The sequence below is a fragment of the Lipotes vexillifer genome, unplaced genomic scaffold, assembly GCF_000442215.2.
Source record: "Lipotes vexillifer unplaced genomic scaffold, Lipotes_vexillifer_v1.1 scaffold278, whole genome shotgun sequence".
Classification (NCBI taxonomy): Eukaryota; Metazoa; Chordata; class Mammalia; order Artiodactyla; family Lipotidae; genus Lipotes; species Lipotes vexillifer.
The window spans coordinates 4,517,225-4,589,313 of NW_006769677.1; the positions used below are offsets into that span (position 1 = coordinate 4,517,225).

Genomic DNA, 72,089 nt, shown 5'->3' on the forward strand with positions numbered 1-72,089 from the left:
AAACACTATCAATTTATATGAGTCAAAGAGAAAGGTGAAAATAAATATTATTTCTAAGACTAAAGGTAAGTGGTTATAACTGATAACAAGAATATGAATTTTACCTGTCATTGTCTGGTCATATACCAGATATCCTTCTAGGGTCAATATATTTATTTTTGCAGATCTGTCACAAATTATTATTTTATTGAAGAGGCCAAACACAGTGGCAGCTCCAGCCCCAAAGCAGATGTGCCTGATAACAGCATCTGAAAGAGAATATCATTGTGGTTACACTTGACTACACAGTGAGCTAATAGTGCTTGAGGCACTTCCTGCAGGGTGCATCCTCCTGGAACGCTGGTGTCTTATCACCATAACTAACCAAATGTGGACTGAATTAAAGGGGCTAGTTTGGGTAAAAGCACCATAGTGCTCGTACTTGGTGATCTCTAACAAGGAAAGTGGTATCATCACAAATAGTATACTCTGGATTTGACAAACTTTCATAGGAACTAATTGATTCGTCTCTGAATGGACTTTGTTCTAAGCTGGATCTCATGTTAAACATGTCTTAATTAAAATACATCTCTAGGGTTCCAATCCTTTGGAAATATTGCTCACAAGTAAGGTGAAGGTTTTATTTGATTTTTGCAGAAGGTGAGGCAGGAAACAAAAGTTTTGTATATTAAGTGAAATAGCAATATTGGAAATTGAGTTTGGGTATGAATATCTTATAATTTGCATCTCTAGTTGTTCAGACGATGCATCCATCAGAAAATGGTGAGAATTTCCTTTTGATTTCTGAGCCTTGTCTATAGAAATTACATTTTAAAATGAACACTAAAACAGTGTATTATATTTAAAATTTCCTATGGAAGCTAATTGAATTTCATTATACCAATGAAAAAACTGATAATTATAACCTATTTATGCCTTCCCAGAGTTACAGCTGTATAAGCCCTAGTAGAAATTAATGAATGAATAAGTATCATGATAAATGATTCTAAATTTGATCTGTATGTCCATGGCAGTAAACAATGCAATACTTAAATCATCATTCTTCTCGACAAAGAGTACTGGCTCTGGAATCGGATGCTTGGGTTCCAGTCCTGGCTCTCTAGTTTACTAACTGTGGCTCTAGGGCAGGTCTCTTAACTTCTCCTAGACTTTCTTTAATTGTAAAACGGCCATAGTAATAATAATGCCTCTGTTAGGGGGCTTTTGTCAGAATTTATCGACATGACCCTTGCAGTGGTTAGCACAGTGCCTGGCACATTGTAAGTGGCTGCTGTTATTACATGTATGTTAGATGTGCCTTGTAACCTCTCTTGGGTATGTGCCCTGTTTCCTCAACCTGATGGCAAGCTTTGAGAAGACAGATACCAGGGACTTCCCTGGTGGTGCAGTGGTTAAGAATCCGTGCGTCAATGCAGGGGACACGGGTTCGAGCCGTGGTCGGGGAAGATCCCACATGCCGCGGAGCAACTAAGAAGTAGCGCTTCTTGCCGAAACTAGAGAAAGCCCACGCGCAGCAACCAAGACCCAACGCAGCCAAGAATAAAAATAAATTAATTAATTTAAAAAAAGAAAAAAAGAAGACAGAAACCAGCTTATATCGTTTTCTAGTCTCTTCATCGCCCAGCACAATGTCTTATAAATTACTTTACATAGGTCAGCAATGAGGTTTAAAACTGAAGGGCAATTTAGGGCTAGATTATAAAGGACCTTGACTATCAGTTTCCCTAGACCTTCCCTGGAGCTCTCTCTCACTCTAGTATAACCCCTAAGTCCCCTTCGAGCTGCTGCGTCAATGGGAATTCATGGCTGATTGCCTACCCCAATCAACAGCAGCCAATCCAATCAAGCATTCAATTTACCAAAGGCCTGAGGCTGTATGTACAGTAGTGCAAAAAAGAGATTCCAGGTTGAGCTAAGTAACTGATTATTTGCACGCATTTAGGAGCTGTTTCTGAGTTTTAAAGGCATTTCTGGCTAACTGGGAAGTGTGTAATTTCTTGATCTCACCTAAGTTAAATCGTGCAGAATATAATTTATGCCCTCCTTATTTTATTTAGCTCTTCTCATGTTTTAGTGATGAGCTAGTTAGCCTTTTCCATATCTAAGAACTTACTGTCACTGAACAATTCATCTGCAATAAGCTCAAAGGTCACTCACGGTCAATGTACTAACGGATGAGTTTTAAACAAGCTTCCTGAGTTTTACTTCTTAGTCTTTTAAATTAACAATTTGACTTGAGCTGTTCGAAAAAATTAAGTTTAATACTAGTACGTATTGACTCTAACCTACTTTTAGTGAAGTAAACGCTGAGTACAGTAGCAAGGTTCAGCAAGGCTGGGCTTCCTTACCAATTGATTGGTGTGAGAGCTGCATTTTAACCTGGTATAATCCATAGGTTGGATGCAGGCTCTGAGAATTTTAAATATTTTCACTATCACACAAAATATTTGGGAAGTTTGTACAAGGCCGTTGAGCTCTGCTCATTGCTCCCAGTGCTCTGCCAACATTTCCTCATCTGCACCCAGCTCTCCAGCTCCCTCTTTGATACTTCTACTTCCATTTTATCATAATTTAGAAAAATAAAATTCGAATTGTTTTTTAGTTCTATTTTGTCAGTGTACACCTGCAGGTGCACACGAATTTGATTATAGCTGTACGGTGTTGCGAAGAAGCTTGCAAATGGATTCCGAAACGACAGGCAGTGTAAATTATAAAAGTAACAAAACAAACGTAGGTTAAAGCACTGTCAGCAATAAATACAAATGGCTTTTTGGGGGGGAGGAAATAGCTTTGGAAAGAAGCGAGAATAGGCTGGGGGAGGGAAAAATCCACACCATTAGGAAAGGAAGAGCCACACTTAGGGACGCATCTGAGGGCCAAGGACATTAGAAACACTTAAGTGACTATTGATCCTCGGCAATCCTCCAAGGGTTAGAGTCACAGAGGGCAGTTAGGTTGCATGAGATCTGCCAGTTCCTCTTCTGACACTGGACCTTTATTTCCCAAGGCCCACTCGTTCAGCCTTGTTGAGCAGGGAACTTGTGCCCGGGACTGTACAGGAACTGGGTTTGCAAAGATGAAAAGAGCACAGTTCCTGTCTCCAAGCGCTTCTAGTCTTGAAAACAGAACATCCTAATAGGTGGGTATAAAGGGCCCTGTTGCAAAAAGAGAGGGCTGTAACTATAAGCTCGCGGAGGCCTCAGGGCTCCACAGAGGAAATGAGCTGTGTGTGGTCCAAAGGACAAACACTTTTGATAGGCTTTCATATCTTTCAAAAATAAATGATGTGAAATATATATATCGCCTAGAAAGGAAGGGGTTGGCATGCAGGATGAAACTTTATGTGGAAGGTTTAAAACACATTTAATGGGAGCTGGGACTTGATACAAGTCTCCCGTAATTGTCAGGAAAGAAAGGTCCAGAACAGTGCTAACCGATCAAATGAGCATCTTCTTCACACTTGCACCTCAGTAAATGTTGAGTGTTCTGTAATATCTACTTAGGGGCGGGGAGAGAGTATCAGATTTTGCACACAACATAGGGAGAAGGCTACTTTCACGATTCTAATCCCTTTTCTCCCCTCACAGCCTGTAGTTTCGCGGCTGCGAGATGTCTCTGCAGGGATTTTCTCTTTTGAAGAGAAGTAATAAAAGCATTTAAATTAACGGGAGGGCAGTTAACACCGCAGTCCTGGACCCACCGCACGCCTCCTAGTCCGCCGGGGTTCACTCCGCGCCTCACCTCCAGTTGGCCCAACAGCGCTAATGGCCGTCGGGTAGCAACGGCTCCAGATCCGCACGCTGCGGGCATTGAGCGGTCAGGACTAGCAAACCAGCTGAGAGTTCGGAAGGTGCAGGGAGAGGGGCGAGGCCGGGCCGTGGGCGGCTTTTGACGAACAGCCCTTGCAGCCAATTGGAAGCCTGGTCAACTTTTCTCTCTGCCAATAGGGAGAGAGGCCCGGGCTTGGTGGGGGGGCGCTTCCCGCGGGCTGCGGCTGGATTCGATCCTGCACGGCGGCCGCGAAGGTGGGGGAGGAGGCTCGGCCTGGGCGGCGAGGAGTGGGGTAGGGGAGGAGGGAAGACCGGAAGCCACGGTCGCGTCCCTATCCTTAGATTTGCTCCCGGGGACTGGAAGCGGAGACGGAGGAGGAGGGAGAGGCTGAATGTTGGCTCCGTGATAAAGGGGAGCGGCCGCTCCGGAGCCTCCTCTCGGGGCGCCCTCCTCATCCCGCGCACTCTCCGCACCCACCCGGCTTCTGGGCGCGCGGCCCACGCGGACAGCCGGGCCGCGCAGACCTTCGCTGAAGAGGCGCTGCCCGCGACGGGGACTGGCCGGCGGCGTCCGAGGCCCGCGCCCCGCCGCCACCCCCACCCGCTAGCCGGCCGGTCCCTCCGGCCGCCGCCATGTCCTCTTCCTCATCCTCCCCCAGGGAGACGTACGAGGAGGATCGGGAGTACGAGAGCCAGGCCAAGCGCCTTAAGACCGAGGAGGGGGAGATCGACTACTCGGCCGAGGAAGGCGAGAACCGCCGGGAAGCGACGCCCCGGGGCGGGGGCGATAGCGGCGGCGGGGGCGGCGGCCGGAGCTTCTCACAGCCGGTAACAAAGCGCGGCGCCCCGACTGCCTTGCCTGGCGGCTCCCCGCGAAGCAGGGCCCAGCGGCAGGGACTCGGCCTCGGGGCCTCCCGCCCTCCTCGTTTTCCCTTTTCGCTGCGCTGACCGGGTCGGGAAGCGCCGGCTCTTCTCTTTGGGGCTTTTATTCTTCGCCCTACCTGTTTCCAGCAGCCCGACCGCAGATCCGGCCCCGGCCTGGCCGCAGGCCCCGCAGCGACTCCTCTGCCGGCCCGAACTTGGGGAGGGTCGCGGGGCGGGGGCGGCGGGGAGGCGTTGCTTCCGCTCCGGGGGGCTCTGGTGCGCGATTAGCCCTTTGTTAGTTTTCACTCCTCGGGCGGCTGGCTGGCGTCTGACTACCCGCTCCCTTCAGCCCCCTGCCCGCAGCATCCGCGCGCTGGACACAATCACAGGATGGTGGCATTGGTTCCGCCCAGGGCTCTCTTCGCCTGGGTCCTGAGGAGAGCCGCCGCTAAATGACAAATTAAGCTCTGGGGCTCACCGCCCAGTTCCCCTGAAGGTTTAATTAAAAATTTTTTACTCTTGGCAGGCCTGGCGCGCATGCTTTGCTCCCCAGTTTCCTGATGATTGCTTAGTATAGTGTTTAGCTCTTCGGTTAAAAATAAAATGCGTTGGCAGGTGTTCGCACACGCCTACTTACAAGTAAAACGAAATCTTAAAATCACCTCAGTTCTTCATGGGCAGTGTGTTCCCAATTCGTTCCACAAAAAGAACTGAACTCAGGACTGCATCAAACACACGTTCCTAGATTCTTGTTTCTCTCATCAGAAAGCTTAGATGGAGGCAGAAGGAATGTGAAAATCGTTTTATCCACAGCAAGTGGCAACTCAGCTTCAGCTGGATGGAAACTAAGGAAACAAAGCAAAGGAAACGTTTTTGCCCTTTTTGGTGCGCTTAAGCTGTCTTAATGACTGGGATGTTCTTGAAACATTTAACACATTCTAATTGTGATTTTTTTTTAAGCAAACAACCCGAAATTTACGAAATAGTGCACATATATTCTAATATTAGATTAAAATGTTTTTCACCTTTAATAAGAGGGAAATTAGAAGTTTTTAGCTCTTGTTTGCATTTTAATGTAAAAAATTCTGGTCAGTAATCCCCGGTGTTAGAGTTTACAAATATGATAATGTTGCAACACATTTTAAAAAGGAGCTTCTTCTTCCTCTAAATAAAATAGTTTATTTTTAAGTGAAATTTTATTTTTATTTATAATATTTATTTTTTTGGCTGCACTGCTTGGCATGTGGGATCTTAGTTCCCTGACGAGGGATCGAACCCGTGTCCCCCTGCAGTGGAAGCACAGAGTCCTAACCACTGGACCCAGGGAATTCCCAAAATCGTTTTATTATGGCTAGATATTGCTTTCTACTTCTGTTCCTGAATATTTGGAGTATTCAAAATGTAACTTGAAAGTGTGAATAAAGAAAGTGCATTTTTTCTTAGGAAGTTTCAGTTCAAAGCTAACTCCATTGTGGAAATTGAAAACACAATTGGAATATTGGACTCTTATAGCTGATATTTAGATGCGTTGGATCAGTGTATTTCTTTTGCCAAAAATTTGCTCAAGTTTTTATGCAGTAGCATGAAATGTCTTACATTAAGTGTCTTGGAAAGATACTTTAACCAGTTTACAAAAGTTGTTTTTGAAAACATTAAATATTAAGCCAATAGTATTATTTTGGATGTTGGGAAGAAAATAATGTATAATTAATACATCCAAAGTGAATTGTATCTAGCAGTGGAAATAGCACAGGACAGGTCTTGGGGAGAGTCAGGAGTCTTAGCTAGAATACAGTCTGTGTGACCTTGGGAAAGTCAGTTAACTACTGTTCTGAGTTCTCTTACAATGTAAAATGTGAAAGTTGAACTTCACGTTTTCCATACCTGAAGTTGTAGTTCAGTGATTAATGTCATGCAGCTTTTAAATTACCCAGGCAGGAACTAATGTATGCAGATTGAGTTATAAATTCAAATTTTGTTTATCTTATTGCTGTTGTTTCTTAGGAGAGGGTGAATTGCTTTTATTTAACAGTAGAACCAATATTGTACTGTGAAATCTAATGAAGGATTATTTTTCCTGTTTTTAAACATTTTTCTTCATGTAATTTTGGGTACTAGTTTGAAATCATTGCAACTATGGAAACCTGTGCATAATAAATTTTACTAGGACAAGAATGCCCTGAATAGAAGTTTAGTGTCTAGTGCGTCATCATCGAGAAATATGGTAATTCATCTAACGGAAAAGGGTTTGACTCAACTTCAGCCCAGCCCCTTTGTACAAAGTGTTTAAGTAAATGCAGATCAGGTACAATGATAGGTAATTCTTTCAATGCTAGTTGGAAGTTTATAAAAGTGTACAGTAAGACTTCAATGATTTACATTGTTTGGCTTTTCATTTTCCTTGAGTTTTTAATAATAACTAGATTTAAAGAGGAATGTGAGTATTTAAGAAAAACTTTCTACAAATGCTTCTGATTTAAAGATGAATTGTGAATGATGTTTTAAGGTGTAAAGAGAAATGAGTTTGTAGTTTGGATATGAGAAGTAAGACACTCTTCAAATTTGTGTCTTCTGGTATTAATTATGAAGAGCAAAAACTCTCAGAGTGTTTCAAATTCTTTGGGCTGCATTTTGAACAAAGCTTAACTATGGAGGTTCATGCTATGTATTATACAATTACTTTACTCTTGTGGAGTAAATTGTGTTCTTAAATTTAACAGGCATGATCTTCAAGATCATAATAGTAAATTTCTGTATCTGCTAACTTTTATGAAAGCAGCTTGACTTCTGAATATTAGCACTTCACTTGGCAAAACCGATTGAGGAACTGAATTGGGAGTTTCCTTACAAAAGTCTGCTTTTATAGAGATTGGTATCAATAAAAATTTATGGAGTACTAATGCATTTTAGAGACTTAAGTTTTTCTTTTACTCTATTCTGCTAGTGACTAAACAGGCAAATCAAAGATTGTTAAAGTGATTGCTGATGAGGTGAAAATTTAAGTTTCTCAACTTTTAATAAATAGACTTGTAAGATGGCAAAATGCCAAGATAAAAAATATGGATCCTAGGATTTCCAAACAAAGGAATATGCATTATATAGAGAATCTAGTTTGAATTTAAGATACACTGTTAAACTTTAATGATCTGAATTACAGAGATGATAGGACTATTATGATGGCTTATTGGGATGAATATAGAATGGGAGATGGGATGAAGGCACTTTGTTAGCTTAGCTCCCACAGGAAAAGTTTAGAGACTGTGACAGTGAGCATAGTAACTCTACTGTGGTGTGTACCTCAGAGGTAAGTGCCAGAGCCTTGAGGCTTCTGTAATGGTAATGTCCTGTGTCTTATTTAGCTAAGCTGCTGCAGTAGAGTGAGAATTTTAGGCTTAGTTTTGGGAAGTAAATGAAAAGTAGTAGGTTTTACTATCTTTTGGTTTTAACAAGTGACAGTTTTTTCATGTTAGTACATATAGTGAAAAGTGCTGTTAATAGAGCCCTAAGCCCAACCAGAGCAGGTGTCTTGGCTCTGCTACCAACATGCTTTGTGACTTAACCTCTTTGGAACTCAACTTGCTACCTATCACATGAGATGGCTGGATTAGATGATCACTGTGATCTCTTAGCTCATTAAAAAAATAATACTTGAGCCCTGTCATGTGCTAGGTGCTGTTCTTGGTGATGGGATATAATTAAAAAAAAAATTCCATATCTAAAAATCTGTGATTCTACATCATTTGGTGCTTTATTTTATAAAGGAGCGAAAATATATATTTTCCCTCTATGAAATTGAATACAACTTTCAAAGCTTGCAGTTGCAGCCACAGCACCAACTCAAGATGAGCTTAAACAAAACAAAAAGGGGGCAGGGGTAGGGAATTTATTGGCCCGAATAACTATGAATGCCAAGTTGTAGCATTAGTTTTAGGCATGGCAGGATCGAAGGTTTTAGATGATGTCATAGGGACTAGATTCTGTCTCTTTCCATGTTTCAGCTCTGTTTCCTCTATGTAGTGATAAAGCTAGGCTTACATTTTTATAGCTAGTAAATAAAGAAGAACAGTCTCTCCCTCAGAGTCCATAGCTATCCCCTCTGATCAGCCATTTTTTATATCTCCCTACCCCCAGCTAGTCACTGGACTACCTCTGAAGTTGGGGAGTTACGACTGTGTGACTGAGAATACCAGTGGAATAATATGGGGTTGAGGAGTTTTTGTTTGTTCGTTTGCTTGTTTTTGTGTTCAGCCACAAGAAGGGGGAAGGAGTTTGGGGTAGGCAAAACCAAAGGATTTCTACCACATGAGCAAAACAAATAAAGATTACTTTTTAAGAAGTTATTTGAATCAAAGTTATTTTTAATCTTTGTTATGTGATCAAATGTTCCTTAAAACTTTGGATAGGAAAATTAAAGGGTTTCCTGTGTTTTGGATCTGCTCTATTAAGAAAAAGATCAAGTAAAGAGATGTGATTGTTTAATTTTAAGAAAAACTGGTACTTCCCTGGTGGTCCAGTGGGTAAGACTCTGCGTTCCCAGTGCAGTGGGCCTGGGTTTGATCCCTGGTCCGGGAACTAGATCCCACATGCATGCTGCAACTAAGACCCGATACAGCCTGAATAAATAAATAAATATTAAAACAAAAAAAAGAAAAACCATGTACTAGTTAACTCTAAGTATAGTGTGAGTTAAAAGCTATTTGCAGCTGTCCCTTAAAACTAGTTTGTCCTTGATCTATGTGAAGTATCCAAAGTAAAAGGGGGGATAATCTTAAGTATCTGGAAATCTGTACTCATTTCTTGGTAGTACTTTGATAAATTCTAATGTATCCAGAAAATGATTACCAGAATAGAGAAGGCACTCAAGATCATATCATAAGAGGAATGACAGAAGACTCTGGGGGACATTTAGCCTGAAGGGTAAACTTAGGTGTGATTTAAGAAATCATTTCAAATTATAGGAAGGTTATGTAGCAGAGGGAAATGAAGATAAGGATAGGAGGTGGCAATTAATGTTTACCGAACCCTGTTAATAACAACATCTAGCACTGCTAGACATTTCATATTTGTCCTATTTGTTGTAATTTTAAGTGATGAAGATTTTGTTTTATTTTTTAATTTTTATTTTAAAAATTTATTTATTTTTTATTTTATTTTTTTATTTTTGGCTGCTTTGAGGCTTCATTGCTATGTGCGGGCTTTCTCTGGTTGCAGCGAGCGGGGGCTACTCTTCATTGCAGTGGCTTCTCGTTGTGGAGCACGGGCTCTAGGCACGCGGGCTTCAGTAGTCGTAGCACGGGGGATCAGTAGTTGTGGCTCGTGGGCTCTAGAGTGCAGGCTCAGTAGTTGTGGCGCATGGGCTTAGTTGCTCTGTGGCATGTGGGATCTTCCCAGATCAGGGCTTGAACCCGTGTTCCCTGCATTGGCCGGCGATTCTTAACCACTGCGCCACCAGGGCAGCCGTTTTATTTTTTTTTAAGTGAAACTGAGGTTCAGAAATGTTAAGTAAGTAGCGTAGCGTAAGATCGCAGAGCCAGTAAATGTCCAAATATTCAAACGCTGGTCTGACTTCAAAGGCCATTTTGTATAGGAAGTTACAGGGAGACAGATTTGGATGCATATTATGAAGAACTTTCTAAAAATATAGTAGATTGTCTCACAAGGTAGTGTGTTTTCTTGTCATTGGAGGTGATTAAGGAGAGGTTGATTATCACTCTCAGTGGATCTGTGCACGTTTGGTTTTGGGGGATGAATTATTGAACATGAGGTTGGTCTTTTTTATATATTATATTTATAAGAGGGCAGAAAAGGCTGTTCAGTGGCTGTTGAGCACGTGTTATGCGTGGAGATGTTGGGAAAACAAAAAGCCTGAGGACATTGTGCATTGCCTTTGTGAGTTTACAGTTTTACTATATCGAGAGCTTTAATGGGCCCTTCTCATTCCTCTCATTTGGAAGCTTCATTTATATTCTATTCTATTCTGAGCTTCCCCTCTCTTTAGTTAAGCCTGGTTTTCAGTCTGCAGTCGTCAAAATTAGCATTCAAGATGGATGTTATTGGAGTTTGTCTTTGAGGTAGCCTTTGAAGAGGGGCTGGGGGTTTGTAACTGATCTGTAGCTTGCAGTGAGGACCAAATAATGTCTTCATTATAGTTGACCCAGTTTACTTAAAGAAGGGATTGAGTAATTAAAAAAGAAAAAAGTATACGGAAATTGCAAGTATGCCTCCATTTGCTGGGTACTTATTTGGAATATTGTTTCTAGTCTGATAAATAATAGATATAAATAGACCAAGAGAGAGCCTAGATAACTAAACATTTGAAATGGAAAGAATTTGAGCTTCTGTATGAGAAAGGATTAAAAAATACTCCTTAAGCTTTAGAAGACGTGGTCAAAGTATTAATATATGGATGGAGTAAACAATACTATTCACCAATTTAAGATTCAGATGCATAGTATGATGCTTACAGGAGTTAATTTTAGGGTAGTAAAAGAAGCTCTGAAGATGATTTCAGATTTCTTATCACCACCATATAGTATAGGTAGAGATAAAATGTTGATTTAAGAAACATGTTAGGGGCTTCCCTGGTGGCACAGTGGTTAAGTATCCGCCTGCCAATGCAGGGGACACGGGTTCGAGCCCTGGTCTGGAAAGATCCCACATGCCATGGAGCAACTAAGCCCATGCGCCACAACTACGGAGCCTGTGCTCCAGAGCCTGCGAGCCACAACTACTGAAGCCCGTGCGCCTAAAGCCCGTGCTCGGCAACAAGAGAAGCCACCTCAATGAGAAGCCCGCACACCTCAGCAAAGAGTGGCCCCTGCTCGCCCGCAGGCAGCAACGAAGACCCCAACACAGCCAAAAATAAATGTAAATAAAGTAAATAAATTTATTGTTGTGATGAATTGGGAGATTGGGATTGACATATATACAGTAATATGTATAAAATGGGTAACTAATAAGAACCTGCTGTATAAAAAAATAAATAAAATTCAAAATAAATAAATTTATAAAAAAAGAAACACGTTAGTATTTGTGGGGAAAAAGGGGTGGTGAAAATATAGTTTGAAAAGATACCTTTAATATATCAGTTTTATATTTGGAAACAACACTAGGGTTTTTAAATTTTTTAAATAAACTCCAGAAAGGATGAGAACATTTTAAGTTCAAGAAAAGGGGACATAATTTAAAGATAGAGGAATATCAAGGTAGATAAACTCACGAAAGGCAGAGTCATTGAGTGGGAATAAGGGAAATACAGAGGGTATGGGATATATTCTCAGCCTTGAGGTTGAGATAATCATATCTTCCCCTGAGTACCATATTGATTGCATTTAACATCTTTCAGCTTTTAAAAAATAACTTAAATCTTGATCTGTTTCATTTAAGAAATATAATTAAGTAGTAATATATTAAAATCGGATCTTTTGGGAGATTTTTAAAATTGATCCTATAATCCATTTCTTTGTAAGAAGACCAGTTTGAAAAGTACTCATTTTTTAGCACTGTATTCAAGATAGTGGTTCTCTGTGTTGGGAAGGGAGGTAGGAAGAGGAGATGTGTTCAGCTCCCTCTTCCTACTGTTTTATTTATTAAACTGGGTGGTGAGTTAATGAATATTTTTATATTGTTCTTCATACCTTTTCGTAGGTCTTAAATATATTATACAATAATTTCCCAATTTTTTATTATGTAAAATATTTAATTACATATGCCCTTCACCTAGATTCAGCAGTTTTTAACATTTTGCCATTTGGGATTTTATTTCTATATGTGTATATATTTATATACATACTTCTTTTCTCTATACTGTTTGAAAGTAAGTTGAGACATCATGACAGTTCATTCCTAAATATCAGTTTTCCTAAGAATAAGGATATTCTTTTCATATAGCCATTGCCATCATAATGGTACCTAAGACAATCAAAAACATCTTACAGAAAAACCCAAACGAACTTTTTGGCTAACTCAGTAATATTCTGTTTATAATTCAATTTCTCCAATTTTCCCTAAGATGTCTTTTGTAGCAGTTTTTATCAATTGTAAAATGAAGGCTCACATACTGCATTTGGTTGTTGTCTTTACTCTCAGTCTGAAATATTCCTTCCACTATTTTTTACTCTTGGAGGAGCCCAGGCCCATATACTTTTCTTTTGCATTTTTACCTTTGCTAGCTCATTTCTAAGGACCAAAGGAGATGACTGTCTTATTTCTTGTAGTTTATTATTGTCTAATTATTTTTAGAGTAAAACTTTTTATACTTTAAATGTTTTCTCTAAGTTAGGTTTTTAGGTATTAATTAGAGCTTTCTTCCTGCGTTATTGTCACCCAGTAATTAAGAGCTTAATGAGGATAATGTACATTTGGTTGAGTTTCACCGAGGCAGTCGCATTTGTTAAAGTTGCTAATAAAGTGTTGGTATACATAGGGTACAATCACAATGGTTCATTTCAGACTTAGTGGCATGTAATGAATATCTGTTGAACCATAGAAAAGACTCAGCATAAGCAATTCAAATAAAATTCCAAGGACTGAATTAGTATTTGCAAAGGATTTAATTTATTTGTTGGATTTGACAAGTGTAAGAATAATCTCATGGTTACTTTATATACTTAAATTAGTTCTTTTTTTTAAATTCTGACATTTTTTTATTGGCATGGCACAAGACTGTTATAGTATTTTCTAACAGTCTTTATGATAATAAAGCAAAGTTGGTGAGTCTTTAAAAATAGCCAAAAAGGGATTTAATGTTCTTAAAATGATTCTTAAGTTTTAATGGTAAAACATTTGTGTTTTTAGATTAGGAGGAAAAACCCTTTTTTCCTGTTTATAGCAGAAAAAAACCTTTCCTTTAATAAATTTTTTTGGTATATGTGTGAATTGTACTTGGAATTCATTTCTCTCCTTTTAGAAATTACTTTTTAATTGGAATATAGTTGATATATAATATTATGTTAGCTTCAGGTGTACTGCATAGTGATTTGACTTTGCATACATTATGAAATGATCACCATGATAAGTCTAGTAACCATCAGACCCATACAAAGTTATTATAATATTGACCATATTCCTTATGCTGTATATTACATCCCATGGCTTATTTATTTTGTAACTGCAGGTTTGTACCTCTTAATCCCCTTCACCTGTTTCACATCCCTCCCCCCCAACCACACATTTGTTCTCTGTATCTATGAGTCTGTTTTGGTTTTGTTTTGCTTGTTGCTTTATTTTGTTTTTTAGATTCTGCGTAATACCCTTTAGATCCAACCATGTTGTCACAAATGGCAAGATTTCATTTTTTATGGAGGTCATTTCTGAAGTGATGCAAGAGAGGTACCCACTGGCTAGTTGTAAATACAGATCTTTGTCTTAATAGAACTTGAATAAGTAAATGAGAGCTATTTTCATTTTCAAGCTAATTCTCCTACATAGTCCCTTTTAAAATAAAGTTTAAGACCATATGTTTTAAAACTTCTTGCTGGGCATATACTCAAAGATACACAGTACTTCATGGAAGCCCAGGAAGGCTTGTTTTTTTTTTTTTTTGGCTGTGCCACACGGCTTGTGGAATCTTAGTTCCCCAATCAGGGATTGAACCCAGGCCCTGGCAGTGAAAGCACCAAGTCCTAACCACTGGACCGCCAGGAAATTTCCCAAGGCTTGTATTTTTGAGTACTCCTTGTTCATCAGCAAAGATGGTATCTTGTATAAATTTAAGTTGTCAGGTGTACTGAGTAACTTCAAATTATTGTGGGACTAGGTAACCAATTAAACAAGGACAAATGATGATATTAATCTATATTGCAGGAAAAATAAAGTATATAATCTTTATATTAAAGAAGAAATTTTAATTGGGACTTTTTGTTCATTTGGTCTACTTGAGATTTTGATTTTTATGGAAGTGAAATTATGAATATAAAGTATGTTTCCAATTGTAGCATGCTCTGTATCTGCTGACTTTTTTTCTGAGATTTTCTTGAAGTTGAAAGTTATTTTTTTATTGAAGTATAGTTGATGTACAATATTATGTAAGTTGAAGTTGAAATGAGTTATTAAATAACTTATCTGTAGTTCTTATTGAGAGAGAATGCTCCCTTTTAAGAAATCAGAATTTTCATGCCAAACATTTAATTAGTGATTTTACTCTCGGGTCCTTTCGCTAACTTATGAATTGCAGTTTGGTTTGGGATTTTTTTTTTTTAATGTTTGCTTTTTAATGCAGAGATGGGTTTACTAAAAGAGCAATTTATTTAGACTTTTAAAGTTTTTAACTAGAAATTATTTTATCTTACTAGGAGGCAGGTGGAAGTCATCACAAAGTTTCTGTTTCACCCGTTGTCCATGTTCGAGGACTCTGTGAATCTGTGGTGGAAGCAGACCTTGTGGAGGCTCTGGAAAAATTTGGGACAATATGGTAAGGCCAATAGGGACTTCATACAGATTGTGAAAACAGTATGGTAGAACAAACTTTGCTTGCTTGCTATAAGCCTTGATGTTTAACCATAGTATATATTGTTTGCCTATGATTGTATATCTTTGAAGCCTTCTGAGGCTTTCTGGGATTATGCATGGATGAATTTTTGTGTATCCATGATCCCCTCCCACTCCTCAACCAGGTTGTGTGTAAAATTGATTATTGCATCTTTCATCTGATTTTCAAATGAATCCATGATTCCTTCTTAAACGCTGCTTTTAAACCATTGAGTTAATTACGCCCTTCATCTTCAGAATTTCAAATAGTGGTACTTAAATACTGATTTTGTTTTGTTTTGTTTTTTTTGAACTATTTAAGAATTAGTTGGCAATGAAAAGTGTGTAGATTAAGGGTAGGCATTATTTGCTTAGGTGCGTGTTGCTGTGAGTTCTTATGCAGATCATGAGCGTCAGTGTTTTATCCTAGCTTGTCTTCCTTTTGTGTTTTATATTCACTCAGGCTCCTCCTTTTTCCACGGCTGGTGTGTACTTAAGAATATTGACTTAAATGAAATATATAATTAGAAAAGTGAATCGGCTGCAAAAATAGACACTCTAAAACATTTTGTAGATTATTTTTGGAATATGCCTGGCTGTTCTCTTCTTAGTATGGATAATCTAGAGTTTATTTTATTATTTTTTTTCCATTGATTAGTACGTTTGGGGTTTTTGTTATAGGCATCGGACACAGACTAAGTCATAATATGTAAGTAGAGAAATTTCAATATACTTGCTGAGATCGCTTGATTGCTTCAGTTTTATAAAAATTTATGTGGAGTTTTGAGTATTGAAAGGATGGTGAATAAATAGATGGGGAGGGGGTGATCAGAGGTTTCAACAGAGGAATCATTGCTTCAAAGGAGTAGGGGTTGTGTTACCTTCCATCATGGGATCTTTTTAATTAATTTCTTTGGTGACCTCATTGAGAGATGGATGACTTAGCAAACTTGTTACCCATAACTTATGTACCTCAGAAACCACTGTTAACATATTGTTGATCCTTGGAGGTACAAATTGGAAATCCACACAGGCATTAAAAAAGCCCATTTCTTGAAATATCACTAAGATAACTATATCACTTCTTAGTCATTTGGAGTGGATATTGGAAGTTAAGTTTGTCTGGACAGTTACATAGTATTGAAGCAGACTCCTTAGGCTATATTTATTTAGACTTGCATGTTGGTACTAGTCTAACCCAGTCACTATAAGGACCTTCTAGGTGGTGCACTGTCTCAAGAGTTATAAAAAGATGGTTATCTCTGAATTATTACTTTCTTCTGTTCTTATATATTTAGGGTTTTTGTTTGTTTGTTTGTTTGTTTTTTTCTGCTGTACGCGGGCCTCTCACTGTTGTGGCCTCTCCCGTTGCGGAGCACAGGCTCCAGACGCGCAGGCTCAGTGGCCATGGCTCACAGGCCCAGCCGCTCCGTGGCATGTGGGATCCTCCCGGACCGGGGCACAAACCCATGTCCCCTGCATTGGCAGGCGGATTCTCAACCACTGCACCACCAGGGAAGCCCCATATTTAGGGTTTTTTAAGTTATTTTCTTAGAGCCAAGAAATACCAAAGCAATGTCAGAAAACAAGTTGATGAGCAAATACAGTTGGAAACTTCAGGGAAATAATAACTATATTGATATTTTGATGTTAATTATGACCATGACCTGAATGTTGGGGATTAAAGAAATAGAACTATTTGTTTAAGTTTGTAAGTAATTTGAATTACTTCTGAGTGTCCTGTCCATTTTTATTATTTTATTTATATACTTAAAAAAATGTATTTATTTATTTGGTTGTGCTGGGTCTTAGTTGTGGCAGGCAGGCTCCTTAGTTGCAGCTCATGGACTCTTAGTTGCAGCACACATGTGGCATCTAGTTCCCTGACCAGGGATGGAACCTGGGCCCCCTGCATTGGGAGCTTGGAGTCTTATCCACCGTGCCACCAGGGAAGTCCCAGTTTTAGACTCTATACTGTTCGATGCTTAGTCCAGGGTAATGTGTTCCATATATGAATTTTATTTAGTTAATTTGCGTAGTACATCATTCTGTCCTCAAGATTGGTAGTTATGTGGATAGAAAAGTCATGAAATAATCGGAACAAATTAGTGTATAATTACGAGCTTAATTGGCATAAATATGTATAATAGGAGTTTCAGTTGTGTGGAATGATCTTGAATAAGAGGTGGCTGCTACTAAAGGTAAAAGAACCTTGAAGAGCCTCCTATGAGGAGTAGGTGTTTTGCTTCAAAATGTTGCATTTATAGAACCTTTCCCTATTTTTTTATTTGTTGATTTATTTAGTGGTGTGTGGGGGGGAGGGAATTATAAAGATTGTAAAGAAACTGCTCGTCTTAAATAGGTGAGTCACCAAGTTCAATATATAGTAAGTTGATACTTAAAAACTAGATGTATAGGAAAGAAGTTCAGGAGAAACTATAACAAGATTTGAGAATGGTTGTGTCAGGATAATAAAATTGCTATTCTTTTTGTCTTTATTTAATCAAAAGAATATTTAGAAATATATACTGAGTTGCTTTTCCTCCCTTATCCCCTCTCATTAAAGGAGAGGATGCTAGGTAGTGATTAGCTATACCAGTTTAAATTTTAAAACAAAACTTTTGGGACCTAATTTGTGTAGTAAATCTCTTGCTTCCTCCTGTTTTTATTTAAAAATTAGTAAACATGTTTTAAGCTATTAAGTTGAAAGCACCCACCCTACCTACCATGTTCCTTAGACTTTTTATTTATTCTCTCTTTGGTCTTCCAGTCTTTCTCATACTAACGCTTTACAATTTTTCTTTTTTAAAAATTATGTGCCCTGGGAGGGAGCAAAGCTAAAGAAATGGCCGCTTCCTCTCAAAAAAAAAAAAAAATTATGTGCCAGGGCTTCCCTGGTGGCGCAGTGGTTGAGAGTCCACCTGCCGATGCAGGGGACGCGGGTTCATGCCCCGGTCTGGGAGGATCCCATATGCCGCAGAGCGGCTGGGCCCGTGAGCCATGGCCGCTGAGGCTGTGCGTCTGGAGCCTGTGCTCCGCAATGGGAGAAGCCACAACACTGAGAGGCCCAAGTACCGCAAAAAAAAAAAAAAAAAAAAAAAAAAAAAGGGCCAAAAAAAAAAGTGCCAAACAATTTAAGTGAATTCTAAAATGTCTTTGTGACATTCTAATTTTCCCTTCCCTATCTTCATATGATGCCACTTTTCCTGGGTAACCTGTTTACCTTTCAGCTCTGTGCTTCTAGCTTACTTCTTATAGTAGTTAATGACTGTACTTTTTACTACAAACAGGTGAGTCTATTTTAATAGGCCAATAAAGAATTTAAATATTTTTGGGCCTTTATAATTTTTCTGTGTTTCCAAAGAGCCAAAGGGCATTATTAACATATTTACTTGGTGATATCATTTAGCTATAAAACAACGTATATTTGTGAGAGGAGAATATTTATTATTCCTTAATTTCTTTAGCATAGACCTGATTCCCAGGGTTTTCTATTTTTTTGTATGCAAGACTTTAGAACTTCAGCTAGGAGTTTGCATTTCTAAAACGAATGTTTCTCTCTGGGACTTTATATCTTGCATTTATAAACTAATCCCAGGCATTATTTTTTCTGTTTTATTCTTTAATTGTGAATGATGTGGGTTGAGAGAACTAATAAGCCTCATAGACCAACAAATATTGATTGAATACCTGTCATGTGCCAGGCTCCGTTTCTAGATTCTGAGGATGTAAAGATGATTGAGGCAAGGCAAGCAATATGTATGCAGGAGCTGTAATCTTGATGATAATCCTCCCAGTTGTATAAATGAGGAAGCTGAACTTCATAAGGAATTACATAATTTGCCAGGCTACAAAGTGGTCTGTTTCTTACTAAGAAACACTTGCTAGGTTTTGAAGTTTAGTGGTTGGTCCTGGATACCTGATTGAGAAGCAGTGTTGTCACTGAGTACCTGACCTGATGTTATTTCTCTGGCCTTCTGCTATTATAAAAAGCACATTGATTGTATTTTAAAATATTTTTAAGGTCCTTATTCCTGTGAATAAAGGACATGTTTCCCTGTTCTGATCCATGTGTTCTCATTTCTCGCTAACCTCCCTTCCGTCATTTCTTTATTTTTCATTTCATGTATTAAAGTATATTCCCCTTCCCAAAGAGTATAAAATGAAGAGTAAATACTTCATTGTCTTGGCCATAGCACGATTACCATATTCTAGTGAATATCTTTTTATGGATTCTTTAATATTTAAAAATATTTAGGAATTTTAGAGGAGATTATTTTATGAAATTTGGTCTGTTTGTAGTTGCTTCTTTTTGTCTTTTGGTTCTCTGTTTTTAGTAAGACAAATGGAAGTGTAGTCATTTCTTAGTGTGGCGCTTACTTGTTTGCAAAATTCAAGAGATGGTAGTTTCTCTTGTCGAGGAGATCCATCTGCTAACCTTCTCTTGAGTTTTATCTCTGTTGATTTCTTTGTTTTAAATTTTTTTTATTGAGGTATAGTTACTTTACAGTGTTGTGTTAATTTCTGCTGTTCAGCAAAGTGGCTCAGTTATACATATATATTCTTTTCCATTATGGTTTTTCACAGTATGTTGAATATAGTTCCCTGTGCTACACAGTAGGATCTTCTTGTTTCTCTGCTGCTTTTTGTATCTAGGTATTTTCTAATGCTGCTTGGAAGTGGCAGCCTGAGGAATAAACTGGATGGCATTATTAACAACTGGTAACAGAATTGTGCTTGAGGAGGGCATGAGGTAGTTAAAAGCTTTCAGTCACAGGAGGAGGAGGTTTCAAATATGTACCATCTACCTGGTATACCACAATTTATTTGGATAATTTAAGAGTTGACTAATATTGGATACAGGTAGTGAAGACTACTAATCTGTATGATTTGAGACATTTTTATTAAAGTCTGCTTTTACTTGATTGAGAAAAATAATGTTAATTGAACTTGCTATATTATTCTTTCCCAATCTCCCTTTCAGCTATGTGATGATGATGCCATTTAAACGGCAGGCTCTAGTGGAATTTGAGAACATAGATAGTGCCAAAGAATGTGTGACGTTTGCTGCAGATGAACCCGTGTACATAGCTGGTCAGCAGGCTTTTTTCAACTATTCTACAAGCAAAAGGATCACTCGGCCAGGAAATACTGATGATCCATCAGGAGGCAACAAAGTTCTTCTGCTATCAATTCAGAATCCTCTTTATCCAATTACGGTGGTATGTATTTTAGTAAGACAAACTAAATTAAAAGTGATTTTGGAATTTGTCTTGAGTGACTAATCTGTAGTTTTCTTCACTGCCATATAGATATTTGAAAATAGTGGATTTTTAAAAAAGAATTATTAAAATTAATTTTAATTTTGATTATCAAGTTTAATGAACAAAGATGGTGAGCACTAAAGCTATAAAAACTCAGAAGCACGGTTGTCATAATTAAATAAGCACATTAAATTTTTTTATTAACATCAGTGTTAACTCTCTTTCTGTTAATAAAGCGTTAGACGGACTTGGTGGAAATGATCCAAGAAATCTCTCTCTAATATGCCAGCACATGTATTAAGAGCATCTACTAGGTAGTGACAGAATTCCATAGTACAGTAAGATACATTTATCATTATAAGCTGTTTAGAGATAGCTTGTTAAAAACTTCTCTTATTTACCTAAAAATTCCCTTCTTCACTTTTTAGAAAAGTGATATTAAAATTTAAAAGGATTCATGTTCTTGAACCAGTTCAGTTTTCTACTTCATGGTAATCACATGCTGTTTAATAATAAACTAGTGATAAGGACACTGGATTTTTGTAATGAATAAAATATCACAGTAAGAAGAGCTTCATTTAGTATGATTTCTAGGGTATATGATATTTGGACATAAACTTAAAGCATAAGACACTATTTAAATTTAGTTAGACATTATGTATCTATTTACTTTTGTAATATGTATAGACTTGTTAATAAACAATATTAATACATTTACAATACTTGGTGTTTTAGGAGAAAGAATATAACTAGCACAAGTACTCTGATTTGTTTACTGTATCCTTAGTACCTAATGGTGTGGCTGTGTAATTGTAGGTACTCAGAATTTTGAAAGTTGAAGAATTGTTCCTAAGTGGGTATTTAGGGTTCTCTCTTAGATGATTCAGGCATCTTGTTTGGTGAAATTTAACTCAATATAAATGATCTTCTCTGGGTCTTTTATCTATAGCCATTGTCCTTCAAAATAAATACTGAGTTGTTCTACTCTTTAATAAATATTTATTATTATAATTTAAGTGATTATAGTATTAAACATTTCAGAGTCACATTTAGAAAAAAACAAAGTGATTACAGCTTTGGTTTATTAATTGTGTATTGTCAGAGATTCTTTTAGGTACCTGTTAAGAAAATAAAAATTGAGGATTCATTTAGGAGATTAAAAATAAGTAATAATGCTTTTCAGATGTTTCATTGGAAGTTCTCTAATGTGGGTATATTGTGTAGGTGAAGCAATAACTTTAGATTTATTAAAGTGTAGCAGTTTTTAAAAGTTTAGTACTTAACAGAAATGACATCTTGACAGTTTTTTTTAGTAAAACAAAAGAGTATAGCTTTATTATTTTTCTAAGTATAAAATGTGATAAAGTCTTGTTTTCTTTACTTCATAGGATGTTTTATATACTGTATGCAATCCTGTTGGAAAAGTGCAACGTATTGTTATATTCAAGAGAAATGGGATACAAGCAATGGTTGAATATCCTTTATTTGTAAATTTTTTATTGATGTGTATGAATACTGTGTAATATAGATCTTAATTTTTCCTGTTTAATCATTTCTAGACAAGTGATGTTTATTCTCCCCACCATCCCCTATATCTGTCTTCAATTTAAAGAACGAAACTGAAGTACACACAGAGAATTTTACTATTTTTGATAAAATAACTTGCTACCGTAAAATAGTCCATTGTTTCATCTTACAGCATGCTTTGCCTTTTTAATGAGGAAAAAATAACACTGTTTGATAATATGTTCACTTGTACCTTTTTGAAATTTTTCCCAAATGGACTTTTCTGAATCTCTCTTTAAAATAGGCAGCTTGGAAGTATCAAAGTGTTGGAGTTAATAGACCATTTCTTGCCTTTCTTCATTGAATCTTTTAAATGGTCATGGTTTATGTAAGACCTGCTTCCCTATGTTAAATTTGTTATACATTGAGTAAAAAGAGCAAGTTGCAAAATAGTACATATAGTACAATCCCATTAAAAAATAATAATTAAACGTAACTTAGGTGTATGCATAGAAAAAGGTTGGGATATACAGCAAACGCTTTTTTAAAAAATTTTTAAAAATTTTTATTTATTTATTTTTGGCTGCATTGGGTTTTCGTTACTGCACACGGGCTTTCTGTAGTTGTGGCGAGTCGGGGGCTACTCTTCGTTGTGGTGCACAGGCTTCTCACTGTGGTGGCTTCTCTTGTTGTGGGGCACAGGCTCTAGAGTTCAGGCTCAGTAGTTGTGGTGCACGGGCTTAGTTGCTCCGCAGCATGTGGGATCTTCCCGGACCAGGGCTGGAACCCGTGTCCCCTGCACGGACAGGCGGGTTCTTAACCACTGCGCCACCAGGGAAGTCCTATAGCAAACGCTTAATGGTGCTTACTCTGGCAAGTTGTTTTTGCTTTTTTTTTTTTTCCTACTACTTTTGTGGTTTGATTTTTTAATTTTTTTTAACAATTAGAAACTTAAGTAATTTTTAAAAACTAGTAAAATGAAAGATAAAGATTATAAACTCAGCCATCTCAGAAATATATAAAAATCAAGTATTTCTTTTGTATTATATTGATTCTTTGTAATGTTCTTCCTACTTTATTTATTTATTTATTTTTGGCTATTCCATGCAGCTTGCGCAGCTTGCAGGATCTTAGTTTCCTGACCAGGGATTGAACCCGCGCCCTTGGCAGTGAACGTGTGGAGTCCTAACCACTGGAACGCCCTGTTCTTCCTACTTAAAGAGTAAAATATTTCCTGTTTCAAGATAGAAAGCTGGCCTTTGCTAGGGAATGGGACCATGCTCCATGCTCCCTCCCACACACCCCTAAACCACAGGTTACAAAGTACTTCTGATGACCTAGAAGGATTAATGTATTATAAGTAGTTTTGGTTGTATTACGTTTTCTTTGGTACCCTTGATCTTAAAAATAAATTCTCCTACTAAAATTCATAGAAATTTTATTTGGTAAAGCATTTTCAGAAGTGAGAAAGTTATTTCTCATTTTTTTCAGTCCATTTCTTATGGAGTGAATAATGGTAAATTTTGGATACCTTAAACCAAATTTCCTTAATAGAGCTTATGTTTGAATCAGTCCTTTGTGCCCAGAAAGCTAAAGCAGCACTCAATGGAGCAGATATATATGCTGGATGTTGCACACTAAAAATTGAATATGCAAGGGTAAATATTTTTTTTCAACACTTCACCAAAGAAATATATATGCTTTGGATATACAATTTGAACTTACTTTCTTTTTAATCTTAACAGCCAACTCGTCTAAATGTTATTAGGAATGACAATGACAGTTGGGACTACACTAAACCATATTTGGGAAGACGAGGTAAGTATTTTATGCATTTTAGATGTACTTAGATCTGCTGTCAAATTTTTACATGCAGTTAGAGTCCTTTTTCCTGAGATGAGCTAGTTCATTCAAATGATGAAAACCTTGTTGGTGAAGCTTTTGTTGCAAAAGACCTTGTAATGCTGGAAAAGAACCTTGAACATTAGTGCCCCTTACTGGTATGTACTGAGTTATTTATATTTAGTTCAACAAGGAGCCCACACATACAGGCACGCCCGCAGTTCAAGGACTTGCATTTCTCCAAGCAGCTCTCTCTCTTTGGAGGAGAGGAAACTGATTCAGAATATTACTTACAAACTGCAAACTTGCACACTGCTTCTCTATGGAAAGGACTTTTCCCCCAAGCTGGACGAGGCATTAAGAAGGATAGAGGACTCCAGCAGGCTGACTCTACACTTCATCACGCACAACATCGGCATCAGCAAAAAGCCCTCTGAAAAACTCAGACTTGCAATTCACCTTGACTGCATACTGCATGCACCATCACCCCAAGTTTTTAAAGGAGGACACTTAACAGTACTTCAGACTTGCATGGGATGAATACCATGATAGACTGTGCCCACTTATTCAAGTTGTATGTATATATTGGTTTGACTTCCCTTAAGGTTTCAGTTGTAGAATTTAAAACTTTTCACTGACGGATACTAGATTTTATATACAATGTTGTAAATATTAATGCCCGTTGCTGTAACTGTTAGCAGCTTAGATTCAAATTGTTAATTGACAAATAACCAGGGCCAATTTATTTACAGGTCTTGGGAATTATAATGCTCAACCAATCCACACAGATATTAAAGATAAAAGGATTAGAAAGGTGCATACTTGCTGCACTTCAAGTTTACTTTTTTTCCCTCAATTGTGGACATTGAATAGAATAACATAATAATGAAAAGATGCATTATATGTAAAAGACGATTTTCTGTGTGGTTTGATTTTTGTAAAGTGGCTGTTTACAAGTTGTCACTTTTTGTAACAATTTAAGCTTATCACTCATGTTAATTTGTGTAACTAGAAATTTTGACATTTCAAATGTAGGTGAAAGTACCATGTGTGTTCAAGGTAGAATATATTTAAACTTGATAAATCTGAAAATAGGAGCATTTCATTTGAGATGCATTTTCACCTATAACTTATAAATGCTAGATTTCATGAGCATAGATTTGACTGATAAAATTGTTCAACTAACTGTATGGCAATTCTGGAATATACAAATCAAAATGTGGATCTTGTAAAAACAAGGGGGCTGCAGTATTGGCTACATCTCAACTACAATATCAGTGTCTGAACCATGTGTTGGAAAAACTCACCAAGATGAGTATGTCTGTAGAAGTCAGTAAACTAGGAAAAATTTTTATGGCATCCAAAATATCTTGGGCAGTAGGGACTCCATAGTGCATGTACTCTTGCCAAAAGAAAAAAATGAGACAATGAGGTGATCCTTTGCATGTTTGAATATTTAGGACTTTTGGATGATTGGCCCCTTTAATTCTTAGTTCTCAGGAAATCATCTTGCCTTATGCATGGGGTTGCAGACAGGTTTGTTTGGTAATGCAGCTTTGGCTGGACCCCACATTTTTCACTATCACAGAAATCTGCTTGGCAGAGGCTTGGTACAGTTGAATACAGTATTGAAAAACAAAGCCTTAGTACTCAAACAACAGAACAAGTGGTTGATGAGAAATCCCTCACTTCTGTTAAGTTACAGTTACTGAATATTCAGTTTTGTTTTTTTTTTAAACTCATTTGAAATAGTGAGTTTTGATTACATTTCTCTTAATGTCTCTTAAAGCATTTATAGATATGCTTCTTATTTTAATAGTGTTTATTCTTTTTTTTTTTTGTGGTACGCGGGCCTCTCGCTGTTGTGGCCTCTCCCGTTGCGGAGCACAGGCTCCGGACGTGCAGTCTCAGCGGCCATGGCTCACGGGCCCAGCCGCTCCGCGGCATGTGGGATCCTCCCGGACCGGGGCACGAACCCGCGCCCCCTGCCTCGGCAGGCGGACTCTCAACCACTGTGCCACCAGGGAAGCCCAATAGTGTTTATTCTTTTAAAAAGTCTGAATTTTACAAAAGCGAGCTTAGATTTTTATACAAGGAATTACAGTCAGAAAGTTTAGAAATGTGTAAGGTAGATATTTAAATAGGGAAATATAATTAAAGGAGGTAAAACAGAGTTTTACTTATTTATGCTTTCAAGGGAAAAGAATTCTTGTTTTCTAATACCTTACAGATAGATACTTGTCTGTATAGCAAATATCATATGGCAGTTTGTTTTTGTTTTTGTAGTGACTTTAGCTTCCACTCACGTTGATACTGAATTGTAACTTTTTCTACCAAAAAAAGAGTGATTTTATAAATATAACCTCATTTCAGAAAGTTCTTTTCAGCTCAAATTACGTTTTAGTGCAAAGAATTCGTAGCCTAGACTCCAGAGAATCCCTCCAGAAATGTTAAGCAACACTTGTGTATGTGTGCATCTTTTGGGGGAGAAAAGGTCCACAGCTTCCAACAGGTTTCAGACTGAATCCATGAAAGGTTACAAACCACTATTTATAGACCAATATATTCAGTGTTTGACTCTTCCTCACCCTTCTTTATGTGACCTTATATTAGGTAGTAAATGCTTCCAGTAAAGAGAATTATTGAAGAGAAATTGCTATGAGAAATATATTATGAAGAGAAATCATTCAAGAGAAGTAATGACAATGTTTGGCTGAAAGATACCTTGGAGATCATCTACTCTAACTTCCTCACTTTATGAATGAAGATTGTTTCTATGATTATATAGCAAATTACTGGTTAAGTTGAAATTTTATGATTCCTGATTCAGTGCTCTTTCCTTTATAGCACACAGTTAACTATATCAGTAAAACTAAGCTATGAAGACTTTATGGTGGTTTTGGTTTAAGATTCTTAGATCAGATAAGGACTTATATTTACCATTTGGTGGCATGCTTAAGCAGAGGAATGTTAGCAGAATGGAACAGCAGACTGGATGGATTGAAGAGGAGTGAGACTTAAATGATGATGCTGGAAGCCGTGTAATGCAAAGAAGGAACTGTGAATGTTTAGACTGGAGAAGAAATGACTTTGGGGAAATGGAGGATCATAATAACTTCTAAGCATCTGAAAGGGTTCTTGGAGAAAGACTAAGTAATGAGTAAGGCTGTGAGGCCCTAAATGGAGTAGAATATATGTAGAGGACAAATTTCTGTACAATATAGAAATTAATTTTCTCATGATTTAGAACTAACTGAAAATGTAAGGGAAAGTAGTGAGTACCTTCTTACCAGTGTTGGGTAAGCAGAGGCTAGATGGTCCCAATTGATGGTCTCAGGGATGATGTAAAGAGAATTTAACACTGAATAAAAGTTGAACTAGGGCTTCCCTGGTGGTACAGCAGTTGAGAGTCCGCCTGCCGATGCAGGGGACACGGGTTCGTGCCCCAGTCTGGGAAGATCCCACATGCTGCGGAGCGGCTGGGCCCGTGAGCCATGGCCGCTGAGCCTGCGCGTCTGTAGCCTGTTGCTCCGCAACGGGAGAGGCCACAACAGTGAGAGGCCCGCGTACCGCAAAAAAAAAAAAAAAAAAGTTGAACTAGATGACCTCCTAGGTCCCTTTCAGTGCTATGATAACTTGGAATAGGTAATTAAAACAATACTTCTGTAGACTGAAGTGAAAATTAAAGTATTTCTCATCTCCCATAAACCTCATTTGTTTAGGTGACTAAGGATATGTAGAAAGCCTTTCTCTTTGAATTTTCAAAGATGAGAATGATCAGACTCTTCAGATACATTAAAAAAAAATCTTAACACCATAATTTGATCGGCAAACTTTCCCAAAGTATTATACAATGATTTTTAAAATTTACTAACATAGGATGTGCTATTTTAGAAACTTAGAAGTAATGTTTTTATTGATGTCTCAGATTTGGGAAAATTGGCATGCCTTCCCTAAAAATGTAGTTAGCATAAAAATTATCCTTTAGGAGTATTGTAGTACTCTCGTCCAATAATGTAGCCCCCTTGGTTAGCTTTAACTTGACATATTTAAACTTTGGGGAGTGCTTCTAGTTCTGCCTGGTGTTAAGGTCTATAGACAATGGCCAGTCCATGACACAATATGGATCAGTGATGTGAAAATTTCCAGCTCTCCAGTTAGTAGGTGTTTGTAAATATGTGTATATACGTACAAAATACTCTGTGTTTACTGATTGTGAAACCATGTAATACAGGTTGTTGTTGGCTTATGCTGAACTTCTTGAAAGAAGCCCACTTTGAAAATGTGTTGCTGTTGAAGCTAATAGTATGCATCAGGTACTGTCTTTCAAAAGTACTGCACTTAAAGCTTGTTTTAAAGACATGTATTGGTAAAAACTTCTGTACAGTGTCAAACTCTAGCATTGTATACATCACCTTCTGAAAAGTATCCATTCTTTCCTTTAATTTGAAAGTGTGATTGTATTTGGCATTTGCCAAAAAGATATTCTCAAGTTAAGTGGAATTTGTTAGATAGAATTATTTTCTTAAACTTTTGGTGTTTGTATTTAAATTGGTTATGAATGGATGTTTAATGTTAACCAGGAATCACATTTCTCTTATGAATTGTAATGGATGTTTTGAATGGGTGTTTCCCATGTGAGAACTCTGTTAAGTACTTGGGTCAAAACTGTTAAAACCATGTTTCTACTTTTGTGTCAGATAGAGGAAAGGGTCGCCAGAGACAAGCCATTTTGGGAGAACACCCTTCTTCGTTTAGACATGATGGCTATGGTAAGTTTGTCAAGGCAGAAGGAAGGTAGTATAGACAAACTATTAGAATTTTTGCATTTCTGATGAAGAATGGCACAATTCTTGTCTCTATTTTTCCTGCTCACCTGACTTGGTTTATAGGATCAGTCCCTTATAAATGTACTCCAAAGGAGTTGTCCCAAATCCTTTGTTTTATCACAGGCTATTGTTTTATAACAGGCTATTGTTATATCACATAATCTTTGAGATAAATGAGAGCTGTTGTTTGGGATTGAAAGCTTTTTTACCATTATGTTTTGTTTTGTTTTGTTTTGTTTTGGCTTTGATTAGTAAGGGGCTCTAGTCTGTCAGAGGACCAGGAAGAAGTATAGCTCAGTAAGTGTATTTTCTTCCATTCTAGCAGTTATGAGTAAAGAGGAATTTAGAGTAATAAAAGGCAGAGAGAATGAGGTATTTGTTGAAAGGAAACATGTTTTTGGTTAGATCCTTAATCCTTTTAGTTCTACAGTTGGTACTTCAGCTTTGGTTAAATTTGTATTTAATTCTTTTTTAAAAAATTCTCAGTTTTAATGTTTACTATGTTGATAAGTTAAGATTATGAAAGCTAGAATAAAATCTTCCCCAGGAAGAAGTTAGGTATCAGACTGTTGTCTTTGTTAAGTAGATGTTGAGAATTGTTATTGATAGAAGTTTAAACTGGTTATAAGTTCTATGTTTTTAAATATTTTTTTAGTTTTTAGCTGTAGTTATTGACCCACCTATTCTGTGGTTTAAAGTTGAAGTACAATTAGAGGTACTGTTAGAAGTGGTAGAAAATAGAAATTGTTATGTTGTACTCTTGGGAGTTATTATCGAAAAGCCACCAGTGTTTCCTGTTGTCTGAAATATTTTCAAATTGTGTACATGTTTGATGACCATTCTTAGCTGTTAGTTTTAGCTTATTCCCTAGTGTCTTTATTTGAACTCCAGGAATTTATTAACCCTGTGTGTGTGTTTTTGTGTGTATGTGTATTTGTTCAAGTTTCTGTGGTAGTCTATATTGCAGAAGAGATTATGAAACAATCTCTATGTTATGTCAAAACAGTGTGGTATAGAAGGAAAATCTTACTACAGTCGTTTTCATGTGTTCCTTGATCATTTTTCTTAGTTGTTTCTTTAACAGAGTAAATATTAAATATGGTCATACAAGTAGTTTTCTGATCCTGCAATGATCAGATTGCTAAATAGTTATTAGCAATCTACTGTGCATTGATTGTATAATGGAGGATTTCAAAAGAATGGCTAATCAAAGTTTGTAGTATAGTTGTAGAGTATATAAATGTGTCATGGCAGTTAGCTTAAGGCCAAAAATTGGTTAAATGTTCTGCTAAAGGGGGTTAGAAAAATCTGTGAGCATATAAATGAAGGACAAAACTTTACTGTAGTAATGTTGACACAGACCGTTTTCTCAGTATGGCTTTTCAGGTTTGTCTTCACTTAATAAGATACAAGAAAAATTGCATAAACAAAAATATGTTATATGCCCTAGAAGAACTTTATATTTTCTAAAAGCCTATTGTGAAGTTGTGTATCAGTTTCATGACCTTATTTATTTAGAGTGTTTGTGTGTGTGTGTGTGTGCACGTGTGTGCACATTTGCGTGTGTGTATAAATATTAAAATGTAAGCTTACTTAAAGAGAGGTGCAAAATTCTTTGGAATGACGTTTGTTAAATATGGATCATTCAGGTTCTGGAGAGTCCTGCTGAGGAGGAATGGTTATGGTGGGGTTGTGTAGGGGCGTCCATTCTGAGCTATGTCCATTGAAACATTTAACTAAGGAAAATCTGTTCTGCTTTCCTAGGGAAGTAAGCAGAACAGGATATAGGAGATAGTGACAAAAGATTGATTGAGGAAAGAAGTAAGATGAAGAAATTGGGGGAAAAGCAAAGGTGACAGTGGGTGCTTGTGATATTAGCCTTTTTACAAATGCTTCAAATCACAGCTGTATCCCTTCAGATCAGCAGTTCAACAAAACAGGTTTATTTGCATTTTAGTGTCACATCATAGGTAGCTTTTCCTTTATAATGGTATGTGAGAAAGAAGGAATAGAAAAGCTTTATTTAATAGATTAAATTTATTCACATAGTTTATTATAGCAGTATAAATTTGTGCTTTCAGAATTCTTTAGGTCTTTTAATTTGGGAAGCCCAGCCATGTGAGATGAACTGATAGAAGCCCTCATATTTGAAAAATGGCAAAAAATAATGTACAAATTTGTTTGCTCTGACCACAAGAAAAATTTCTATATTAATTGTTAGCATCTTTGGATATGGTTCCTGGACCAAAGATATTTTAAGTATCAAAGATGGGAAAGGCCTTCAAAATGTTCAAGATGCTGTTTACGTGTAGCATTTTTCCATATAAGTGAATTTTTTAAAACCTGAAGCACCAAAACATTTTGCATGAACTATTTAGTATAGGAAGCTTTTAAGAGACTTTTTTTTCTTATCTTCTTAGTATAGGTAACAATTTAAATAGTGTAAGTAACATAATTTAATCCTGGTGGCCCAATGTCATAATTACAAACATCAGGTATTCTTTTGCACTGAATTTAATTGTTACCTATGGCAGTAGATTGCAAGAGTTTTTGGACCTTGGTCAACTTAAGCAGAGTGTAAGTTTCCACTGCCCATCTACTGTACATTTTTCAACTTACTGTGAAAAAATTTACTGATAATAGTGTAGTGTCATTGGTGTACTAACAAATGGTAGTAGTGGGGGTAGGGCTGGGTGGAGTATAATATGCATATGTATTTTTGCAATAAGGGTAAGAATGATTGATATTTGACCCCAGTATATGTATAACAGTCTAAATTAGAGGCCAAAATACATAATTACAAGTAACTCACCATGAGCTATATTGATTGTCTTGATAAACTAGGTTACCAGCAATAAAAACAGTTGAAAACCATGACCAGTTTAAGGCAACACTGATGATGATGTATTGATAAAGTATGCCTCCATAAAATTGCAGGAATTTACACTATATTTGCGTGTGCTCGGTGGTAGTGTTGCTGTGTTGTTATGAATGGCAGCTATATTTAGAATACTGAATTGGAGTCCACATAAGCCGTAATAATGTGCTATGATGCCAAAATATAGTAGTTCTTAGTAACTCACCTAGTAGATGACAAGTGTCCCTTAGTCTAACATAAAAATGAAAGCCAGTAACATTACATATTCTTCTTGAGAAATGAGGAAAGAACTTGGGTTTTTGGATTGGTTTCTTGCACACCAGGAGAATCGTTGCATGCACCCCAGAGCATGCTTCTGTAATCACTGACTCAGGAGTGCCTAAGATGTTGGTTTATATTTTTGGGTTACGTATCTCCATCTTAGTTGCTTTTTCTGAGTTCTTACGCCTCTCTTCTTGCTGCTGTAAATGTGCCCTGTGCAGACTTTTAGTATCACAGTTTCTCCAGACTCCCTCATTCCCGTCTCTTCCATTCACCCTAGCTTTGTTTTTCCTTTTACTTCTAATCTATTATGGATGGGAAAACAGGATAAATTAAAGTTGTTTTGAACTACTCTAGAGTTAGCAAGTTGATTCTTAATAAAGATTCTTAGTTTAAGAGATGGATTTGTTTGTGTTTCTGTGACAGCAGTTTCAGATACTCAAGCATTTTTTTCTTCTGGATTCTTGATGTTGTTTCAAAAAGTGGAAGTTGCTGAATAATGACACCTCTGAGTATGTGTGTGTGTGGGTTATTAACTAAATCTAGGGTTTTAGTTTCCTAAATTATAATCAGGGGAATAAAATACTAACCTGCAAGTACATTAATAGTAAAATATATTCAAGGGGACAGCTTTTCAGTGGAACTAAAGATGTTCTTTTTGTTATATCTGTATGTAGTTTACTAGATTTCACTGTAGATTTTATTATATTATCCTCCAAAAGATGTTGGCAGAAGTTTTTTTTTAATTTTGAAGTATAATTTATATATAGTGGCCCAAAGTTTTACACTGATTCCTCCTCTATCTGTAGCCTGATCTTGTATACTTTTTTGTTAAACTACTGTTTTTTAAAAATAAGGACTTAAAGCCTGGTATATGCAGGTGTGTGCAGGTCAGCGTTTATTGGATCTGGTACAAATAAATACAGATTTTTGTTAATTCCCACAGGTTATATTTGAATATTCATACGTTTGAGTTTTCCTTGGATATACATCAACCTAGCTAATATTAAGAGTTTGTTTTTGTGTGCGGTGAAGTGTGTCTGCTGAAGTTGTGTTGTGTTTTGTTTTGTTTTGTTTTGTTTAATAGGATCCCATGGTCCATTATTACCTTTACCAAGTCGTTACAGAATGGGTTCTCGAGATACACCTGAGCTTGTTGCCTATCCGTTACCGCAGGCATCTTCCTCTTACATGCATGGAGGAAATCCCTCTGGTTCAGTTGTAATGGTTAGTGGATTACATCAACTAAAAATGAATTGTTCAAGAGTCTTCAACCTATTCTGCTTATATGGAAATATTGAAAAGGTGAGTTTTCATTTTAAAAAATCATTTTTTTTAAGTTTCACTTTATATGAGCTTCTTTTGCTAGTATATGTAGTAGGAAAATCTGAAAAGGCTGCAAATATGTGTGTCTTCTCATATTTAGGAACTGCAAGTTCTTTCAGTAGTGATCCACATAAGCTAAAAATTCATTAGGTAGGAATTCTAGAAATTGTTTTTTGTAGGTAAGTGATCAGAATAGGATGTTGGTACTAAAAATATTTTTTAAATTACTAATATAAGAAGTCCAAAACAGCAAGTAGTTTAATCAATTACTAGCATATTATAGGCATAAAGCCTATATGTTTTTTAATCATTTCAAAGATATTCTAACATTTAACATGTTGAACTGTGGAATTTTGAAAAAGCAGTTACTTTCTTGGAGCTAGGTATATATAAACATGTCTCAGAGTTTGACCATAGCTATGAATTTTAGGAGAGTTCTAGATTCATATATTTGCCTCCCAAATATTAGAGTTCTAGTATCTTCTGAGGAACAACATACTTTAACCTCAGTCAGTATTTGAAGTTGATCCACTTTGATAAAATGTGTCCAAAACTTTCTGTCTGGAGGCTTACACTCAAAACATAGCAAAACATTTAAATTTCACACATTTTGAAGATCTTTAAAATTATAACTTAATTTTCACCAGATAACTCTGTGGTTTCCCCAGATCTGTGATGTTTTGTTTATTTTTTTATTTATTATTTTTTTCAAAGAGGTCTGTCTTTATTTTTGGCTGCATTGGGTCTTCATTGCTGCGCATGGGCTTTCTCCAGTTGCAGTGAGCGGGGTCTACTCTTCCTGTGGTGTGTGGGCTTCTCATTGCGGTGGCTTCTCTTGTTGCAGAGCACGGGCTGTAGGCGTGTGGGCTTCAGTAGTTGTGGCACATGGGCTCAGTAGTTGTGGCTCATAGGCTCTAGAACACAGGCTCAGTAGTTGTGGCACACGGGCTTAGTTGCTCTGCGGCATGTGGGATCTTCCTAGACCAGGGCTCGAGCCCGTGTCCCCTGCATTGGCAGGCGGATTCTTAACCACTGCGCCACCAGGGAAGTCCTGTTCAATGTGTTATTAATGTTAGTGGTACTTAATAGCTGTTTAGGGACTTTCCAAGGCATGGGTACTATCCTGAAAGATAGTCATACTTTATTCCATCTAACCCTTACAGCACTATATACTAAAATTGGAATAATATAAGAGGATAAGTATGGCTCTGTCAAAGATGTCATGAAAACTTGTAAAGTATTGCCTATTTTTTAAACTGCCCCTTCCTTGCCTAAGCCTTCTTACTGGCAGTGCTGTCTCAAGGCCATCTTGTGTTATTTCTTATATATTATCTTGTTTATTGCTTAAAGCAATAAACAGCACTCTGAATAGTTGGTAATTATTATTTACTTTAAAATTTCTGACCTACCTACTGGAACATAAGCGTTAAGAAGACTATGTCTATTATGTTTGCCATTAAATCTCCAGTACCTAGCACAGTATGTTTATTAGAACATGTTAGGCACTTAATAAATACTTATTGAATGAATAAATATTGATGAGTCCTGCCAAATGTTATTATTATCTCCATTTTAAAAGGAAGTCTGTGGCTCAGAGAAGTGAAGTAAATTGCCCCAAATCACACAATTAATAAATAGCAGAGTCAAGGCAAGCCTATGCTCTTCTTTAGTGTGCTGTACAATAGAATTGTAGTCTTGCTTTTAAACTTTATTGAATTTTGATAAGAATGTCTAATAGCAGAGCAGAATAAAGTTAAGATTCCAGGTGATCTTCTTTGTTTGACATCCACCACCTATAGTACCTTTTAGAAATTCTGTTACTGTAAAAGGGAATTAAATGTTCACCTTTTTGGGATTTTGTATTTACAGGTAAAATTTATGAAGACCATTCCTGGTACAGCACTGGTAGAAATGGGTGATGAGTATGCTGTAGAAAGAGCTGTCACACATCTTAACAATGTCAAATTATTTGGGAAAAGACTTAACGTTTGGTAATTATTTATCTTAAGTGGTAAATTTAAAAAATATTTATCCTTTTTATTAGAGACATTAATTTCCATTTCAGAATATCTGAAACTAGCAGCTATAGTGATGTCATTTTAGACACTTAGGGTCGTATAATTTAGATTTTCCATATTACTTATACCTAGTTTTAGTTTTATGGTCATAAAATAGCATGTTAAAATGAGCAAGTTTTTTTTATTAAAGTTTTCTAATATGAAAGTATATTCAATAGATTTTTCTTTCTAAGTGATGTCTAAACTGTAAGAGTGATTATAACTCAAACTAAATTTAAATATTAGTAAATTGCTACATATGCCTTTTTTGTTAAGATTGATACAGGCCTATATGTTAACATTTTGAGACTGCCTACTTGCTGCTTTTTATCTTAACAAAGGTATGTTCTGTACCTCTTATCTTTCTGATCTTTAGTGTGTCTAAACAACATTCAGTTGTTCCAAGTCAAATATTTGAGCTGGAGGATGGTACAAGTAGCTACAAGGATTTTGCAATGAGCAAAAATAATCGCTTTACAAGTGCTGGCCAAGCATCTAAGAATATAATCCAACCACCCTCGTGTGTACTGCATTATTATAATGTTCCATTGTGTGTCACAGAAGAGACCTTCACAAAGGTAGGCACTGGAATACAAATTGTGTAGAATGTTCCTATTTCCTATTTTAAAATATATCATGTTTTAGCATCATTTTAAAGTCTTGCTCTGTTCATCTTCTGCTTTTGATATTATTGGTATTCTGTTACTTATTTGCTACTTAATATAGTGCATTCTTTGACCAGTATACTTTTCTGGCCTCCATCCTTCACTGGTCTCTGTTGTTTCGTGGCTCAGTCGTTTTGAGAGTTGGAATTAGAATGAGGTACCCTTAGTCCTGCATTCAGAAAGCTCATTTACCATGTCCTTAGATCTCACCCATAGCAAAATTTTATATATCCCTACATTTTTCCCTAACTGTAGGAAATGCTTCAGAAAAGAATTGATTTTTCTGGAACACTACTCCCTACCTTAGGTACTCGATAAACCCTGGTCAGCTTTGAGAATATATATTTCAGTTACAAATCTTGTTTTTATTGTACAACACTAAAATTATATACATAGTTTATAGGATATCACTATTTTAATTGATTTTCTCATGCACCTTGTTAATCTAAAAACATATTTGATTTAATTCATTCATGCCATACTCAAAACTAAAATGCTACCATAAAGTTTACTTTCTGGGGGGAAAAAAGGGTAGGAATCTTATTTTGGCTGTATTTTTAATGGAGTTTTACATTTCTTTGACAGTTGTGTAATGACCATGAAGTTCTTACATTCATCAAATATAAAGTGTTTGATGCAAAACGTAAGTGCACATTTTCTCTTTTGAAGTTTCCTGGTTAATTTGATGATAAGCAAATAACAACTGAATTTGTGTTTCTTTGTTTTATTTTAGCTTCTGCCAAAACACTTTCTGGGCTGTTAGAATGGGAATGCAAAACTGATGCAGTAGAAGCCCTCACAGCACTAAATCACTACCAGATAAGAGTTCCAAGTAAGTAAAATCGTGTCATAATTATTCAGTGGAAGTTACCATCAGAAACATTGTTGATAATTTAAAAGTAATATTTATTGGTTTTTTAATACAGAGAAGTTTGAATTTTAAAAAGGCATATAAATCCCACAACCCTCATAATTCTTATATTAGTTACCTCTTGCTGTGTAACAAATTATTGCAGTATTTAGCAGCTTAAAACAGCAAAACATTTATTATCTTACTATTTCTGAGTATCAGTAATCTGTGTACAGTTTTGCTGGGTAGTTCTGGCTGGTAGTTCAGCCTCTCATGAGGCGGCCTGCCATCAGCTATAATCTGCAGTCATTTCAAGTCTTATGACTGGCGGCTGGAAAATCCACTTCCACTCTCACTCATGTGGTTCTTTGTAGGGACAGTAAGCCACATTGGCCATTTCATGGTAGCTCTTTTCTTTCCAAATGAGTGATTCAAGAAAGATGAAAGCAAAAGGCCAACAAAACAAAAGCCACAGTGTCTTTCATAACCTAATACTGGAAGTAACATACCATCACTTATGCTGTAATCTTGTGGTCCCACTGACCAACCATGGTCCGGTGTAGGAGGCAGGGAACATTGGGGCCATCTTGGAGGCTGACTTCCATAATTCCTGTTGATCTTTTTAGAAGAAAGCGATAAATATATATGGTTAAAAAACTCAAACAGTACATACTGGTACAAATGAAAGTTAAAGCTTTCTATATAACCTCTAACCTTTCTGTCTTTTTCCTTTTATTCCTCCTCCCCAATGTATATATCTACATTTTAAAAACTTACACAAAATGGTTCTTCTATACATACTATTGTGTGCCTTGCTGTTTTCACTTAATATATCTTGGAGCTGTTTTCTCAATCAGCAGGTGCAACGCTACCCTGTTTTTTTTTCCCCCCACAGAGTAGCTATTTTTAGTAGAGATGTACCACAGTTTATTCAATTTATCCACTTCCCCACTGATGAACACTGGTTGTTCCCAATTGTGTTTTTCTATCAGTGCAGTAAACATCCTTATAGTTTCATGTTTTGTGTTTGTAGGGCAGTTTCCTCATAGTGGAGAGCATAAAGGTTTATATTTTGGTAAATGTTGCTAGATTGCCCTTTAAAAAGGTTACACAACTTTACCACCTGTGGTATATGAAAATACCCAACACTCTTACCAACACCAAGTGTTGTCAGACTTTGAATTTTAGCAATATGATAGATGGAAAATGGTATTCCACATTATTTTAATTTGTATCAAATGAAACTGTCACTCTCTTTGTTTATTCTCTCTATAATGGTAAATGGCCTGTTTTTTACAGTGCAAAGAACACTCAAGTATTTAACTTTTGAAGTTTGTGCTGTGTAATTTACTTCGATCTTGGATCTGAAGAGTGTTGAAACTTTATTTTTCTAAATGATAGGAGAAAAATTAGTATTAATTTTATTAGGTGTGATGATGAATGATTGTGGAGGGGGAAAAAAATGAATACACACTGAAGTATTTATGGGTGGAATAACATATATAGGATTTGCTTTAAAATATTCCAGTCCCTCAAGAGTGTGCGGAGAGTAGGTGGATGAAGTAAGACTGCCAAATATTGGCAATTATTGAAGCTATGTGGATGTTTATTATACTGATCCATATATATTTTTTATGTTTGAAATTTTTCTTAGTAAAAAGGTAAAAAATAAGTAGGAATACCTCTTTTCATTTTACCTTTAGTCACAAAAGTAAATTTTAAATAGTGAGTCACGCTTAATTTTTGATGGAAAATTTTAAAAGACTTTATATGCATATTTGAGATATATTCAAAACAGTGTATGAATTGTAAACTCCTTGGAGACAGGTACAATTATTTCTTTTTTTGTCCTCTGCAGTGTCTTGCAAATATTTGTTGATGTATATGCTTTTTCTTTTATAGGAATTTTTTTCCTTAAGGAGCGATAATTTTTTTTTTTTGCGGTACGCGGGCCTCTCACTGTTGTGACCTCTCCCGTTGCGGAGCACAGGCTCCAGACGCGCAGGCTCAGCGGCCATGGCTCACGGGCCCAGCTGCTCCGCGGCATGTGGGATCTTCCCGGACCGGGGCACGAACCTGTGTCCCCTGCATCGGCAGGCAGACTCTCAACCACTGCACCACCAGGGAAGCCCAGGAGCGATAACTTTTAATACTAAAATTCTGGTACATTAAGATACCAGAATTATTTCTGCCTGTTCTGAAAAGTTAAAGAGGAATGTATAAAATGGAAGTATTTTTGTGGATTATACCTTTTTTTTTTTTTTTTAGCAATTTTAAAATTCATATGCCCCGTTGATGATCAGAGATTTAATACTTGCTCTCCTGGAACTTTTTCAGCTCATTGATATCTTCTTACACATTCCAGTCTTATCCCATTTCCCAAGCTATATTTGAATTAACTTTTATAGAGTAATTACCATTGGTAATATTTTCTGGAAAGTAGTTTTGCTGATGGACTTAGATAAGCCTAATCTTGATACTATTTATCTGTAATGTCTAATTCACTAAAAAAAATTGCGGGAGCCTCCTATGTGTCAAATAATGTTTAGAACAATAGGAATGTAGAAATGGACAAAATTCCGGCCTTCATGGAGCTTACCTGCTAGTAGGTATGAACGAAAGAAATCTTGCCCTTACCTTATGTAAAAATTTTCCTTCTTCCAGTACTATAAAAAGGTGAAATATTGGGTCGGTTAAAAAGTTCATTCGGGGGCTTCCCTGGTGGCGCAGTGCTTGAGAGTCCGCCTGCCGTTGCAGGAGACGCGGGTTCGTGCCCCGTTTCGGGAAGATCCCACATGCCGCGGAGCGGCTGGGCCCGTGAGCCATGGCCGCTGAGCCTGCGCGTCCGGAGCCTGTGCTCCGCAAATGGGAGAGGCCACAACACTGAGAGGCCCGCATAACGCAAGAAAAAAAAAAAAAAAATGCAGTATGGGATATAGTCTCTATCTTTGTATAGTCTTTGAGGAGGCAAAACTAATTTACATGACAGGAGTAAAGAATATTTTAGTGCTAAATTAAAAGGCATGGAATTAATTACAAAAAAAAAAAAAAAAAAAAAAAAAAAAAAAGTTCATTCGGGTTTTTCTCTAAGATGTTACGGAAAAACCTGAATGAACTTTTTGGCCAACCCAATAATTTACTCTGCTAACTCAAGGTAATCATGAAAGTTTAAGGGAACTATTAACTTTGTTTTTTAATCTTTACAGATGGTTCCAATCCCTATACATTGAAGCTTTGCTTTTCTACATCATCCCATTTATAAGAAGAGAAGAGCATGTTAGAATTTATGTTTACCTTTATTACAACTTCAAAGCTACACTTCATTTTAAAAAAGAACTAAAATGGTTCATCTAATGTTGCCTTGCTTACTTTGATTCAATATCCTGTTCTGTAATAAATATTTTGCCTTGAGTAAATTTGTTGTAAACTTAAATATTGAATTGCTTTCATTTTAAATAGAATATCATAATGTAGACTATCTACAGCTTTCTTGTAGATTACACAAATATATCATTTCTAATCTTATTTTTCTTCCACAGTGAAAATATATTTGCATTCTTAATGCTAATTATCTGCAAGTATTTTTCCATTGTGTATGAGATTAATGCAGGTGAAAGTATTGCATTTTAATATTATAGAATTCCTATTATATGTTTAGATGTTTAAGTATGTTGCAGTTATTCGTATTAAACATAACTTGTATTTATTAAGTATTTTAATCAAGTTTGAGAATAACATTGCATATATTAAATTTTAAGTACTACAGATTTAGCTGATTTTATATTTCTGAAAGGCTAACAAGACATATGGATACACTTGTACAATATGCACTCAAACTTATTTAAACTGGTTTTTTTTTTTTTTTAAGTCATTGTCCATTTGTATTGACATGCCTCTGTTTCTAGTTCCAGTTTGGAGATTTTATAAAATTACAACAATGAGTTAATGTGTTCATCTTCATTTGTTGCATGTGACTTGATCTTGAAAACACACCTGGTATTTGGCATTGAAATTTTAATAGAAGTTATGATTAACAGTTCCTCTTCTAGGTAATCTGAGATCCACAGATGGGCTTTAGGGAGTCTGTGGACTCCCTTAAATTGTATGTAGAATTTTGGGTACTTGCATTTTTATTTTTTACTCTTAAATCCATCAGTAATATATGTATTTTTCTACATGGTACAAGGTATAAGGATCTAATTTTATTTTTATTCCAAACAGAGATATCTATTTCTTTCAATACCATTTATTAAACATTCTTTCTCCCACTGGATCTGTTTTTTTTTTTTTTTTTTGCTTTTTTTGGGAAAACAACATAATGCATACATAGGCACGTAAGATATAAGGACTAAGCATCGTATTGAGAGACTATACTATAACACACATGTTATCAGGTTCACAGCTTTTTAATAATAGAAAACTGATCTAGCCATTTTATTTTCATCTTTAAAAGAAGGGGGAATATGTTTTATCTACCTAGAGTAACTGTGAAGTCTATAGTTGGCAATAGCAGTTTTGTGATCCTGAGAGTTTTAAACAAATTTGTATACAGAAGTTTCATTTAGATCTTTTGAAAAAGCTTTATTTTGAATTTTAACAAAATTCAAAAAAAGCAGTTTGCCTTAATCCTTTTAGAAATGATGCAGGGGTTTAAAAAATTTTTAAGAGCTATTGAGTAGAAAGTTTAGATGGAAATTAAACACACACGTTAACATTTATTTCTCATTGAATTTTGACAGCAGTGGACCAATGTCCCTTTAGCCCTCTAGATCTAGAAAATCTTAAATTCAATCTAGAAGCATTTTAGACCCTTATCATGGAACCCAATAAATTACGCCAAAGGTAACCTGTGAATGAACTATAAATGTATGATACTGGGCTGTGTACCTAAGTTTACCTGACTTTACAATAAATGAAGCTTTTTTCCCTCTTCTATAAGTACTTTTCTACATTTGTTGCAAAATTGGTATGTCTTAATTTTAAAAGGTAACTTGTGAGTTTATGCAATAGTTGTCTCCTTCCCTTGCCCTCCTCTGAAAATGAAGATGGATGTCAGTGTTATAGATTATTTTGTGCCTAAAATTTTAGGAGACAAACCTGTGGATGGTGACAGGGCTTATTTAATTTATATTTGCTTTAAGTAGTATTGACTTTTAGATATGAATTCTGTCTTAATGCTTTCTCCCCACCAAAGTGACAAGTAAATTCTTCAGATGTAACTGAGTTGGTAGGTTGGGCCTTGCTGATTTATGCACTGGTGTGTCAGTCCTACTCTGTTGCTGTCAGTAATGTCTTTGACAGTTTACTTGGGTATCTTCACTGTTTTTAATCTTTTACTTTTTAAAAAAAATTAATTAATTTTATTTTTTGGCTGCATATTGGGTGTCTATTGCTGCTCATGGGCTTTCTCTAGTTATGGCGAGCAGTGTGCGGGCTTCTCATTGTGGTGGCTTCTCTTGCTGCGGAGCACGGGCTCTAGGCGTGTGGGCTTCAGTAGTTGTGGCTTGTGGGCTCCAGAGCGCAGGCTCAGTAGTTGTGGCTCGTGGGCTCTATAGAGTGCAGGCTCAGTAGTTGTGGCACACGGACTCAGTTGCTCCGCGGCATGTGGGATCTTCCGGTACCACAGCTCGAACTTGTGTCCCCTCCTTCAGTAGCAGGCGGATTCTTAACCACTGGGCCACCAGGGAAGCCCAAGGGTATCACCACTGTTAATGGAGTTTGCTTTGGCAACACCAGCAACATTCTTCCCTTTGTTATCTTTCTGCTTTTAAGAGAACATTAAAGATTAGGTCTTATAGTTGTAAAGAAATAGTAGTTTTGAATTTATTTTTTTAATACTGAAATTCGATTCCATATCCAAATCCCATGAAATATTTGATAATAAATCTACAGAAGTGATTCATGGAATATAAGCTGCCTTTTAAAATTCCTACTTTCCTGCAGAGGGTATTACCCTACCAAATAAAAAATATTTGCAGTTGCAGCTGACATGAGACTTAACAGCACCTTCATGATTTGATTTATCTAAACTGTGTTTTCTAGGACTGAACTGAGAGATGAGGATAAGAATGACTAAATGGGGTCAGTTATGTTTCATGTTTTCTTTACATTGCTATCTGGAGGAATAGATAGGTTGCTAGGTAAATGCTTCTTAGTAGTTATCAGTGATACTCTCTTTCTAGAATAAAGAAATTTTGAGTGCAGAACATTCTTCCATAGTTAGGAATATAAAGCACAAGATTTGCTTTACTTAAAAAGTTCAGGTGACAAAGGTCCTTGTACGAAAGGTAACTTACAATAACCTTCCTGTCTCCATATGGCTGTCTGGCTCAAGAGACTTTCAGTCCATCTGAGGGGCCATGTAAAGAGAGCCTTCTTATTCATAGTACTGCTGGTTGGGCTCATAGAATTCAGCCTTAAAAAAACAATGCCATTTGATGAAATGAAAATGTAAGGTTCATAGGTTCTGTCTCTCAGCATGTTTTATTCAAAGTTTTTTGGGTTTTTTTTACTATAATGATTTCCAGTGTCAACCAAAAAGTAAGTGTGTGTGCAGACATGTTCTTGTTTAAGCCAAAAAAAAGTTGCTGGGGATTTTAAATCTAGTGGCTGTTTAATCTGTGATGTCATTGCTTTTTCCTAAAACCTAGCATTTCCACCAAATGGATTCAAGTGTTAATTAAAATGATTTTATTTTAGTAAGCTTATCATTTTCCTTGCCACCTCAATTTTAACATGCTTTGAACTTGAACAAATACAGTGGATTTTGCTTTACTAGTAAAAGTTTCTTCAATATAAAGCCCCTTATCTGAGGGAACACTTGAAATTCTCTTAGGTTTAATTTATGAATGAGGAAGTTAGAAATGGTAGGTATTGCTACGCCTCCACCCTTCCCTGTTATGTAGAGTAATCAAGGTTTGAGTGAGCCTTACTGAGTCTTGTCCCTCTAGCCCAGTGGTCCTTTTTTTTTATTTTTTGCAGTACCTGGGCCTCTCACTGTTGTTGCCTCTCCTGCTGCGGAGCACAGGCTCCAGACGTGCAGGCTCAGCGGCCATGGCTCACGGATCCAGCCGCTCCGTGTCACGTGGGATCCTCCCGGACCAGGGCACGAACCCGTGTCCCCTGCATTGGCAGGCGGACTCTCAACCACTGCGCCAGCAGGGAAGCCCTAGCCCAGTGGTTCTTAATAACAAAGGTACCGCCCCCTTGGAGGGCATTTTGACAGTTCGTAGGGGTGCTTTTTCGCAGCATGGGGGATACTATAAATATTTGATTGGCAGAGATCAGGAAAAATTGTCCCTTGCCCTACAATGATTTTCCAGTATCCTGTCAGATATTATCCTAGAAAGTAACTCTCTTTTATATTTGTAAACACAAAATATTTTTGTATACAGTACACTGAATTTTCTAGGAATGCAGCTACCTAATAAATCAAGGAAAGAGGATTGTTTTATTTGGAATATTTCCAAGAGTTGTTCACCACTTTGGAAAATTACATCATCCAAGTGCTATTTGAGTTGACATTGCAACATATCAGGGTCAGTTTTCATCTGTAGTGGTCAAATTCATCTCATTTTGTCTTCTGTTGTAGCCATTCCTGAGTATTTATGTATCACTATGCATTTTATTATAATTTTATTTCTCCCTTATATTACAGTTAGCGTTTTGTTTTGTTTTTTCATTAAATGGTGTGTGTGTGCATGTGTAGGTAGTTAGGTAGGTATTATCCAAGAATTTTACTTCAGCATAATAAAAGGGTGTCAGATTGTTTAGGTTGGGAACCGTTGCTTTAAGCACAGTAATCTGGGGACTTCCCTGGTGGTCCAGTGGTTAAGACTTCGCCTTCCAATGCACAGGGTGCGGGTTCGATCCCTGGTTGGGGAGCGAAGGTCCCACATGCTTCGGGGCCAAAAGACCAAAACAGGAAACAAGCAATATGGTAACAAATTCAATAAAGACTTTAAAAATGGTCCACATAAAAAAAAAAAAAATCTTAAAAAAAAAACCCCACAGTAATCTAGTTCTGGGTTGAGGAAGTGAATCTAGGTTAATCCAAAAACAGTGAAGCCTAGGATTTGTGGTAGAGTCGGTGAGGACTCTCCCAAAGGGACATGGTTTGCATGTGTGAGGTAAGCCTGGCTTTGCTCTAGCCATTTTGCTCTCTTGAGAGAAACTAGCTGGAAGAGAAAAGATGATACACAGAGGAGGGTAGAACTAAAGTCACCGTAATTTAGACAGCATACGAAAACCACTGTGAACATAGGTTACATTGATCATACAGTATTAGCTGTATTAGCCCAAACTAATTGCTCTGGTAAATGGTTAGTGGTTACCAGAGACTGGGAGTGGGGAGAATAGGGAGTGACTGCTAATGGGTGTAGGAGTTCCTTTTGGGGTGATGAAACTGTTATGGAACTAGATAGTGGTAATTGTTAACCACATTGTAAATGTACTGAGTGCCACAGAATTGTACACTTTAAAATTGTTAAAATGGTAATTTTATGTTATGTATATTTTAGTACAATGAAAAAAAGTCTGGCCCAGAAATCTTTCCATTCAAACAAGGGCCAATACAGTGCTTCTCTTTAAGCTGGCTAGATACATTGAGAGAGGGAGAGGGGTGTGGGGATATAATTCCAGGTCTGGCTTATGGTTATATTGCTGTGGTGGCTGACAGCTTCTGTGCTCCAGTCACCCTGGACTGTTTATCAGGGGAATTGGGGCCAGAGGAGAGACTGGGGTCATGTGCACAGTGAGCAGTTAGGAAAGGATCTGAGATGGGGAGGGGATGATTCCATGAGTAGAAACTACAATTTCTCTGTGTTCTTAAACCAAAGTAATGCACTGGCTGCACAGTTCAGGTTCTGCTGGGACTCTACTATGTTTTGAGCTACCCTGACTTAATGAGTCTCAGCCTGCAGGAAGACATATTCGTGAATATGTCTAAAATTTCCTTGAAGATTAAGAAACTATTTTACCCACTCTACCCAATTTTATTTAGACTTTCACCTGTGTGCTAACATGTATAGCTGCTTCAAAGTCTTGAAGAGGAATTCAGTAAGAGATTGATTTACATAGAAAACAATACATAGAAACAAAAACACTTATATATATGTAAGTTCTTCAGAGGGCATTAGGAGCCTTTTATCTAAAATTGTTACCGAATCAAATTTGGATCCACTCGCCCACACACTGTAAAGCCAATCTGCTGACGCCAGACTGTGGTGAAGGAAAGTGCAGTGTTTACTGCAGGGTGCCAAGCAAGGAGTCCAGGCAGCTAATGCTCAAAAAAACCAAAACTACACAATGGCTTTCAGGCAAAGGTTTTTAAAGACAAGGTGAGGGAGAGGGTTGCAGGGTGTGTGATCAGCTCATGGACGTTCTTCTGATTGGTTGGTGGTGAGGTAATTGGGGATCAACATCATCAACCTTCTGGTTCCAACCCATCTGGGGTCTACATGCTTGTGGGCAGCGTACAGTTAACTTTTTCCACCTGGTGAGGCTTTCATTATCCGCAAAACAGCTCAAAGGTTATGGCTCAGAATATTATCTATAGCTCTTGAGGAGGAACTAAAGGTCCTTGACTTTGTTTAATGGCTAAACTATTATTATTTTGTCTTGCTTGATTGTTTTCCTTTGTTTCTGCGTTTTGTCACTTCTCTGATTAAATTTATTCTTTGGATCTTGGGAAAGGCCTAGGAAGCTAAAGTTTTTCTGCAGACAAAGGCAGGCAGGGGACTTCCCTAGTGTTGCAGTGGTTAAGAATCCACCTGCCAAGGCAAGGGGACATGGGTTCGATCCCTGGTCCGGGAAGATCCCACATGCTGTGGAGCAACTAAGCCCATGCGCCACAACTACTGAGTCTGCGCTGTGGAGCCTGCGAGCCACAACTACTGAAGCCTGCGTGCCTAGAGCCCGTGCTCTGCAACAAGAGAAGCCACCGCAATGAGAAGCCCACGCACTGCAACAGAGAGTAGCCCCACTCGCCGCAATGAAGATGCAAGCAATGCAGCCAAAAAAAAGAAAAGCAGGCAGAAGATGGGTGGGGGGTGAGGGGTGGGGGCTGGCGGTGGGGGGGTCTGTTCCAGAAAGGTCCTGCTTGGTTACAAAATGAGAATGCAAATGCGTTTGTTTTAGGCCCTTGTGTGATACGTGATAAAACCTGAACTTTTCTGCCTAATACAAAATAATAGGACTGATGCAAATGTCAATGACTACAATCATGGTAGAGCTTTTCTTATTTAGACTGTTACAAGTAACATCCATAGTACTGTTGCTAGCACAAATTCAGACTTGTCCTACAAAGGCCTCATATGCCATGATACCTATCAGCAAAGTGCTGATATCTGCTGAAATTTCCACCCTTGACCAGAGAGACTAAAATAGTTCTACCACCTCTTGTACTTCTTTCTGCTGTGTAATCTTTGCTCCCTACAGTTTCTGCTCAAAACACCAGTCTCTGAGTCAGTAAAACCTGTTATTTTCCTTAGTTTATTTATGTTTCTGAGGAAGGTGGGACTGCTTTGGGGAGTTATTTCCATCACGTGTGACTGAGGACCACGTGGTTTATAAATTCTAGAGAATGTACAGGGATAACATCTTGGAACCTCAGCCTCAACCTCCTCGCCACCAGGTGTGACATACTGGATTGATCTGCAACCTAGAGCTGTATCATGGGCCATGATGCTCTTCCAGTGAGGAGCAGGTAAGCATGTGACTGTGTATAAGGGAAAGGGCAGAGACTGTGAGGTAGGAGAGACCTGTACTGCAGTGATGGTTCCTAGTCTAATTCCACATTGATACAATGTAGAGTTTAGGCTAGATGACATAGTTTGCTAAAGAATACAGTTTTATTCAACGGTGATATTTTTTCTGATTCTTTTTTGACCCAGCAGTTACCACTTGTGGAAAGGGGCTGTTGTAATCAGTAGGGACATAATACTGTACATCAGCTATACTTCAATTAAAAGAAAAAGATAACAAAGAGCTTTACTAGCTTTAGAACTGCTTCTCCCACTGCACACAGGCAGGGAAGCTAATTTATAGCCCTGGTGATTGCCGAATACAGCCTTCAACCTGCCGGACCAGGGAATCTAACCAGAGGATATGGGAAGCTGTGTCGCCCATCCAGTAGCTCTACATACAGTGGGACTTGAACAGAGAGCACAGCCGATGGCTTTCCCCATCTGCAGAGCAAAACTTGTGGCCTCACCTGACCAGGGAATTCAGCGCACGCTTGCCTGATTCAGGTCCCCAGACAACAAGCCATGCAGGCCCTGGCTGCTATCCTGCTGCTCTGCCAGCACAGGGAAGCTAATTCATAGCCCCATGTACTACCATATATAGTATCCAGTCCCAACCATCTAGTAAGCCTGACTAGAAAATCCAGACAACAGTGAGGCCCATCCTTTAGCCTCACTTGGGAAGTGAGCAGTTCTATCCAACTGTTTTCAGGGCAAACCCCCCCCCCCCATTCCCATCCTCAGAAAAAAAAAAAAAAGATCAATAGGTAAAATTGTTAATTGAGTTTTATTTTTGCCTGAATTATTCAGATAGATTTCTTAAATTGATCAGGTTAGTTATTCTCTAGTAATTTTGCTTTTGTAGCAGTCTTAGTGAATAAAGGAAAGGATTAGGCTACCCAGTATCTTGCATCATGAATGCTCATGTGATGATCCTTTTTTAAAAGTTTTTAATTATAATTGACATATAGAAGGTACACAATGAGTTGATTTGATACATTTATAAATTGCAGTATGATTATCACCACCATCGTGTTAGCTAACACCTCTGTCACTTCACATAATTATCGTTTTTTCTCTTCCAGTTTTGAGATATAATTGACATGCAGCACTATATAAGTTTAAGGTGTACAGCATAATTTGACTTACATACATCATGAAATGATTACCACAGTAAGTGTAGTGAACATTGATCATCTCATATAGATAGAAAATAAGATGTAAAAAAATCCTTTTTCCTTGTGATGAGAACTCAGGGTTTACTGTCTTAACTGTCATATATAATGTACAGCAGTGATATATTTATCATGTTGTACCTTATACCCCCAGTACTTATGTATCTTATAGTTGGAAGTTTGACTTCCTTTCTGACCTTTTGACTACCTTAATCCATTTCCCCTTCCCTCACCCTCCATGTGACGAACCTTAAAAATGGTTTAGGTCAGATAGCTTGGATTAGGGTAAGAACTTCCCATCCCAACATAAAGCTAGCTGAGGAGGTGGTTGCTAACAATAGGGGTTCCATTCCATGGGATTCCCAAATGCCGCCAACCACCTGTTGCTTAGATTGTGGGTAAGGTGGATGGGCCCAGGATATGGGTTGGGTTGCCATGATGGCGGGCAGGGAGTGACTGTTGGCACACCTAGGTGTTAGGTTTGGATATCTTGAAAACTGCTCTTCAAAGATCAGCCTGTCTGAACTTGAAGAAATATCTGAGTACACAGATCCTAACTTTCGAGACTTGGAGAAAAGAAGCACGGTAGTTAAGCTTCAAGGAAAAAAAAAATTCTATGTGGCTTTGAGAAAAATCTAGACATTTGTGGTCACAAGAAAATCTCACTGTGCCATTGGCTATCTAGAGGTGAGAGGGATTGATCATAGGCATTTAAAAAACATCTCCGTTAAGTGGGAGAGACTTTACTGGGAGAACCTGGATTATAGTCTGTCTGGACTAGAGTCATACCATATCAACCAAAAATCCTGCTTTGACTGTGTATACATATTGCCAGCTCCCAAAGCTTCTTGAAAGAAATATCTGTGCTGGCAGACAGGTGGCTGAATAAACTGCAAGAAAGAGGGGTATTTTTCAATTAAGGCACAGTTTATACACATGCCAAGATAATATATTGGAATTAAGAAGGGACGGAAACAGAACTCTTACTACATTCTGGTTGTTCTGGATGAGTCAAAAATAATTCCTAATAACTTTGAAGGTAGTATTGTATAATAGAGCACTGGGTTAGAACTTGTAAGGACTGACTTATCCTAGCTCTGCTACTAACAAGCTGTGTGACCTTGAGCAAGTCATTTTTAAAGGAACTTTTAAACAGATTCCTTTTGTGTAAAATGAGAACAATAATATCTGACCTACTTATCTGACAATGAAAAAATACATATAAAAAAGCACTTTTGGTGATGCTCATTATAAATCTTCAGGAGAGATGGGGCACTTCCATTTGAGAGGGCCTCTACACTGTCATGGGATTGACACTTGGGAAGGAAATATAGGCTGCCACAACTCAATCATTGCCATTTTAAATCTGTGTTCAGCTGCTCCTTTGAGAATTTTTCAGCAATATAAATGAATTTTATAGATTAAAAGCAGTGTAGCTCAGGTAATAGAAGATCCAGCAAGTTGATGATTCAAGTTATTTCAACCTATCTGGACAGTTTTGTTTGTTTGTTTTAAAAAAGACTTGGCTCACATCTGGCTTCTCTTCTAAATGGGAGAGAAAGAGTTTAGCACAGACCCAAGGGCATCATGGGGCACTTTCCCCATAAGTGCAGGCAGCCCTGATGATATACTAACTAACAAAGAGTACAGGAGGGACAGAAATCTGGTGAGAACCCTCAAACACAGCTAAGCCTCCCATGGAAATCTTTCCTGAGACCTGCTCATGACACCAGAGCGAGAGGTGGAAGCTGCCTTCTCCATCGGCCCGTCCCCTCCCTTGTGTTGAACAATCCATGTCCAGATCAATAAAAGTCCTCCTAAATTCTAGAGGCAGGCAAAGTTAAATTTAACTATTAGTTTAAAAGAAGTATATGATAGAACTTTACTTTTAATATTGAATATATACAAATTATGTATATTTGTATACCTATCTTATAATAAATGGAGATCTCTTATACAACCAGGATGTGGTACACATAGACCCTTTTATTTTTAGTGAATAGGGAGTTTGGAAGTCGTAATGCTGGATTTTAACACTGTGTTGGCCATATCTGATTTATTTGACAAATATTCCCTTGGTCAAGACTCTTCATCATTCTGGGAAATGGGAAACAATGCGAAAACAATTTAATTCCTAATGACCAATCTATAATATTTTCCAGAAACTCAGTGGTATGAAGACTGCCTGCCTGAATATTTCTGGCTACTTCATGAAAGTACAGAGGTTGTTACATTTCTTTTCTACTCTGTGAAGTAATTTTACGGGACTTGGAAAGGTACCAACTAGATTATAGCAAACAGTACCTGTCAGTTTCAGTTCTGTCTGTCTGGATTTGATAGAATTTTTTTTTTCTCTCAGCTGTTAATATTTCTAGGCTGAAGAGTCACTTTTCTTTCTTTCTCCCTCCCTCCCTCCCTCTCTCCCTTCCTTCCTTCCTCTCTCCCTTCCTTCCTTCCTTCCTTCCTTTCTCTTCCCCTAGTTTAGTTTATTCTAATGAAGTAGCTCTGCTTTCACCAAAGTCCCCAAATTTCCATCATTTACTTGTCCTTTTTCTCAGGTTCTGAGATGCGTCAAGCAGAACTTTATGCCAGCTGTGTAATCACTCCAGTTCATAGGAGGCTGTTTTCCATTTTGTTTTCCTTACCCTCAGAAGGAAGAGTGCTGAGGCGGAAGGAGTGTAGGATTTGGAGTCAGACATCCTAGGTTCATGGCCTCACTCTGTCCTTTATTAGCTATATGAGCCTGAGAAAGTCCTTTAAAAATGTCCTGAGCCTTGGTTGTTTATTAATCTATAAAATCGAGAAGTTAACATCTGTGTGTCTCATTTATCTATTTAAAATTAAATTGTCATAGAGTGAGTGTTGGGTACTGTTACAGTGACCCTATTTTTTTTTTTTCTTTTGTTTGTGAAGGGTTCATTAGACTTTGAACTCCATAGGGCAGGAACCTTTGTATTTTCTTGCCCCTTCCTATCAGTACCTCACCCACAGAGTCAGTCTCCCACATGAAATTATCTTCACAGTTGAGGGCTGTCTCCATTGGTGCCAAAGCCACAGCTTGACCTTGCCTAGCTTCGTGTCTGGGAGGAAAAAGCAATCATGCTTATCAAGGGGAAGATAACAGATATCTAAAAGGAAGTTATAATACTGAAGACCACAGAGTCAAGATTAAAAACTATCTTGACAGGCTGTGGCCCTGGGTTGGAAACAAGGTGAAATTAAACTGTGATAAGAAAAGTTTCCTCATTTAAGTTTAATAATAATAATAGGTAATATTTATTGAGCATGTATGTATGCTAGGCATCCTGTTAAATATACGTGTTATGTAATTCTTATGACAGTCAGATGAGGTAGGTATCATTATTATAAAGATGGGGAAATTTAATGTAACCTATCCAAGGTAGCTCAGCCATTAAGTGGTAGAACCAGGATTCCAACCTATGAGGAGTTCTAAAGCACACACACTTAACTGCTGTGGCAGTTAAGTTAATGGTAATTTGTTATAGCAGGAATAGAAAACTAATTCTGTTGCATTCATTTCCCAACAGAAACCACAGTCTAAATATTAAACCACACTACAATGAGGCTAAAACAAAACTAACAAGGATAGAGAAGCATTAGTTTTCAGATCAGGTCTTACTATTTTCTAGATTGGCCAGACTATTTTGGGAATATTGGGTCAATTCTGAAAGCCATATTTTGAAAGTCATCAGCAAATTAAAAGTGAATCAAGCATAGAGTGATGAGCGTAAGAGTCACAAAATTTTAAAACTTTGGAAATTGATGCATTTTCTACACACCTAGCTTTGTCCTATTCCACTATCTTCTGGGAGTATTGATGTTTTTCATCAAGGTATATAACAGATTTTTTTGCTATTTTTTTCTGATTTCAAAGATTATCAGACAAAATTCAAACATCTCCAGAATATAGAATAGGTGACAGAAGTCCACTCGAATCCCTACTCCTCACCACTCTCAAAGCCTTGCAGGATCTTACTCTTTTTATTTATATATCTATTAACCTATCTATATATGTGTTTATTTATTTATTTATTTTTTGCGGTACGCGGGCCTCTCACTGTTGTGGCCTCTCCTGTTGTGGAGCACAGGCTCCGGACGCGCAGCCTCAGCGGCCATGTCTCACAGGCCCAGCCACTCCGCGGCCGGGGCACAAGCCCGTGTCCCCTGCATCGGCAGGCGGACTCTCAACCACTGCGCCACCAGGGAAGCCCCCTTATATATGTGTTTATATTTTTGAGTAAAAAGCATCACAAGGTTTATAGATTATGAATCTTGAAAGACAAAACCTATTCCAAGATTCTACAAATATTTTCCTACACTTTAATGGCTTTTTTTTTTTTTTAGATTTTTTGGTCTACTTGAGAATTTATTTTTGTGTACTATGTAATATAATGATCTAATTAAAATTTTTTCTGTATGCATAACTAATGGTCTTAACAGAATTTCCTGAATAATCCCACCCAGGTGGTGACCTTTACCATATACTAAATCCCCATGGTGCTTGTGTCTGGTTTTGTATTCTCTAATCTGTTCCACTGGTCATCTATTCCTGAGCCAGTGCTGTGCTTTTGTTTAGATATCTGGCAGAGTAAGCTACCCTCATTCATCTTATTTTTCATACTTTTATTTATTTATTTAAAATTTCTTTATTTTTGGCTGCATTGGGTCTTCGTTGCTGCGCGTGGGCTTTCTCTAGTTGTGGCGAGAGGGGGCTACTCTTCACTGCAGTGTGCAGGCTTCTTATTGCAGTGGCTTCTCTTGTTGCGGAGCATGGGCTCTAGGTGCGTGGGCTTCAGTAGTTGTGGCACACGGGCTCAGTAGTTGTGGCTCGCTGGCTCTAGAGCACAGGCTCAGTAGTTGTGGCGCACGAGCTTAGTTGCTCCGCGACATGTGGGATCTTCCTGGACCAGGGTTTGAACCTGTGTCCCCTGCATTGGCAGGTGGATTCTTAACAACTGTGCCACCAGGGAAGCCCCGCTTATGATGGTTTGACTTAACAATTTTTCAACTTTACAGTGGTGCAAAAGCAAAACTCACTCAGTAGAAACTGTACTTCAAATTTTGAATTTTGGTCTTTTTCCAGGCTAGCAATATACCCTACAATACTCTCTCCTGATGCTGGGCAGTGGCAGCGAGCAGTAGCTCTCAGTCAGCCACTCCATCAAGAGGGTAAACAACTGATACATTTGCAGTGATTCTGTTCCCATACAGCCATTCTGTTTTTCACTTTCAGTAACTGTATTGAATACAGTTATTTATTGAATGTATTCAGTAAATTACATGAGATATTCAACACTTTATTATAAAATAGGCTTTGTGTTAGATGATTTTGCCTGACCGTAGGCTAATGTAAGTGTTCTGAGCACGTTTAAGGTAGGCTAGGCTAAGCTATAATGTTTGGTAGGTTAGGTGTATTGAGTGCATTTTTGACTTATAGTATTTTCAATTTACAATGGGTTTATTGGGATGTAACCTTTCAGTAAGTCGAGGAAGATCTATAGAGAAGCATCAGACTTGGGAACAAAGGCAGAGAGGATGAGTGTTGAGGCACCATCCTGCAAATGAAAATTAAGTGAAAATCTACATATGGAAGGATGAGACTCCCTACACTTGGTCCTCATCCTGCCTCCTTTTCCTTCTTCAAACTAGGCTCTCTGGGCAAAAGATTGAAGAATTCTCTGGAGAACCTGTCTGGCCCAAGGCAAAAATACCACAGCTTCTGACAATTTAGGGTTTCTTGGGAAATAGGCAGTTACCGTACAGAGATGGCTATTATTGAACCATCCTTGCCCATGCATACAGAGCTTTTTAGTATCTCCCTCTTAAACAATCCCTCATGGGCAATGGCAGAGAATGTGGTCAGGCTGCAGGCAGTCCAGAGGCTGCCAGACCTCTCTATATAGCAGACAGTTTGTGGAAACTTTGTACCAGCTTAAGGAGTGTAGTCCATATGGCATGTACAAATTTTCAATAAATGCCTAAAATTTTTTTAAAAGATCAGCTCTTTTGTATCTCCCTCTTAAACATGAATAGACTGCCAAAAATATAGTCCTTTAACATGAAAGACAGAGACCCAAATAGAAAAAAAGAAGTCCAGAGAAAACAGACTACTAAGGAGCAGAAGAAAATTAAAAACAAAATCTTTTACATTCTTAGGGAAATGAGAACGTTTTGCATGAGTGAAACAAGTATGGAATGCTTTTAAACAACAACGAAGAACAGAACCATAAAGAGCTCTAAGAAATTAAAAAATTAAAGTCAATGAATACTAGCAATGAATAATCAGAAATTGAAAGTATTTATAATACCACTTTACAGTAGCATAAAAAATATGAACTGTTTAGGGAATAAACCTGAAAAAAGATGTGCAAGACCTGTACACTGAAAACTATGAAATGTTGCTGAGAGAAATTGAAGAGGATAAATAAATTGAGAGGTGTATTTTGTTCATGGGTTAGAAGACTGAAGACAGTTTAAATGTCAATTCTCCCAAAATTGACCTATAGATTTAATGCAATCCCTATCAAAATCCCAGCAGGCTTTTTTTTTTTAAATAACCTCATTCTAAAAATTCACATGAACTGTGAAGGACCCAGAATAGTCAAAACAACTTGGAAGAAGAAGTACGAAGTTGAAGGACTAAAACGACCTGGTTTCAAATATTATGATACAGCTATAGTAAGCGACACGGTGGTGGTGTAAGACAGGTAGGTCAGTAGAACAGAATAGAGTGTAGAAATAGATCCACACATTGCTGACTGATTTCTGACAAAGATGAAAAGATGAACTCAGTGGCAAAATGATAGTCTTTTCAACAAATGTTGCTGGAACAATTAGATATACATATGCCAAAACCCCCAAAAAACAAACAAAAAACCCTGTAACTTCATATCTTGTACCATATACAAAATTAATTCAAGATAAGTCAAAGACCTAAATGTAAGAACTAAAACCATAAATCTTGTAGACAAAAACATAGAAAAATCTTTGCGACCTTTGTTTAGGTAAAGATTTCTTAGTTATGACACCAAAAGCATGGTCTATAAAGAACAAACTCATAAATTGGACTTCATCAAATTAAAACCTCTGATCTTAGAGAGAGAATGAGAAGACAAGGAGAAAATATCTGTGATGTGTATATATGATAAAGGACTTGTATATGGAAAATATAAAGAACTCTCAAAAATCAACAATAAGAAAACAACCCTATTAAAACGTTTCATCAAAGAAGATACATGAATGATCAATAAGCACATACAAAGATGCTTAACATCATTAATCAATAGGGTAATGGAAATTAAAACTATAGTGAGATACCACTCCATACCTATTAGAATGGCTAAAATTAAGAATTCTGACCATACTAAATGTTGGTGAGGTTTGCAGAGGAACTGGAGCTATCATATATTTCTGGTGGGAATGTAAAATGGTACAACACTTTGCAAAAATAATTCGGCAGTTTCCTAAAAGTTAAACCATGCACCTGTCGTGTGCTCCAGCCATTCACTCCTAGAGAGAAGAAAGTATATGTTCATACAATGACTTGTACACAGATGTTCATAGCATCAATAGCTTTACTTATAAGAGCCCCAAATTGGAAACAGCCCCAGATGTCCATCCACAAGTGAATGAATAAACAAATGGTGGCATGTCTATATATAGTGTCAGTTCTGCCCTGTCCCAAGACCAACCAGATTCAAGGGAAGGGTACACAGACTCCACCTCTCACTGGCAGTAGTGTCAAAGTCACAGTGTAAGAAGAGCATGTGGGATGAGAGATATTGTTGAACATGCCACAGTGTCCCTAGAAATACTAACCCTTTTTAAAGCCCTTCATCACATATCAAAGTCAGAACACAAAAGAACCATTGTCCCATAACGTAGTACAGTGCCCCTGTTTGTTGAGAGCCCATTAACCAGAACAGCTCTGCCTCTGGTTAATGAAAGCTCGTTTCTGAGAGGCAACAGGGTGTGTCCTACCATACACTAAGTGCTCTTCAAGAATTGTCTGAGCTCAAAGAGATGCAGTACAGGATTGTGGCTTGACGGTCAGATGTGAAAATTGTAATTAGTTTAGGTCAACACTTACCGTGGCTGCTGTTTTCAGTGGAGTATTTCTGGTTGCCAGTCATGTCTGTGCCTGGTGTGGCCAAACTTTTTGGCATTGTTCAGTTCTCCTCCAACCTCTAGACTCTTCTAGAAGATGCTCACTCTCTTGAAATTAGACCCAAGGGACTTCCCTGGTGGCCCAGTGGCTAAGACTCTTCCCTCCTAATGCAGGGGGCCCGGATTCGATCCCTGGTCAAGGAAATAGATCCCACGTGCCGCAACTAAGTGTTCGCATGCCACAACTAAAAAAAAAAGATCCCGCATGCCGCAATGAAGATCCCACATGCTGCAACTAAGACCCAACACAGCCAAATAAGTAAATAAATAAACATTGAAAAAAAAAAAGAAATTTCACCCAGGCAGCTATTAAACTAGCTCCTTCATTTGAAAAAAAATTTTTTCTGGTAACCAAATGGCCCCAGTTGATGAGGAAAAAATCTCTTTTTACCAAACAATATCTCCCAATAATGTAGTAGAGTTGATAGCAAATCAACATTCTATAACACCCTTAAAGTCAGGCAACAATTATCAATGGTGTTGAAAGCGTCAGGTTGATGGAAAACTTTTCATATAGAGCCAGAGTGATACCATACAGATTACTTCCCAGTTGCAGGGGAAAAAATGTAACTGTCCCATCATAGGACCACCTTCATCCAGTGGTTGATCTTAGCACCACTAATGGTAGGTCAACCAAATGTTACATGTTTTCTGATGTGCTACACAGATGAGGTAAACAACACTACCTATGATGTATAGCCAAACTTGACTCCACCGAACTTTAATCTCCAGTTGATAAGCAATACAGAAAACAGGAGAAACTAATCAACACTTAAAGAAGTATCCAGAAAAATCCAAAAGATGGCACAGACCATAGCACATCTGGCTTGGTCTGTTTAATAAATCAGTGTTATGAAGAGAGAAACTGTTACTATTTCAGAAGAGAAAATTATTATGATGCAATGTGTGGACTGTTTAAGCCAGATATATAGGACATTTTAGGGATGACTGAGGAAATCTGAATAAGGATTGGTATTAGAAAAGATTAAATTTTATTTATATGGAACAGTAGTAATCATTAAATAAAAATCCAGGTTATAAAATAGTATATATAATATGGTCTGACTTTGGTACAAAAAATACAGAAATATATAGTCGTCTCTTGGTATCCCTGAGGGATTGGTTCCAGGACCCCTTGTGGATACCAAAATCCAAGGATGCTCAAGTCTCTCATATAAAGTGATGTAGTGTTTGCATGTAACCTATGCACTTCCTTCTGTATACTTTAAATTGTCTCTAGGTGGGCTTCCCTCGTGGCGCAGTGGTTGAGAGTCCGCCTGCCGATGCAGGAGACACGGGTTCGTGCCCCGGTCCGGGAAGATCCCACATGCCGCGGAGCGGCTGGGCCCGTGAGCCATGGCCACTGAGCCTGCGCGTCCGGAGCCTGTGCTCCGCAACGGGAGAGGCCACAGCAGTGAGAGGCCTGCGTACCGCAAAGAAAAAAAATAAAAAGAAAAAAAATAATGTCTCTAGGGACTTCTCTGGTGGCGCAGTGGTTAAGAATCCGCCTGCCAATGCAGGTTGGATCCTTGGTCCGGGAAGATCCCAATGCCGCGGAGCAACTAAGCCTGCGCGCCACAACTACTGAGCCCACGTGCCACAACTACTGAAGCCCAAGTGCCTACAGCCTGTGCTCCGCAGCAAAAGAAGCCTCCGCAATGAGAAGCCAGTGCGTCGCAACGTACAGTAGCCCCCACTTGCTGCAACTAGAGAAAGCCCGCGCACAGCAGTGAAGACCCAACACAGCCAAAAATATTTAAAAAATTGTCTCTAGATTACTTGTAATAGCTAATTCAGTGTAAATGCTATGTAAAAAGTTGCAAATACAATGTAAATGCTATGTATTAATATATTGTTGCCAGCATGGCAAATTCAAGTTTTGCTTTTTGAAATTTTCTGGAATTCTTTTTCCCTAATATTTTCGATCTGCAGTTGGTTGAATCCATGAATGTGGAACCCAGGGATACAGAGGGCCAACTGTATATGCAAATTGATTGTCTAAACTGAAACACTTAGGAGAATAAAGGGGGGCACTATTGATACTTACACCAGGACAACAGATATAAATTGGTTCTTCCAGGTGAGCCAGGAGAATAGCCATCCTAGAAGCAGCTGTTCTCAAACCTCATCGTTCTGTAGAGTTGCCTGGGAGTGGGTGGGTGTTCGGTATGTAAAATGAAGTTTCCGAGGCCCCATTCCCAGAGATTCTGACTCAGTAGCTCCAGGGTGGCCCAGGAATTGGCCTTTTTCACAAGTGCCCAGGTGATTCTCATGCTGGGACCAGTGAGAGAATGGAGCTTGGCCTAAAGCAGTTTTTCTGCTGATGTCAACACTAAGCAGGGATTGGCTAATCTTTGTGGATATATTTAACTGAATTCTGCTTTTTTTTTTTCCTTCTTGAGTTAATGACTCAGCAATCCATCTGTTGCCTATTAAAAGAGACAGAAAAGTAGAGTGGTTAAATGAATGGCCTCTGCAGTCTGATAGAACTGGTTTGAGCACCAGCTTTAGCACTTATTAGCTGTATGACACTGGGTGTGTTTCTTAACATCTCTAGATTTGTTTTCTTTTAGGTAAAATAGGAATATTGATAAAGTTATGAGAATTAAATGAGATAATACATTTAAAGCATAAAGTAAGTCTCAATAAACAGTAGTTATGACTGTTATTATGATCACTATCACTATTACTGAACAGGCAGGCATTGCACTGGGCTGACCCTGGAAGTGCGTGATGTGTGTCACTGTCTCTCAAATGTAGGGTGTCCCCTGGAAAACAAAATGAACTCCTCTTTCCTGACCCGCACAGATGATTCATAAATGCTTGGTGAACAGCTTTACACTGCACATCTGTACCCTGACAGCCTCTGAGAAGTCTGTGGAACGGTTTCCTGAGTCTTTGGCATATGGGAGTCCTACACAGCACGGCTGCTTCAATATTGTGTTCCGAAATCTCGGTTCTGGTTACTGTGGAATAAAAAGCTGAGCACAGGAACTAGAGGGAAATTCTCCAGCCTTTTGAACTCAACTTGTCCTTTCTGGGTATGTTTTATTTCTTATCCAACGTAAGTCTAAGAAGGCAAGATTTTCATGGCAACATAATGATTGCTACCCAATAAGGGAAGATGATTTCCTGAAAGATTCCTGCTCTTTTCTTAGCAGGTGGAAACTTCTGTGCGCTGCAGAGGCTGTGTGCTGTTATTGTCCTTCCTGGGTTCATTCTTTCCATTCTGAGACAGGAAACAAAACATCCAGAGGAAAAAATTGGTAGTTCTGTCCCTATTTGTACTTACTGGTTGGGGGGAGGGGGTGGGGACACTGGTTTTGGGGTGTTTTTTCGCTTTGTTTTCTTTGTCTTTTATGCTTCCATCCTGTAACATTATCACCTATATTTTTTGAAAAGTCAAGATGCATTGACACATGGCCTGGTAAAATATTTGAAACTGGAACTGTCCTGAAAACTCTGGGGCTTCTGGTTGCTGTGAGTACTTCCTCCTGGAGGAGTCTGGGCAGCTCTGTCCAGATCCATGTGAGGGATTAGAAAGGGTGCCCCGGGCTTCCCTGGTGGCACAGTGGTTAAGAATCCACCTGCGAATGAAGGGGACACGGGTTTGAGCCCTGGTCTGGGAAGATCCCACATGCCGTGGAGCAACTAAGCCTGTGCGCCACAACTACTGAGCCTGCACTCTAGAGCCCGTGAGCCACAACTACTGAGCCCGCGCTCCTAGAGTTCGTGCTCTGCAACAAGAGAAGCCACTGCAATGAGAAGCCCACGCTCCGCAACAAAGAGTAGCCCCTGCTCGCCACAAGTAGAGAAAGCCCTCGCACAGCAGCGAAGACCCAATGCAGCCAAAAATAAATAAATAAATTAATTAAAAAAAAAAAAAGGGTGCCCCAGGTATGTCCTACTTTACTTCATATAAGGCCCAGAGGCAATTTTACCCATAAGCTTTAAGAAATTAAGCTTCTGCACCCCTCACTTGCCAGGGCCTTGTTCTTTCTAAGGCACTGGGAGGAGGCCTAGTGATGTGTTCATATGTTTGTGTATAAATAGCAAAAATAAGATATTTTGTATTGTTTTCTATTGAAGATGATCTCAAAAATTTTATAAGCTTTAGGCCCTACGAATCTGGATCCACTCCTAACAAGGATTTCCTTTCTGGCCACACCTTTACATAACCAGATGGTAAGCAGCTTCAACTGCAGGCCAGGACACGCTGGAATGCCAAGGATCGAGGGGGAATGCAAGAACAGAGGAGTGTTCATCACTCAATTAGCTACTGGAATGCAGAGAAAACTGCAAGCTGAAGCAAGAGCATACCTCCTGAGGGAAAAAAAAAAGTCATAGACTCTGGTCTGGTGCAAAGGGTTCTTTCTTCAGAGGGATGGGTGCTTAAGTGGCACTAATCAGTTATTTGTTTAAAAGTCTTTGAGAAAAATTAGTGATCTACCTTTAAATCCTCCACATATAAAAATACCATTGCCTATGTGCTGTGATTCAACCACCCCAAGCCCTGGAAGGGTTGTCTCCTGCAGTGGAGAGAAACTTCCAGTGGCTCCTGCTAGCCCCAACTACTTTGCTAAGTATGTGACTTTGGCCAAATTATTAATCCCTCCAAACCTCACTTTCTTCCTCTTTAAAATGAGAGTGTTGGATTAGGCAGCCTCATTCTGAAACTGGAATAATTTTATGGTATGCAAGTAGAAGTTAAATGTTTTCTATAGTGATACAAGGATATTTCCACGGGAAAATAGGAGGCACGTGTTGGGAGGGAAGTTGACATATGGAGAAAAATTGTACCATATGGGATTAGGAAATTAAAAATTATCTCCTCCTGCTCAGTAAATGTGCCAAATATGAGCCTCTCACCCTAAAAACTGTTTTTCTTTTAGCAAATGAGAAGACATTATGAGCATTTCCAAAATTAAAAAAATATTCATGTCACGTCAAATGTGAGATGGGTGTAGGCAGTGATGTATTAGGTTCTAGGAAGGAAATTTGTATTTAAGATGCGCTCTGTGTTATTTGGGAGACGACAACTAAAATAAGACTATCCCAGGGGAAACAATCATCAAACAAAGCTGATAAGACATAACCATGAGCCAGAATTGATAACGGGCTGATTTAGTAAATCATGGTGCATCCATTCTATGGAAAACTATGTAATCATCAAATAGAATGAATCACATTTATATGTATTGACTTGGAAAGGTGTAGAAAACATATTGCCAAGTGAAAATAAGCAAGCGTTGAACAATATGAAGGGAATGATCATGTTTTTAAAAAAGCAAAACTGAGACTCTAAATAGGCAACTCTGTGTTTGTATAATAAAAGTATGGAATGATACACACCAACATCCTGCCACCAGTTACTTTAAGAGGGTGGGGTTAGACAGAGAAGGAAGAGGGAATTACTTTTATTTTTTTATCTTTCTGTAATTCAGTTTGTTTAAATTGTTAACAATAAGTGTGTATTATAATTTTTAAAAGTGCTTTTGTAAAACAAACAAACAAAAAGCATAACCTTTGTTTCCTCAGGCCTCACCAGTGTGTGGATGTATGTTGGCTCATATGGTTCCATATTTCACTCTGCAGTACCCCCAGCTCTGCACCAAAACTCACCGGGTGACTTCAGGGCCAGCCCTCTCCTATTTGGGAAGGGGCCTTAGTACAGCTCCGAGGCAGATGCCTGCCCTGAGGGGGTGCTGTCCATGCTCAGCCCTCTGCCAGAGCTGCAAGGTGGCACCCTGTTCCCTCGGATTCCCGAAATCCCAGCAGCGCCTTTGTTGGGGAAGGAGGAATGCCTTTCCTCCCCCTTCTCCATCACCCTTTGCTGCGTGGTCACCATGGGGGCCCGCCTGGGCTCCGCGAGCACATCAGCCCTCCCAGGCTGGTCCCACTCTTCAGAAATGCCTGGGCCCTCTATGTGGGATCCGCCTCCGGGGGCAGGCCCACACACCATGAATGCTAAGTTGTGTGGGGAAGGCAGAAATTCAGTGAAGGGAAAGGCCCAGGGTCCAGCCGGGGCTGGAAGGAGGGATGGAGATCGGGGACATCAAACTGTGAACCGTAACGCCGGCCGTAGCGAGAGAGTGGAGCGAGAGTGAGAAAGGGAGAGGCAGCCGGCCCACCACTGTTGGCCAGTCTGGGGCGCACTCTGCTTAAACACAGTCTCACTGAACATCTGTATCAGAGAAGACCACTCTGTGACCCTGATGGATCGAGACAAAAACAGGATCCCTCTGGAATCATGTCGTAATCCAAGCCAAGAAATTGTCCAGACCACAAAAATGGCCACCAAACATTCCCCTGTCCTGGGTAACATGAGTGACTTTGTCTTTAGCAATTACAGCTGTGGGCTCGCCTTGTTCCTCCTGCCTTCTAGATAAGGAGTAAGGTACCAATCCTAGGATCATCCCTGCTTCCTGACAACATCCAATCCAGAGCAGAGCCCCACTTCCTTGAACCCTCCCCAGAATCACTGAACACAAGCCCAAACCCTATCCTAAGCCCTTTTTTAACACCGTCTTACTGACGGTACGCAGTCTTCTCAAAAGAAGTGCAATTGTTGCAGCTGGAGAAAATGAATGACGGGGGCATGCCACGCAGCGTGTCCCATGCAGCAAGCCTTAGTGAGTTAGGGTGGAAGAAGAAATGATATAGTTAGGGACACTTCCAGAAAGGCAGCCAAACTCTGGGCTGGTGGGGACATCAAGAGAAGCAGGTCCCCTCAGAGTGCAGCAATCAGCAGAGGGATGCCTACTTCTAACCCTTAACTCCATGGGCTATAACACCTTCCACTTGTGCATTGTTGCCAGGGCTTTGCCATCACACAGAGAAGGGCTGCTTCTAACTGGAAGGATGCTGCTGAGCTCTGAAGGTCAGTTCTGGCTTTCTTCCACATTTTACTGTACGTGAGTGACCAAGGCAGGCCATTCCACTTTGGCCCGAGGGCAACTGACTCCAAGGAGGAGAAAATAGATGACAGATGTCAAGAGCTGCATTTTGCAACCAGTGTTTTCTCACCAGTGCTACCTCCTGGGTTTTATAGTTGATAGCACCCCAGTAGACCTTCACGCTAGCACATCCCTCCCTTAGCAAGGAACTTTTGGATCTGGAGCATTTGTATTTAAAAACAAACAAAACCCAGGGTGATTCTGAATGACATTAAAAAAAAAAATCCAACATGTACCATGCTGCAGATGGTGTTCAAGAGAGGAAAGTCAAGTCAACAGCAAGTTGCCCCTGTGATTTGAATCATCAAATTAACTAATGTTTATTGGGCACCTACTTTCTACGAGGCTGGCCACTGAGGAATTAAAAGATAACTGAGCTGGGCTTCCCTGGTGGCACAGTGGTTGAGAGTCCGCCTGCCGATGCAGGGGACACGGGTTCGTGCCCCAGTCTGGGAAGATCCCACATGCTGCAGAGCGGCTGGGCCCGTGAGCCATGGCCGCTGAGCCTGCGCATCCGGAGCCTGTGCTTTGCAACGGGAGAGGCCACAACAGTGAGAGGCCTGCATACCGCAAAACAAAAAAAGATAACTGAGCTGATCTTTGTCATCTAGTGGGGATGCTGAAAGTATATCAAAAAATCTAGGGGCTTCCCTGGTGGCTCAGTACTTGGGAGTCCGTGTGCCAGTGCGGGGGACACGGGTTCAAGCCCTGGTCTGGGAAGATCCCACATGCTGCGGAGCGGCTGGGCCTGTGCGCCACAGCTGCTGAGCCTGCTCTCTGGAGCCCGCAAGCCACAACTACTGAAGCCCGCGCGCCTGGAGCACGTGCTCCGCAACAAGAGAGGCCACCGTGGTGAGAGGCCCGTGCACCGCAACGAGGAGTGGCCCCCGCTCGCCACAACTGGAGAGAGCCCGCGCGCAGCAACGAAGACCCAGCGCAGCCATAAATCAATCAATCAATCAATCAATCAATCAATCTATTCAAAAAAAAAATCTAACGAAAAGGCATAGGAAATATACCCAGATCACCATGGTAATGGGAAGAAGGGGATGATTACATCTACTGGAAGGATCAAGGTTGTAAAGTTTGGATTTTAAAATCAGAAAATGATCTTGAGGTGTTCTTGATCTGGGCTTCAGTTCATCGGCCAACAGCCATGGACATAGCAGTCGCCTCCTTGCCCCTCTCCTGGAGCGTGTGAAGGTCCTGGTCCCTAAGACATCCTCTCTGACCCTCCATGTCTCTGCCTTGTGCGCCAGCAGCCTGATAGAAGGACAGACTCAGGAGAGAGTCAACTGCTGCTCAGCTCTCTTGATCCCTAAGGAGTCTCATCCCCAAGGTGCAGAGGCCGTAGGAATTGGAAACTGATCATTATAAGACTCTCAGAGACTGGAGAATAATGATCAGAAAAAGGGGTCACTAGTGTCAAAAGCGTAATTATGATAACTCATTCAGCTTGCTGAAAGAGAGTGGAGGAATTGGGAATTATGTCCCTATGCCTAGACAGTCTCCCTGCTTGATTTAACATGGTCACATTTTTTCCTGTTTTGAGAATGAGAGGAAGACAGATGCCTACTTTATTTTTATTATTATTATTTTTTTGCGGTATGAGGGCCTCTCACTGCTGTGGCCTCTCCCGTTGCGGAGCACAGGCTCCGGACGCGCAGGCTCAGCAGCCATGGCTCACGGGCCCAGCCACTCTGCGGCACGTGGGATCTTCCTGGACCGGGGCACGAACCCGTGTCCCCTGCATCGGCAGGCGGACTCTCAACCACTGTGCCACCAGGGAAGCCCCAGATGCCTACTTTATAAATATAAAAACATAGCACTAGAGGGAATTCCCTGGCGGTCCAGTGGTTAGGACTCCGCGGTTTCACTGCCGAGGGCCCAGGTTCGATCCCTGGGTGGGGAACTAAGATCCCAAGATCCCACAAGCCATGTGGCACACCCAAAACAAAAAACAACCCCCCTGCCCCCTGCCCCCCTGCCAGCACTAAGGTTTGTATAACTGTTGATTCGGTGAAGGAATCCAATTAGCCTGTTTAAACCACACATTAAAGTGTGTGTGTGTGTGTGTGTGTGCGCACGTGTGCGCGCCTTAAGTCAATAATTTAAAATGTTAACACATTTCCAAGGTGCCTCGAGGGGAAAAATTTGGTTAAATTTTCAGTGTGAAAGTGACATTGGCATTTTGTAAAGAACACTCCAGGAGACAGTAGTTCCAATGGTCCCCACCCCGTGCCACCCAGAAGTATTGGGTGTATATCCTAAAATCTTCAAGTATCTGGAAAAGTGGTTTCCTTCTTAAAATGGATCATATCCTGCTCTGAGTGCAGGAATCTGACTAATTAGGAGAAATCTTCCCCAACTGCGATAATTCAGCCTGGGGTGGGTCACCATGGATTAAAGAGCTGTCTTTGGATTCTCACTGGGAGGGAGCCAGGGGCTGAAAGCAATGTTCCTTCCATAGAGAGAACACATCTCTTGAGAAGTGAAAATACTTTTCCAGCAAAGAAACTACTACTGATTCAATATTCAGTTCCGATTTCTGTGTCAAATGCTGGTGTGGAAAAGATTCTTGTGTTATGGGAAGTCTCTGGACTGATGACTACAACAGATTGTGCACAGAGACAATATTAAATAAACGTTGAGCTTTAAAAGTGCTGTGAATAGTCAGGTATTTACAAATGAAGTGATGAGATGAGATTTGGGATTTGCAACTTACTGGAGGAGAGGATGTGGGGTACAGATGAAACAGAACTGGCCGTGTGTTGATAATTATTGAAACTAGGTGATAGGTCCATGGGGGTTCATTATACTATTTTCTCGACTTTTGTGAACATTTGAAAGTTTCCATATAAAAAGTTAACAAAATCCCCGAAAGTATGACTTTGTCTTGTTTGAATGAAAGATGTTTTTAAAAATAGATAATTCGGGACTTCTCTGGTGGCTCAGTGGTTAAGAACATGCCTGCCAAGGCAGGGGACATGGGTTCCAGCCCTGGTTTGGGAAGATCCCACATGCCGCGGAGCAACTAAGTCCCTGCACCACAACTATTGAGCCTGCGCTCTAGAGCCCGTGCTCTGCAACAAGAGAAGCCACCACAGTGAGAAGCCCGCGCACCGCCACAAAGAGGAGCCCCGCTCACCGCAACTAGAGAAAAGCCCACGCGCAGCAACAAAGACCCAACGCAGCCAAAAATAAATAAATACAATTTTAAAATAATAAAAAATAAATAATTCATAGAAATTGCTTACTGAAATATAAAATATAGCTAATATTATCGGTGCTCACTGTGTGCTTGGCATATAACTTTATACATATGTAATTATGTATTTTATGTAATGTACAGATATACATGTTATTTTAATTTGTATACATAATTTAATCTGTACATATATTAAATACACACACGTGTATGAAAGTGTATCAATTCGTTTAATTCCTGTCAACAACCCCATGAGTTAAGCTCTATGTAAATTACCTGCATTTGCAGATGAGGCAATGAGGTGATATGCAGGTTAAATAACGTGCCCAAGGTCGTTAAGCAGATTTGAACGCAGTCAAGACTCCAGAACTCACGCTCCTTCTTAAACAGCACCTCTGCTGTTGCCTGTATCCAAGCTGTTCTGTACATTTTCGCCAGCAACTTCCCGTATCAACTTATTTTTAATTTTTAAATTGATTTGGGAGTGGTGGATGGGCTGGAAATTTTTTTTACAAGACTGTTCAGCAATTCTGCTGAAGCCGCCTGTGCCCCTTGGCCCCAGGTGCGGGTTTGGCGGGACCCAGCTCCCGGGGTGCGGTCGGGCGGGTTGGCCCAGGCCAGTTACCCCGGGTCCTCCGTTGCCGGACCCGCCCCCGCTGCTGGAGCGGCGAGCGGGCCGCCGCGTGGCGCCACCTGGTGGCCAGAAGCCCGGCAGCGGCGCCTCCGAGGGGCGGGGCGCGCGGTCCTCCCGGGGGACGAAGCAGAGGGGTGTCCTCGCGGTTACAAACCCAGGGCAGATGGGCCGCCCTTCAACTCCTGTCTGAGTGGAGCAGGCCTCCGGAGGGCCATCTGGGCCCGGCCAGGGAAACTGGGTGAGCCCTCCCTCCAAGCCGCCTGCCCAGCCCGAGGCAGGGCTCCCCTTAGAACCTGCTCCACCTTCGAGAAGTGGGAATTCATTTAAGAGGGGGTGATTTTGCCTAAGGGCTCTGAAAATGAGCCCTTAAATATTTCCAAGCACTTAAAATTCATGTATTTTTGCATATAGGCATATACTCATTTCTTTGTATCCTCACCTCTTTCCAGAAAGTGTATTAAAGCTGGAATTATGTCCAATTTTTTTTCCCTCACAACAGTCATTTTAGGCTTGTGAAGGCTTGTGATGACCCTCAGAGCCCTGACCTATGGACTAAGCAATGCCGACCAGAGTGTGTGGAAGGGCATCTGGCCGCAGAATTGAGCACCTCCTTGACTGGCAGACCAGCCCTTCCCCCTGGCGCTGGAGGAAAATGACACAACCGGAGAGGCAGAAGAGTACTTTAGGGCCCTGGCAGAGGGCACAGTGCTCCAGAAGGTGCAGCCCCCATCAGAGCAGGGGCCTAGGTACCAATTCTCCCTCTTCCATTAGCCTGGCAAGAAGATCGGTGAGACCTGTGTAACTTTCTACCTGCACAAGGTGAATTCCCAGGACTTCATTGGCTACCTGAACCTGAAGGCAACCCTCTATGGCACATGCTCCCTTTCCTATGGTTTGCATGCCTTGGGGCTAAGTGCATCCTGAAGGAAGCTCTTTCCTGGGTCCTCTTCAGCTTGCAGGCCACAAGCCACGTGCTGCTTGGCACCTCCTGTTACATGAAGCAGGTCCTGGGTGCCACAGAGGGAAGGCAGCCCCTCCAAGGTGGCCCCTCATCCAGACCTGCCCAGAGATAATTCAGTGAAGGCCCAAGTATATGGAGCCTTTCCTGGCCCAAGACTAGACTGGCCATCTAGTTTACTTTGCGAATACTGTGTTATTGTGCTTAAGGGCACCCCTCTCCATGAAAAGGCAAGGTCCTAACTGAAGGGTGAAGTCATTTGTTACGTCACTCTATTAAGGAGGAGGAACATTTCTCAAATCTGATCCTGAGATCTGAGCAGGGCATACTTGGGTGGGCTGCAGAGCCAGTGATCTCACTTTTTTTTTTTTTAACATCTTTATTGTGGTATAATTGCTTTACAATGGTGTGTTAGTTTCTGCTTTATAACAAAGTGAATCAGTTATACATATACATATGTTCCCATATCTCTTCCCAGGGATCTCACTTTGTATAGAGATAGAGGATGTCAAGATTGCCAATGAGGGGACTAATGGGGGCAGGGCTGGAGAATGGTGTAGAAATGAGGGACCCAAGAGGGATTAGTGAAGACTCGTTTCAGACCCCTTGGGCAAATGTGTAGGTCTCTCAGATACTGAGTGAATTGGGGTTTAGTGCTGTGAACTCTGGGGACAAATTAGCTATGTTGGAACCAACCCCCATATGGCAATGCCACTTGTTCTTAGCAGAGTCAAGAGAAAACCAACAGACAAGGGAAAGTGTGGTTCTACTCTTAGACTAGAGATGGGACAGAAGGCTGTAGCCCCTGGGTACCAGTGCAGTACTGACTTGGTAACTGAAGAGCACCCAGAGGTTAGTGATGGAGTCGGGGCTCCTTAGATAACCATCCCTTCCTCTTTGACTTCTCCTTCTGATGCTAAACCTTGCAGGATCTAGGTTTAGTTTTATTTAGGAAAACATTTTTCCTGTCATCCATGGTTCTGATATGAGCCAACAGGGAAACTGGTTAAGAAGGTAAATGCCAAGCTTGCATTAACAGCAAGCACAGCACCTGGGCCAAGGGATGTAACTATCTCACTGTAGTATACTTATTCTTTGCTGGTTGTCACCATTCCTCTGTTGGAAGGAGGCAGAGATGGCTGGGTCTTGGCCAGCCCTCACGGCTGGGTGAGCTTCAAGCACTCCTTTTCCCTCAAACTAAGTGAAAAACCTCTTGGGCCCCCTTTATCTGACCTTTTTACTCGGTTGATGAGAAGGCCTGGCAAAGCGACCACATTATTTCTCTTGGCCTAGAGTAGAGTGCTAGGCCAGCCACTCCCTATCTCCTTTTCCTGGCTTCACCTTGGTCCTGCTGGCAAGGGCAGGTTCCATCCCCGTGCAAGGCGCAAGTCCTGGTCCTTTTGGCTAGAGGCATGTGCTTCTGCAGGATGGAGATCCTGAAAAGGAGAGTGGAAGAGGTCAGAAGAATGCCCACCTCCATACCCTCAACCAGATTCCAGCTGCCTCCTCTCCTAGGGTGGACTAAGGGAGCCTCGACTTTCCCCTCGTGGCTAAAGTGTCCATGACTCTGGTCAAACCATCTCTCTAAAGAGATGTGTGTTCCATTAGCATACAGTTAGCTAAAAGGTCATCCAGATGACAGGCCTGGCAACCAAGAAACAGTTGTAGTAACTAAAGATGTTTGGTTTAGGATAAAGAAGGCATGCCAAGACCAGTCTCTCTTTTAAATATTCAGGAGGTTCGTGGAAGAGAAGATATTTTTTTTTGGGGGGGGGGGAGGATTAGAGGACAAAATTGGGACCGAGGAATAAGGTACTAGAAAGTGGATTTTTTTTTTTTTGCTTCAATAGTAAAACTAGCCCCCATGGAGATATTCAAGGAGGTATTTCTGACCACATGGTGGTGCCCTGGGAAGGAACGTCCTGCTGGAAAGCCATCCATTCCTGCATCCCTTGTCTCAGGCTTTCTGGAACAGTCCTATTTTCAATATTCTGCCTGTGACGGTGACTATAAACCATCACATGTCCCAGAAACTCCAGTATGCCCACATTCACTCCATACCCCTTTGAAAGCCTCTTGATCTTGGAAACAGAATAAGGATGTTTTGGCAAATATATTCTGACTTGTGGTTCGTAAAATATGGGCAAGGTGCTAGGGTTTTATCCAACTCTGAAGGTCTGTAACCTCACATTTATCAGACAAGGTTAAGTAATCACTTTAGATTATCTAATGACATAGTGGCAGAATAGGAGCTAGAACAAAGGATCTGACTTCTCTTTGGATGTTATTTGAGGCTTTTACAAATTCTGGCTCAAGAGGGGCCAGCTGTCCGTGATGAGATACAGGAATCATCTCTTGGTTTGGAACAAGCTTTGCCTGCTCCATTCTGCAGGTCTTTACTCATCCCTCCCCCCTCCTCAACACATCTCCATAGTGATGGCTTTCATATGTTAGTTCCGATGCCCCTGGCACAGTATGAAACCAGACAGAGTTCACTTCTGGGCTGAGCTGGTGTTTTTCCACAGGTGAGCTCTCAGCTGTATGTATATCCATCTACCCTTGGCAAGGATGAGCCCTGGTGCAATCCAGTGTCCCTAAGCTAGTGGTGTATTTGGAGAGCCTGCTATTGCCTTGGAGGCTGTTAAGTCCTTGAGGGCAAGGCACACGGAATCATTACTCTGAATCTTCAGGCAGCTAATAAGGTGTTACAGCCTGCAGGCATTGGATAGATATTTGGTGTTTGCTTCTCTTCTCCCACATGAAATCTCAAGATTCCGTCATCTGGGGAGTCAGTTCCACCTGGTCACTCCTCTTCCAAGCTCAGCTTCGGGAAATAAGGAGTGTGTCTTCCCACATACGGCTCTGTTTTCAACTTAATGTTTATGTGAGTACCTAGAAACCATGGTGACAGGCGCCATAGAAATAGAAAGAGCAGGGAGGTGGAATACAGAAAGGGAGGACCCCAAACACCAGGGGGCCGGAAGAAGTGTCTTTGTGACACCAGTGTTTATTTTGAGCTGGCAGGAGTATTTATCATGTCTTTGTGCACAGCCTCTCCCCTGGGAACGTAAATGCCATCCACTTCCTTATGCACTTACATCCTCCTGGTCTCCAGAGGAGGAGAGATGCTACATTCAGTGTATAAGGATACACATCATCATCACTACTTCTTATCTTTGTGCCACTTGTCACTTTTCAGTGCACGTTCACGCACATTACTTTCCTCATTGGATCCTACCTCAGGGCAGATAGTATTCACTCCTATTTTTCTGATGAATTTGATGTTCAGACTAACTTGTCCAAAGTCACATGGCAAGTCAGGGGTCAGAGCTAACCTTCAGCTCTGCTTCCTTGAGCGGGCTTCCCTCTGCTAAGATTGGGCTGTGCAACGATGGAAATTCAAAGCAGGCGGGACCGATGGCTAGTGCATTTTGGCCAGTGTCATTCAGGTTAGAATGTGCTGTGTGGAGTGATCTGAGTCATGGAGTGACAGCTGGCACTGCTGCAAGAAGCCCACAGAAAACGGTGATTGGCTGCAAGAGAAATTTTGCTAATTTTATGTCCTGAGACAAAGGAAAAGGTAAACCATAAATGGACCCTGTTTTCAAGGCCGATGGCTCCTTGCCAGCACAAGTGAACTTCAGTGCTCT

The 72,089-nt window shown here is 39.3% G+C and overlaps 1 protein-coding gene and 1 pseudogene across 2 annotated transcripts; both read left to right on the forward strand.

The window, feature by feature from the left end:
• Positions 1-4,173: 4,173 nt before the first annotated feature.
• Positions 4,174-39,995, forward strand: HNRNPLL (heterogeneous nuclear ribonucleoprotein L like). 2 transcript variants are annotated; one of them, XM_007445777.1, is made up of 13 exons: positions 4,404-4,598; positions 14,927-15,045; positions 20,086-20,323; positions 21,754-21,834; positions 23,428-23,529; positions 23,617-23,689; positions 28,414-28,485; positions 32,769-32,986; positions 34,877-34,998; positions 35,441-35,642; positions 36,315-36,372; positions 36,463-36,561; positions 39,786-39,841. In XM_007445777.1, the coding sequence occupies exons 1-13, from the start codon at positions 4,404-4,406 to the stop codon at positions 39,839-39,841; spliced, it is 1,635 nt and encodes a 544-aa protein (XP_007445839.1). The 2 variants fall into 2 exon arrangements, with proteins under 2 accessions (XP_007445840.1, XP_007445839.1); XM_007445778.1 differs by lacking the exon at positions 23,428-23,529 and having other exon boundaries at positions 4,174-4,598; positions 21,754-21,839; positions 23,622-23,689; positions 39,786-39,995.
• Positions 39,996-68,099: 28,104 nt separating this feature from the next.
• LOC103088214 (cell death activator CIDE-3 pseudogene) lies at positions 68,100-68,562 on the forward strand (annotated as a pseudogene).
• The last annotated feature ends 3,527 nt before the right edge of the window (positions 68,563-72,089 follow it).

Excerpts from the sequence above, each read along its gene's own strand:
- HNRNPLL (XM_007445777.1), top strand. The coding sequence starts at position 4,404 with ATGTCCTCTTCCTCATCCTCCCCCAGGGAGACGTACGAGGAGGATCGG. Across the intron at positions 36,373-36,462 it reads TAAAGTGTTTGATGCAAAAC|CTTCTGCCAAAACACTTTCT; the intron begins GTAAGTGCACAT and ends GTTTTATTTTAG. Across the intron at positions 36,562-39,785 it reads CTACCAGATAAGAGTTCCAA|ATGGTTCCAATCCCTATACA; the intron begins GTAAGTAAAATC and ends TAATCTTTACAG.